Genomic DNA, 60,948 nt, shown 5'->3' with positions numbered 1-60,948 from the left:
AAGTGAGTGAATCATCGTGCCATTTCTGGAATTGGCATGAGCTAAGCTCTAGCTTCGGTGCCGTCTTTGCGTTGGAACATGTCTTGAATTTGCATCGGCCTCGCACCTTTTCCCGGGTCGCAACGACGCAAACCCACCTGCATATGCGATGGGCATTTTGATTCAGCGGTAAAGGGCAACTCCTTGGTGGGTCACACAGCCAGGGACGACGAAATTTGAATTTTACAATCAAACGGGACTATCCGCGCGAGTGGTGTATCCTGTTCGTTTGACGGGTGGCGAGCCGCTTGGTGTCTTGGTTACACCGACATCCGAACACGATCTCTGGCTTGTGCCGCCGCTACGCGCATACCAGATTGATTGAAGCAGGCTGCTGAACCCTGCCCGTGCAGCAGTAGCGTCAAAAAAAGGACTGGAAGTTTGGAACCAAGTCCCAGCCCGATGGAAATTGGTCGGTCTGCCGCCCGCTCGCGGATACTCTTGTTCGTCCCACAAAAGCAGTGCAAACACGAAAGCGGCCGACAAGCAGTGCTGACCCACTGCCAGGAATGTCTTCTCCTTTTCGTGTTTCCTTCTTCGTCGTGTTTATACTTCCTGAATTTGGCACTGCTGATGTGTGGTGATTTCCAAGACTGCAATTCGTCACCGGAAGTCCTCACTCCTGTCAAATTTTTTTCAGACTTTTTCAAGAACCACCGAAATGCGCAGTACTTTCCGCCGTGGTCGCAACAAGCCAGGCACGCCTCTTCAAACCGGCTTGACTCGCTCAGGCAAGAAGCGTCGGCTCCGTGAGTACACACATCGCAGTGGAGAAGGTCGAGAACTAAGCAACGCGCTCTCAAGGCTCGCCGACTCCCGTCCCCGAAGAACCTGACAGCGGCATCGACGAACCATGCAACACACCTATCCCCATTCGACAGAGAATTGGCCACGAAACCGCTGGCATTCCGATTCGCGGAGGAAAAGACATTGATCACGACGCCGACAAGGAAGACAATGAAGACATCATCAACTTCAGCGACGAATCTAACATGGACATCCAGTCGGACGAGGCGAATCAGCCGACTGCAGACGAGTCGTCGATGCTTAACGGAGATCACAAGGACGACCATGAAAGCGGAAAGAAGAAGCCACTGTCGTCCTCAAAGCTTGCAGCGTTGTCAGCTGACATGCACAACCATGCCACCTCGCTCATGGAGGCTTGGACGGAGATGGTCGCGCTGGGTTTTGAGCAAGAGGAACAGGATCAATGCTGGCTTGCTCATCGCTCAGTTGATGATCTGGCGAAGAAGGTCGAAAAGAGGGCAAAGTCCCGTTCTGACAAAGAGAGGGGCGTAGAGGGAGATGCTACTAGCGGTGCGAAGATAGACGGAGGCGAGAAGTAGATAGAGACCCAGTAGCGGTGCAGAAGAGATGGAGATTGAGGTAGAGACGGAGAGTGTTCCCCAATTTGACTGAGGGTAGACAGACTGACCGTTTCGCTCCATTTGCTCCGAGATTGGTCAATCACACCATTCCACCAGTCTTGATGCCTGCTGGTTCTTTCTAAAGTGTGGTGTCGTTTCTGTCCCTTGCTAGAGGAAAACACCCCGTCATTGGAGCAACTAGGTTCACTTCGAGCACGCAAACGCGCCGTTGTTGACTTGAAGCCGTTGAGACTTCCTGCCGCTGGCTGCACAAAATCGTCAACGAGGGTCGTGAAAGCCTTCAAACCGGGCCAGGTCACGCGAATCTTCGGTCGCAGGTAGAAAGTGGGCGCTGTAGTCAGCGGATAGTGTAACTCACATTCGGGCTCTCGGCGTCGACAAATCCATCCACCCACGATCTTGGACCGCAAAAGTCGCCGCGGAGAAGCCACATACCGAAACAAAATCGCACCAATGGCGAATGTTTCCGTGGGATGGCGCTCCAAAAGCACTGATGACCATCTTCTTCAAGAGTTCTGACGGACGCTGAAAGCACGTCAACACATCAGCTGACTTAACCACCGTAGTCAAGAAGAAAGATAGCATCGCAGGCCATAAAACTTCATCAATTCACGCCCGCAAGAAAGGGCCTTCCCTCCCGCTGTCGCAGGAGGAGTAGTAACCTTGAAATTCGCAGCCGGTTGCTTCACAAGGTCAAAGAAACCGCGCTTTGATGTGGAATGCCGCCCACTTAAGAGTCGGACAGGAGTGCCGGGACATTAAGAACAATTAGTACGCCGCTTTCACTTCTCATACTTGGTATCGCAACCGCATCGGACCGCATAGACACGCGCGACGCACTTGTTCCACTGTCTTCCTGCTTCATTCCAGTTATGTTTGGATTGAGAAGAAGGAAGAGGCCGGAAGATTAATGGATGCGGTGATTAACGAAGCGCATGCATGGACTGAGCTGGGAACTCGTGCAGGAAACGATCAATTTTGACAAGCAGGCGAGAGTGCTTTCTCATTCGCGCGGGAATATGACCTTGTCCATATGCTCGTGCATAGGAGGGATCCAGACTGTGGCCGATTTACGCGCTGGGCTCTGGCAATTCTGTTGAAAAGGCGGCGGGAGTGCGCCGCCAATTTGTACGTCGTTTAGGAAGGCCGGTCCCAGACTTTGGCCGATTGATGCGCCATGCTCGAAAGACGCTGCTGAAATGGTGGCAAGAGTGATTGCTGCTCGCTCCGATCTCGCGTGGGAAGGCTGTCTCCATACTTTGCCCGATTGACGCGCTGTGCTCAATATATGCTGCTGAAATATGAGCAGGGTGGTTATTTAATCGTGCGGGAAGATTGTGGCGCCGAATTCCGCTTGAGAGAGCCGTCCGTCTCCAGGCATTGGCCGATTGACATGCTGGGCTCCAACAGTAATGCCAAAAAAGCGGCGGGAGTGAACTGGTCTCTTGATTTTGCAGGAAGCCGACGGCGGTGTCTTCTTACTCGAGTCCGGGAGGGATTATGATGATGCCAGATTCCACCCATCCTGCAATGAGTCCGGTTGAAGAGGGAGGAAGTTTGCTTGACCGAGTACCTCGTGTAGTAGGCATGCAAAGATTGCGCCCTGTCGCGTACATTGCTCTCGTGCCCGACAGAACGCGAAAACGAGGCGAGTGTGGGTCCATGGCATTACCGAGAGCGGCAGCGGTGGTCGTGGTGCGTTTCTACACACTCCATGTTCATGATCTTCGTCGCGTGCATCAGCATTTCGCGCACGCGGTCAAAGCACAAACCAGCCCCCACAAATGCGTCGCTCCCTACTGTGTTGCTGCAGCACAACATACTGTTTATCGACGCGTATGTGCTGTTCAAGCGAGAAGTGTTGGTAAAAGCGGCAACCATGTTCAAGGAGGTAGACGGGTTCCACTTCGCGCCGGAGCAGACGGCATCAAACTCTGAGTCAAACGACCCGTTGGCCGTTGCTTCAGCACGTAGACAACGAGGGTGAAAAAAGGACGGGTTTGCGATGGGTCTTAAGGGACCATTGCTGATTGATTGGCAGCATGTAGATTGGCCGTGAACACTTTGCTCCGGCGCGTGTGTAAAGCCTCTCTTCAGCGCATCGAGCATCACGTAACGGTGTTAGCGCCGCATAAACACATGTTAGCCTAGAAGTAATGCAGAGCGCCCCCGTAATTTTCTCCGTCTATCTTCTCACTAGGAAGCTTTGAATAAGGGGACCCCTAGAGACTGTTACCGTACGCCCGACAATGTTACCGGATGCCGGGAAAGGAATTGCGAGAAGTAAGGCCATTCTAGCGACTGTAGCTCTTTATGTACTAGCAGGAGAGGTTAGTGCTAAGATGACGGTTCTGGTAGGTCGTGGAAACGGCCAAAGGGGCAACGAAAAGAGGGTGATAGAGGTACCGAACAGGCGGAGAATGAGACTAATTTGCTCCGTAGTCGCTATGGGCTCCTCGCTACATGCTCCGCTTGTGCCTTAAGGACACTTTCGTGCTGCCGGGCGGTGCAAGCCAAACGCCAACCCGGACATTCTTTTCCGTGATGTTGGAGCGCGTACCGCAAGGCAGTAGAGCTGCGGGTCTCTAAGTAGACCGCCTGTTGTTTATCTTTTCATCTAGCACCATTATGTCCTCTCTCTTTCTATCTTGCTCTTTAATTATGTATACATTGCTCCAGAAATGCCTAGTAGTCTTCGAGGCTTCCGACGAAACCCATTTTGTCCGCCGCGAACGACACTTGACCATGTCGACGCGACTGTTGTTTCACCAACGGCGTTCGCGGATAGCGGCATATGATTGGGAGACAGACGGGCCTAGACTGGCCGAAACAGGCAGACTTGAAGACAAGCGAGACGGTCGGGAGAGCAAGCGGTGGCGGAGAAAGACGAGCGGAATCCCCGGTAGTCGCGGGCGGAAACAGAGGGCGGAAGACCGGGAGTGAAGAATGACGGAATCTCTCGCAGAATCGAAGCAATGTTGAGAAGAGAAGAGTTCGGTAACGAGGGAATCCAATCAAGACTCCAGTCACTTTATCCACCGGCGACGAGTCCCTAACACCGCCGGTCCTTGCCCCGTGTGGACACTACCGCAGAATGGAAATCCGGCAGGAAGAAAGTGCCAGCTTAATGTCCCTGACGGCGCGCTACCGCTTCTGTCGTCGAAGACTGTTCTGCGAGGGAATGAGGACCAGGGTTATATCGAAAAAAATGGAAAACACGAAATCTCGGAAACTGAAAGCGCATGGAAGAAGCCTTCGACTCATTGCTGGTTGCATAGAGACTTCTCAGAAAATCCATCACTCACCGCAAGTCGAGGGCGAAGTGATTGTTTGACGCTCTCCTTCTGCTTCTTTCTTCCGGTTAGCAATCACTTCTACGAGCAGGATACTACTTACCAGATATAAGCGCTTCTCTCACTTTCCTCTTCTTTCACTCCTCCCCCTTCTCGCCAGCGCGAATCAAACACAACCAAAACACACCACCCACATGGCAAACCCAAACCCAACCCCTCCTAACACTCCCACCCCTTCTCTTTCCCACTTGAAACCCACCCTCCCGAGGCTACCCTCAACAGACGCCACCGTCCTCCGCCACGCCCACACCCTGGTCACCATCGCCTTACAACGCCGCCACAACCCCAACCAACGCCACTACCGCACGCTCGACCCACGCCACAACGTCGCGCGCATCATCCCCATCCTCGCGCTTCTCGACCCGGACAATGTGTACAAAAATGACGCAGACGATGCGGTGGTGGCGGCGAGCCCAGAAGGACGCGTTTTGAGAAAACATGCGAAGAGCGCGGCGGTGGTGAGGGGTAAGTTGGAGGGCATTGTGGGGAGGCTTTATGCGGAGGGGTGGCTTGATGGGGTGCTGGTGTCGCAGCGGCGTCTGTTGCCTCCTCAGTTCAATGATGCAGATGTTGCGACGGAGATTGTCGGCGGCGACGATAAGGAAGAGGAAGACGACAACGACAACGACGAGGACTATGATGATGATGGCGGCGAGCAGCCCAATCAAGACGACGGCGCCGCTGCTTGGTGGTGGCGCGACGAAACAGCCGAAAATGAGAGCGCCGCGACTACTCCTGGGAACCACACCCACTCTGACACCTCCCACCCTAATCATCGGAAAAGCAAAAATTCGCCCCCGTTTACTCCCCTGTTGCCTGGTCATTGCCTTGGCTTGCCTGCTAGCCTTTTGCTGCGCACCATCGCGACCATCTGCCCAGTCGGCGTCAGCGCCATGCTATGGTCGGCGCGGGACCATGGCGAGTGCGAGGTTCGCATAGAGGCGCTACATGGTGGTGGTAGCGGCCTGCCAGGACGGAAGGGAAGGGCAAGGATCCAGAAGACGAGCGGTTTGAGAGCAGATGAGAAGTCGAGGCGGGCTGTTGTGACGGGAGAGGGAGGAACCGTAGCCCGTCTGCGTTCGCCGTTGCTCGTTCGCAGTCGCAGTACAAAAATGGCTGTGGGATCACTTTACAGGTGGCTCGGAGGCTGGGGCGCGAGTAATGTAGGGCGAAAAGGCTCGGCTGCGTACGTAGGGAGCGATGAAGCGGGTATTGAATAGCAACGTGTTACTGATCTTCACCAATGGACCGTACCACCGCCACCCATGCTGCCTTTCGTTGCTGCTGGAAAATAATGACATGGACAAATAGAGACGTTGGCTTTGCTGGTGTGGTGCGATGGGCAGAGTTCGGTGTGGTAGACGCAGGACAATCCCATAATGCAATGACAAGGATTAGAATGTGGCTTCAGATCACCCAGAAGGAGAAAAGGGCAACATTCAGAGTACATAGATGGTAAGAACACCAATGAACAAATTGAGCCACGTTCGTCACCACGCTTTTCCAATGGCCAGAACACACAAGGGCGAATCTGACGAAGACCCGATCTTCACGGCAGCGTCCTCTTGAAAGATCAGGATGGTCTCGGACATCGCCAGGAGTTGATGCGGATGCTGATGTGATGGTCTGGCCCGGGAGTTATTGATGCATTCTTGCCGACATATGTCCCGTGTAGTACGGAATAGTAGTCGTCCCGGTGTGACAGGGAGCATTCGGCTTTGCGATTTCGGCTCGGCGCGCCTCAGGTAACTCGAAACAGAGCCAAGTGCTCGATTGAACTGACAGAATGAACAATAAGATTCCAACGCAGCCAAAATGCATCGCCGGCTCGGACATGGCTAACTGGCTCGGCGGCGTGACAAACAAGCTGCGCCACGGTAAGATGTTGGTTTTCGCTAGATTAAGCCAGAGCGCCATTGAGTGGACAAGATATCCGGGGGGTCGAACGAAGGCGTAAGTGCTTAAATTAGTGGAATGAAAAGGGCGATTGACGGCGGGGTAACAGTGTCGGGACAGGCACGCGGGAGACGGCGAATTTCCAGGAGTTAAGGCGATTGATGACCGTCTACTTGGTGCGATATTGAAGTATCCAAAGCTTCCAATGCGCAGGGCGGTCCCGCATTGAGGCGATGCGAGGAGCGAGGTAAAGCGCTGCTTTGGTCATTGCAAAAGCTGGGCCCCTGCAACGCGGGAGATGGTGCTGTACAAGCGCGGGTGTGTTGGCGGTCCTGTGGTGCTGTTCGGGTGGTATTTAAGAGGGTAGGGAGATCTTCAATTCTGCGTATCCCGATGTTTGCAGTAATGCAATGCCTTTGTCTTGAACATCTTGCACACCGGTACGCAATCGTTTCCCCGGGGCTCTCTTGACGTTTGCCGTCGTCTCCGTTGCGCCTTTCTTGCGTCTTATCATGCATTACATAATCCGTCATTGGCCGATTACCGCCGTCTTCAGGCATGGCCGGCGTCTCCTTGTTGATAGAGCTAAGTGGTAGATCGCGCGCAGAACGGGTGCGGCGGAACCGCGGGTGTCTGGAAGGAGGTTCGATAGGAGATGTGATGCGATGCGGGCCGCCAGCAGCACCGCCGTGGTGGAACTTGATCTCTGCCTCGAGCGGCTTGTCCTGGTCGAATGTGTTTGACCGCTTGCGGCAGATTCGGCGCAACGCCTCGTCAGGTCCAAAGAAAGGGATGTTGGGCGGCTGGGTCGAGAAAGATGGCGGCAGCTTGCCCTGTCTTTCTTTGCTGTAGCGGTGGACTGCACTGCGCTCGGTGCCAATGACAAGATCCTCAAGCAACTCCCTCTCATCCGCCAGACTCCTCGTGATGATTTTTCACGCCGCCGACTGGCTGCAGCTTCCGGAGCAGTGAATTGGATTCCGGGCGGGATGTTGATGCAACGAGCTTCAGCAGCTGTTGGTCCCACTTCCATTATTGCGACATAGCGGAACCGAAAGAACCACTGCATTCGTCGCACATTGACCAAAGCGGGCGTGTTTTGTTGATTGTGGTGTCTTCTTGCGTATCGCGTCGACGAGTGCCCGCCCTGGCCCTGGCTTGCCACACAATTCAATCGCGACGCCCGGTGCAGCGACGCTTTGAGAGACGGGAGAAGAGCATACTGCGCTATCCATGGAATGCTCAGCGGACACGGGTCCCGGTTTCTGTCTTGCATAGGGCGAGTACGCATCTTGTGTGCTAGCTCTCTATCTCCTATCGCCAACACCACTTGCGTTAGGTGTCAAGCTCGGCCTGGTTGCTGGTCAAGACCGTTTGCAGAGGTTGATGGCGACGCGAGAGAAATGATCCGATGTGTTCTGAGCGTCTCCTGCTGTTTGAAATCGAAGCAGTGATTCATTTCGGCCTGACTGCCTCCCGTAAAACGGCGCGATGCCCCTGGACCGAATGTGGAGCAACACGCCGTGGTGAGCGGGTCTGCCGCGGCTCCCGCCTCTTCCGCTAGCGCATCGCCGTCCTCTACTCCTGCCACGAGCTCGTTGCGATCAAATCATCGACAAATGAGGCGGTCGTAGCCAGAGTCGAAAGGCCTGCCGGACGGGAGATGTAAGCGCACTTCCGCCTGCGGCGTCAGGTTTCGACGGAGAAATGACAAAGCCAGACTAGAAGGTGAGAGACAAGAACAATGACTGTGAATCAAGAAGATTCGAAGACAAGCACGACATCCATCGTTTTGCCTGCAAAGGCTGGAAAGGGCGACAATGAGGTAAACCAAACACTCATCCTCCAGCCTGTAGTCCGGATCTTTCTCGCCAAAGTCTTGGTACCGGACGAGGTACTGGCCCTTCCCTCTGTAGGTCTTGCCGCCGTCGACGTTGACTAAGGAGCGCTCCACGAGCTTCTTGCCGTTCTTGGGGAAAAGATGCAGCCGGCCTCCAGAGCATGGTGTTGATTCTGGGATGGTGGATTTCAATGTGGTTGGAGCGACGAGTGTGATCCTTTTTGGCATTGAGGATATGTGTCACCATGTTCGCCGCCTTTTGGGATTAGAACGAAGTCTGGCGTTGTGTTGAGGCTGAATATGAGGATTGATGGATGGAGGAAGAAGTGATGCGACTGAGGACAACAGATATCACGTAAACGCGTAAGTCGACATGTGTACATGAACCACTGAACCTACTCAGGACACATCAACAGCGGTTCAGCAGGTAAATCTTTTGTACTTAGAGTTGTCGCTCAACATTGAAACGGGTTCAATCACCCCCATTCTAGCTGCGATTGCGCTGGGTGTGAGATTCGCTGCCGTTGCTGGGGAACCAGTTCGAAGCGCGTTTCGTCGCCAAAGAAACTTCCAAGCCCGTGGCGGCTGCGAAGAACAGGCACTTGGACACTGTGTCGGTCCAAATACCGGCGCCTGATGTGATTGCTCCGGAGCAAATGAGCTTCCTCGCACCAAATGAGCTGACTCGATTCCCCAGTCGTTCTCGGGACGCGTAAAATTCAAGGCGGAGTGGCTTCGGGCGTGGCGCTAGTCGAAATGTTGCTCCAAACCGAGCGCCGACTGTGCTTTTTGCGCTCGCGCTCCGTAGGTAAGAAGCGGAATTGACAAGCAAGGATTTTTATGGGCCTGCGAAACTCCAAGAGCTCGCTCATCCTCGCATTCCACTGGCTCTTCACCAAGATATTCCCAAGAATCTTCTTTCTGCTGCTCGAATTGTACGGCCCGCTCCAAGCATCATGTCGCCTCTGTTGCCCGGACTTCTGCTCGTATTGGACGTCCGTCTCTTCTCAAGCAGACTTTACGCGACTCTTAGCAGGCCACTCCTTGTCCCCACTGTAGTCTCAAGCAACCAATATGACCGGCGAGCCTGTCAGGCCCTCCAAGGCCCTGTAGGCCAAGGTCAAGACGGAGCTGGAGGACACGTGGCGAGGGGAAGAGTATGGAGGTTTGATGTCCAACCAGTCTAAATCATCTCGATTGAAAGATCAGTCGCTGCTGAACTTCGCGGTGTCGAGTCCGACAGAGGCCCCAGTAAAGGCGGCCCCGGGAAAGTCCACGGAGGCAAACGCGCCGGGCCATTTTTCCAGCAACACGATAGCCCATGCCTAGCCACCCGTAGGCAAAGTCTGGGTGGTCAATCAGACTGTCCGTAGCCGTAGTCGTCGAGATGTCGAGGTATTCTGGGGCAGAAGTGCCAACTGTGAGCGGTTTTCCGCCTCTCCTCCATGTCTGCTAGCCGGTCCCGCGCGACGTCCAATCTCAGACTTGGATATCCCGCACCACCCCATTTCCAAGTCACATCGACACAGCATCGAGTCCCGGGTCGCATTGATCCCTGTCTGCACCTCGGCCTGGGAATTGTGGTCCAAAATGTGGTTCTGGGAGGGGCGCAAACGCGGCGGCTTGTTTCAGGGAGGCAATGTTTTCGCCGGTCGTTGGAGCTGTGGACGGGTGAGCCGGGTCAGACACTGTCGCCGGAAGAGCTTGAAGTTGCAGGTGGACTGCCATTGGACGAGTTGAAAGTTGTTTGGAGAGACGGTGGGAGGTGGTCGTGTGGATGGAAAAGACGCTGCAGCGACCGCGCCGGAGCAATCGGGGGGAGTCATATCGGCTGACGTCACTACGTGGGTGGTGAGACGCATCGGACGGTTACGAGATCGCGCGCTCTAGCGCGTCACCGTCCTCTCTGATCCGTGTGCGACGCTGGACACGAACACAACAACGACTTGCCAAAACAACTCAACGCCACGCCACGCCTCGACCTTCCATCCGCTCCCCATCGCTTGCCTGAAATCTCGAATCCCCGGCATTCCACCCGCCCCTGCATGCGCCCGCAGAACGGCACGACTCCGATCGCGACTCAGCCGCCGATACTTCCGAAGCCAGCAGCGAGAGGCCCGTCGTGCGCATCCTGGCCGAGACGAGCGACTGTCATCGCATCCAATGGGAGGATTGGCTTTTGACATGGGAGCCGAAGAACGTTGTCTCAGCGGAAGAACTGATTGACGAATGGAATGCACGCAACGTGAGCCCAGACGCCACCGCCAGGGTGCCCCCAACGCCTGCTGCTGTGCCACCAACTGCATCTTGGGCGAAAGGTCACGGACCTATATTGTTGCTTGGTCGGTAGATGGATACATGGGCGCGAATTGTGCACAAGGCCGATGTGAGCGCCCCGCTCGTCGACAAGTTGAAGGAAGGTCGGTGAACCGGCCATTTCTGAAAGCGACCAGCCATTTATGAGGGCAGGAAGCCATGCTTTCGTACAACAATGTCCTGGCAAGCTCAAGCACGAACGAGGAAAGGCGGCCAAATGGAGGAGCCTTGCAGCCGAGCAGCCCACAACGAGCATACAGGCGACATGCAAGGTACCAAGGAAAACCAGGACATTGAGGAAGAGGACTCGCCGACCCGATGTGACGGCTCAGATCTCCGGCAAAGCCAAACCAGAGGCATCCTGCGGGTCATGGCCAGCCCGTCCGGAACCGCGCGGCAGCAGCTGGGACCGGTTTCGCCAACCTAACAACCATACCAGATTGCAGACCATTAGGCCGAATAAGGTATGTGGGCTTACCATGGAGGTCATCCTTAGGGTCCATGGTGATGGGGGGATAAGTGGGGAAAATCTAACTCTATTCTCAGACCTTCCTGTAAGTAATAACGTTAACCGCGCCGGAGTAAAGCAGTTTACGCCGGGGCAAAGTTATTTACGGCGGAGTAAAGTTGTTAACACTTCGTAGTATCCCTTATATTAAGCTATATAGGCCTCCCTAACTTAAATTATAATACTCCTACGTGTACTCTATACGTCCATCTTACCTCTACGTCCCTAGGTGCTCGACTTAGTAAGACGCGTCCGCTCTATTAATTAATATAGCCGTAATGCCGATAGCGCCCTTTCCTAGAAAAATATTACGTAGGGCTCGCGTATAAGAATCGCCGCGCTTAGTTTACTAGAAAGAAAGATAAAAACTTTATAATTAAAGCTATTCCCTCTATAATAAAGACTAATTAACTAGCTTACGTTATACGACCTCCCTTCCTCTAAACTTTCGCACCTAAATTTTAAAGAAGAAGGCTATCTTTAACGCGGTTAAGAAGTACTATATTAAAACCCTTTATTTCTATATTAGCCTACTAATTAACTTATTTATAATTCGTTAACTTAAAATCTATTAATTATATAGTAGCGCTCCGGTCGATGCTATTAGGAAGTACTACCTTAAAATCTTTACATTCTAGGTTAGCCTACTAGTTAATGCTCCTAAGAAATACTACCTTAATACTCTCTAATTCTATGTTAGCCCCCTCTACTTACTACTTTTAAGGATCGTTACATTTAAAACTTCTAATTATACGTTAGTCCTTTAAAATCCTTAAAATAAACGACTTTAAAGTAAGATCGCCCTATCTATTTCCTATAAAATAGCTACGTTAAAGCCTTTCTATTCTAGGTCGGCTCTCTAAAGTCCTTAAAATAAACGACTTTAAGGCATCTACGTTATTAAGCCTAATTCTCGTAAAGGTGCCCTCTTAAGACCTCTTAATTCTAGTTCGGCCTTCTAAAGAATTAACTAACTTTAAAATACGGGATAGACTAGTAGGTAAGGCTTTAAAGTCCTTATAACATGCGACTTTAAGATTAGGTTCATACTAGCTAGTGTGAAGCCTACTAAAGACACCGCCTAAAAACCTTCTAATTCTAAGTCGGCCCTGCGATGTCCTCGAAACGAATGAATCTAAGCGTTACTTCCAACCTTCTAACTCCAGGTCGGCCCTCTAAAGTTCTCGAAACGTATGACTTCAAGATATAATACATACTGGCCCCGATAAACCCTAGTTTGATGCCCTTAGGGACCGCGAACTTGAATTCTTCATCCAGGTCAGCCCTCTAAAGTCCTCGTAACATACGACTTCAAGATCAGATACACACTGCCCGGTGTGGAGCCTACCGCGCCAGCATCTAGAATTCACGTGCCAGTTTCACATACCATACATTTACAGCCTGCTGAGCCACTTGCTGGGTAGGCGCATCCTGTAAGAGGTCCACTTCAGATTGAGGGCCAGCCTCGCTTTCCCACTACCAGTTGCTAGCAGCGAAGAGGCTTGGGATCACCGAGGCGATGATCGCGGCAGGAGACTGTTCCTTTATCCAAACTCTGTAGACTTTCCATGTACCTTCACCCATCATTCAAAGCCTCTCGAACATAATCTTTCAAATCAAAGATTGCGCAAGATCCAAGCGCAATGCATGAACCGGGAAGGACTTAAGAACAGGCAAATACATGGCCATTGCAACAGCACGATTGACAGCTTTGGCTTGGTTGTGAAGATGCCTTTGAATCTTTCGCTAACAAGTCAGTTCGTCCGCATCATACCCATCCATTCGCAGACCCTCGCTGCCAACTTTCCCGAGCTCTCCGCGTCGCCGCACCCCGAAAATCGTAAAGCCAGGCCCAAAAGAACTTTGCGAGCGCCGAACGGTGCCATGAAGCCTTTTTTCGCTCAACCTGCATGCTGACCTTGCTCTGTCTCCAGAAGTTCTCGCAGCAATGCACGCCACTCTTCATTCAGCATCACCTCTACGGCCAGCACCTTACCTTTTGCGTCGCAGGCCCTTCTGCCTCTTGCCCGGTCTCGACGCGCTGCAGCAGGTCATTTTGATGAAAGCTGAGCCCCGTTGTCCGCGCGAGACTGCTGCAACGCCCTATGCCACTTGTGGAATCCTCCGCTTCCATGCCGTCTGTTTGGATAAACAGCTACCAGTTTAATGGCGGATCAAGCTCGCGTCGCCGACGCCGCATTGAAGGAAGACGGTCGGCAAGGTCATTGCTGCTCCTTTGGTCCAGCCAGCCCGCACGCACGAGGTACGACCTGCCCAACACGCTTTGCAAGACATGGGATCGAAGAGATTTTGAAGGCCTTCGCGAATGGTTTTGCCTGACTCAGTCTCCGTCCAACCCGTGTCCCGTGCATGACGCCTCCTTCGTCCCCGCTTAGCGACTTTCCACAACGCCAAACTCGTCCAGCTTGCATTCCTTGTCCTCGTTGGGTCGTGATGGTGTCTAGACAGTCAGAGCGGTGGCCTCGTCGCGTGCGTGCAGTGGTCGTAAATGATCCGTGCTTTGAGTTCTTCGCATCCTGAAATGGACATGCGTGGGGAGCACGCGGAGATCAGTCGACTCTTCTCTCGAACTGACTGGAATCCCGGCGTCACATCGCAAGCAGCCTCACTTGGATATGCCTTGACCCAGCGCCCGTCGTCCACGGTGACTTTCGGTCTACCAGCCGCCATCAGGCTCCATGTTTGGATGCAATTAGAGTACAGACTCCCAAGCTTCTTGAGACAACAAACGACTGCTTGCAGGGGAACCTTCGACGAAATTGGGGCGTGGAATGGAAGCGAATCTCTTGTGGCGAATGCAGCAAACCAGGATTCCTCTCCATGCGTCGGCCAGACATATATGTGCTAGACGCTGCCGCGGACCATGCTCCGTCACTAGATTTCAAAGAACGACCACTTCATTTGCAGTCTACCATTCAAGACCGCAATGACTTCAGACACCAGTGCGTATACTGCATCATTACTCATAGCTGGATAGACCAAACCTAACAAACGCACAGGTAGAGCAAGACCGTGTCCTCATCTCCCCGCAGAAGCAAGGCCAAAGCGCAAACGCAGCCGCCAAACCCCCCCCAAACGCCAACTTCCTCGACCCACCCTGCCACGCACCAACCACTACCAACCACACTCACCTCTTACATTTCGCTCATCATCAGTCTCATCCACATAGCCGGCACCATCGCCGCAGCCTATGCCCTCTATCACGCCTTCCAAGACGACGTCACGCGGGCAGACCTCCGCGTCCGACGCGACGACCTTGCCAAGATGGTCCAGTGCGGCGAGGACTACTTTGACATGGACTGCGGCAATACCCGCGCCTGCCAGCGCTGGAAAACGCATGTTTGAATTGGGCGCGGTGCATGCAGATGGAGCCGAGAAGGGTGGGCATCGATAGTGCGGAAGCGCTTGGGGTTTCGATTCGTCAGTTTGTTGATGCGCTTGGGTGGAGGACATTGATGTTTTTGGGGGTTGTTGCTGCGTTCAATCTTGCCGTCTTGTTTGGTACGTCTGCGACGTCTGTGGAGCAGCAGGCTCCTCGTCGTCGTCGTCGCCGCTGCGGCTGTCGCTGCTGCGTGACTTAGACGGAGATGACGTGGAGCTCAACCTGAGTTGGAGCGGAGTCTGAGGTGTACGGCGCTGGTATAAGTGGAGGAAGAAGACTAGTGAAAGACAAAAAGTCCGCAAAGACAGCGGAATGGAAGAACAGGAAGGAAAACTGTCTCCAGGCAATGTTATGGTCAACTCAGGTTCCGCAACTCCCTCGCCGCCGGCTGGAACATGGACACTTTTCGCATTTTCTTACAACCGCTTTCTAGAACAACACGTCGTGCGTTTTCTCCACCGCACTCTGTGCCATCATCATCCATTCCCCACATCCACTGACCAACCAATGATCCATCAACACGCCGACTCCGTCGAACCGGCATCTCACGTCTAGCACTGCCGCATCGATGTTTTGACCACGGCTGGTGTGTCTCTCTTCGCCGCTCTCGCGGGCCTACGATGAGAAATGTCGTGTACCAGACTGGCTGCAACCGGCCTGCCGGTGTCGTGTCGCGGCTGTCATTTTGCGATGTTCCGTCCTGATTTGTGGTACCCGACTGGGGCCTCGTTGGGCCTCTTGACTCGCGGCGTGCGTGAAGGGAAGCAGGTGGGCGAGGAACTGATCGGGCGCTCCATTTTCTCTCCACTCGCTGCAACCGTATTCTTCGGCACTGACTTGTTGCATGTCATTCCGTCGGTCGAACGAGTAGGCGCCTTTGATATCAGTGCCACATTTCTTCAAGTGCCGTGCCCGTGAGTACCGGGAGAAGTGATTAAGCACGTAGCTCGGCAGGGCCAATGGACAAGTGGGAGTTCCTTAGCAGACTCACTATCCAGCTAGTCTACAGCTGCTTTTGCACCACTCTGCGTGATTAAAGAACTCTTTCAATGCTACACACCTCATGGATTGAACATTATCCAGGCATTGATGGGGCAATAGATGAGGAGTCGTCCAGCAGAATGTTACAACTCTCAAACGCGCCGGAGCGTCCATTAGTCCTGAGTTTAAGTGCTTATGGAGAGTTCTTCCCGCCGCTCTACAATCATGCAGTGTGGTTAGCCGTCCAGCCGAGGAGTGCGGAAAGCGGGTGGTCTCGGTATTAGGTGGCTTAGTGCTAGCGGAGTAGCGGGAAAGCGGCTAGAACGGCGGGTGATGGTGGTATCTTTATGCTTTTTGTGGCTAGTCGCGCAGAGCCCATCTTTAGAATTCTAATGAATGATGGCAAGCGCAGTTACAGGCCTTATATTCTTGCGAAAATCTTTCGCGGTGTGCGGTAGTTCTTCATCTCGGTGGCCGGTTTGCTCTTATTACCGTTCGGGAACACTTCTTCGAGGGCACGAGAGCGCTGCGGCGGAGAATCGGAGCCAGCACATTAGATGGAATTGATAAACCTCTTTTCTTGCCAGCCGTCATTATTTCTCTTTGATTCTAGTCTCGTCGCACCTTGGCTGATCAACTTCGGCAATTTTCTAAAGTCACCCCACGTCTCGTTCTCCCCGACGGTTGCGAGCTTTCGTAACACTTCATCCACGAGCCCATCTTTGTCAAACGGAGCGACACTCGCGACTCGACCTAGTTAGTGCTCAACTCGTTTCGTTCGATCATGCTGCCGCATTGTAAGTCCAGAAGCTCCGTCCAGAGCTGGCCATCTCGCGCGAGATCCATAAAGCCAGCTTGTCCGAGTCAGCCGCTGGTCGGTCGAGGATCATGACACATTACATTTACATAGCTTCTGGACTGCTGAAGGACTTTAAGTCTCTCCTTTGAACCGGACCCAAAAATTAAGCATCCTATATGCCCCCCGTGAACGTCTGCCGTTGCCCTCAATCCCGCCTAGGCAAGGCGCGCAACATCAAGACAAGGCGAATCTCATAGATGGATACTCAAAGTAAAGGCAGACCTGAGAGCCACAGCGACCATCTCTACAAGTTCAAGTCAAGCTTCTAATTCGTCTGCAACCCACGTGCCTGTGCGGGACCTCGTTCGGCTAGTTGCATAACGACTCCGATAACTCCTGCCTCTCTGGAAGCTGCACTATTCACGCCGAAGCACCTATATGAGGATGCATTTTATCAACGGCAAATTCGGTGGCCTGGCTGTTAAATGGCATTTCTTTAGAACTCTAAATGTTGACCGACGGCAACGCAAGTACCCGCTACGGAATGTCGACGCCGCGAGGGTTGGGTGCGCACGTTTCACGGAGGCGCCGCCATGCCTATGGACCACCGACAAAGAAAAGAAGAAAAGACGTAGAAAGATAAGCAGCAGTTGTAGCCTAGACCGGCGCCGCACGACCAAAACGGGCAATCATGGCGAGGCCACCGAGGACATAAAGACGGTAAAGTAGTTAAGGTCGTTTCCACGCCTCGCTCCATCTCTCATCTACACAGCCCCAGCTATCATCCGAGTTGGTCAATGTGGTCTCATCATCGAAGCATGATCCAGCCATCATCTTCCGACATCTGCGGGACCTTCTTGTGGAGAAATTCCGCAGCGCGTCGGTTCTCGCAACCTGCAGCGCATTTGCGGGGCAAGACGGAGAGTGGGTGAGTTCTGGTCTAGTCCGGGTCCCGGAAGGGTCCGGTCTTTTTCAACTCCTGTCATGTCTTGGCCGCTCAAGATCCCTCTTGTTGACATAGCGGATAAATTTGATGTTCCGGTAGAAACTGCAGCAACTCTTCTCCGCGAGAGGAGGATTTATCCGAAAAGGAAAGGCTGCTCTGGAAGGAAAAGATCCGCCCGCAGGTAGGGGAGGCCGAAGAACTCACTGCTTTGCTCTATAACGAGTCGCGGCGGTGTCCGAAGTCACTTTGGAGGTGCAGCATGAGGGGCACCGGCTTCGCCAGCGATCCGAGTGGCCGGCATGATGAAAGGTGATGGATGCCCACGAAGTGTCTTGCCGCTGCCTTGGAACGAGTCGCGGCGGTGCTTAAAGAAATTTGAAGGGCCGGCGTGAGCAGCATCGGTTTCGCTAGCGACCGTCTTCTGTGCTTCGTCTAACTGGCTACTGACATGATGAGCGCTGCTGGGTAATGTATCTGCAGGAGGGCCTTTCTACAGCCTACTGCTTGCATCTGGAACAAATCGCGGTGCGTGAAGTGTTTGGTCCCTCACTGCTCGGTTAGGTGAAGGTTCTTACTCCCCTGCTGCTTCGCTCCCGAATAGGTCACAGTGCTAGAAGTAGCTGGATGCCTGATTCTTCGCTCTAGAATGAGTTGCGGTGTTAGAAGCGTATTTAGTGCTTAAGCCGCCGCATCCGACATTCTTAGTTAGTTGACCTAAGCTGACCAACATCCTAGAGCTTAATGACGGGAAGTAGCGTTACGGGACCGTAAACTTTCCGTAAAGTGGGGAAATCGCCATATAGAGCTGCTTCGGTGGCGGCTATAATACATGATAACGCTCTAGCTATAGGGTCACTATCGTACGCTGTTAATAAAAGATGTTTCGCCTACTACTCTTACGGTGTTCTTCTATAGACCTAATGCCTAAAAGTGTTCACTAAACTAAGAAATGTAGTTAGTACCTCTTAATATCTACATTATCCTATTATGCTATAACTTAACCTACTAACATGGCTACCATTATGTAGAGTTTAGGTAGTTAGTAATTTAGCGCCTCTAGCTAGCTTTTCTACTTAGTAGACGTAGTATTAATAGTAGAGGGGTCTAGCTATCATCCTTAGCGTCTATTTAGTAGAGTATAGTAACTAAATTCGTTATATTAGTATAGGTTTAGGATAGAAGGGTAGTAGTAGGTTCTTTAGGATAGGTTAAGGTCTAGTAGAGTATCTAGTATTTATAGATGCTAGTAGGTTAGCTATAGGGACGGTAGAGTACTACTATAATTATTAGAGATAATAGATTAATTTCTCCTAAAGAGACTTATAGGGTAAATCTAACTAAATTATAAAGCCCTATTTTAAAGACTCGCTATAAAGCGCGATAGACGTAAATCTTAACCCTAAAATATAGTATCCTAAGACGCCTATTAGCATACTATATTAAAGCTCGAGTATATTATAGTAGGAAGTAATAGCGAACGGTTAGGTAAGTATAGTGATTTAATATTAATTCGTACTTATTTTAGTTTAATTAGGTTATACTTATAGTTATCCACCGGCGGCGTAGTAAATCTAGAGAGGATTAAGCTAGCGTTACGGGATAGGAAGGGCGAGATCGAAAGGTAAAGCTAAGATGATTTAGGTTAGTAGTAGTCTTTATAGTAGGATTAAAGGAAAAAAGGGTACCTAAAAAGTAATCCTCTAGTCTCTTAAGAAGTGCTAGAAGGGTACCTTCCGGTTCTAAAAATTAGGTTGTACTAATGGCTTTCGCTATTACTACTAAGACCATAACAGACTGAGGACAGCAGAGTTTCCTGTGGAGAGCGGCAGTGGAAACGGTCCACCAAGCAGCGAAAGCATGCGAGGTATCAGGCTCAAGCCTGCGTCCCATCCGGCGGTCCGTCTTTTGCCTCGCCGGCAGACTCGGCATCGACTAGCAGACGACAGAGGTTCCGGCGGGAGAGCGGCAGTGGGAACGGTCAACCAAGCAGCAAAGCATGCGAGGTATCGGGTGCAAGCCTGCGTCTCGTCCAGTTCGTCCTGTCTCGCCAGCAGCAGACGTGCCTAGGATGAGCGGCAGTGGGAACGGTCGACCAAGCAGTAAAAGCATGCAAGGTGTCAGGTGCAAGCCTGCGTCTCATCCTGTGACTCATATACTGGAGCGCTGCTAGTGTCGCGTCGTCAATGCTGGTGTCTGGTATCATGGTGGTCGTACATGGTGTTGGTGGTGCGGAGAGGTGGACAAGGGAAGCAGGTGGCCAGCCGGCGATTGGTCGGCCCGAATACCTGCCGCCGGCCAGGCCATCCATCCGGATCTCTTCCTCATCATCATCTACAATTAAAGGAGCAACGGCATGGCCATTCCAACAGATTCGAGCCTCAATCCTGACTTGGTGATGTCCTCAAAGGTCAATCACAGTCTATCGTCATCCTCGCACACCCTCTCGACTGTTTAGGCCCATTCGCTGACAGCCGGCGGCGCCTAACAAAACTCAGCACCATACCGAGGCGCAATGCAGCACTGTGCTCTATAGTCTTCCCATGACACAAGCCATGCCTCCTGCAAAATTCCACTCCACGCGCTGTACCATCGAGCATCTTTCCTCGGTCGAGTTCGACCTGCACCGATTCGCAATCGGGCCACAATTGCAAGCAGTTCTAACCCGGAAAACTCCAATTTGGGGACGAGAGTACTGCGATGCGCGGAAGCAAGGTGTGGAAGATGGGTTCGTGGATAATTAAGCCGAGGGATCCAATTCACAAGTCCTGGTGCGCGTGGTTTGCGAGCCGGGACGCCGAGAGGGAAACCGAACAGAGGAATCAGATTTTGTCTTCGTCTCCTTTTTCTTGTAGTAGTGTCAAGTCTCCAGGTACAACTCTTCCCACGAAGTCGCTCTACGGCTGCGAGCGACGCCAGCCAACTCCAGCTTGGCCCCTCGGTTCGCTAGACGATCGATTCCAAAGCCCCCAGACGTACGACATGCTGTTGATGCAGCTTCGGCGAGACAATAAGATCAGCAAGCCCTGCTTTCATTCTTAGGCACCTCGCATGTAGCAAGTCACTCAGGTCATCCAATACAAGCCATCATCAACGTACACGGTCGGTCCAACTTGCTGAGACTTGACGAGAGCACCTGCAAATCCAGTTGCCATCATCTCACATGCTGTCTTGACTTCTTCAAGCGCGCCGAGGTGCGTACATACCTGCTCCTCTTCTCTTCCTTTCTCTTCAAGCTCCCCAGCTCATCCATCCGTGTGTACATCACGGGGGTGTCGTAACCGCTGCCAACGCCGGCGGCCGCGGGGACGGGCGCAATGGGCAGATTCGCCTTCTTTGGCAATTCGGCGGCTGCATTGGGGCTGCTGTGCGAATTTTGGGCGGGAGATGAGGCAGAGCTTAGAGGCGGCTAGCTGGTTAAGCGCAGTCTAGCCATCCTTGTGCAAAAAGATCGGGCCGCATGGCTGACGGTGTTCCTTTCGAGGCCCTGCGGGAGCCGGATCCGCGGGCCGGGTGCGCAATGAAGATTCTTGGTCAGGTTGTCTTAGGAGAGGTGGTTCAGCGGCTACAAGTGTCGATTCCGACGCCTTTGGGCCTCTGGTTTGGAAAGGTGACGGGCTCGATGTATCCTTTGGGTTGGCAGGGGGATTTTGGACCTATAGAGTGTTATTTTCTAGAAGTTGGCGGGGAAGACTGCGACCATGGTCAGAATGGTTCTTGGGTAGGTCATCAGGCTCTTCGCTGCATCTTCATCCTACAATATAGGCAACGTCTGTGAAGCAAAACGGCGTCTTCTCTCGCGGAATTTTGAAGCAACGCCGCTGCAACTTCTCTCGCCCTTCCTCAAACAGGTCATCCACCCTTTGTCAGCAGTGCCGCGGACCATAATCTGTCCACACCGAAGCTCCTGAAGAGTTGCGTGATTGTAGCCACCATCCACCCGGTTACTCGCAGATGCCACTCGGCCAAATCAAGGCCCAGCAAGAATGCAACCCACTCCAAAACCACCTGCGCCGGATCTGCAAAGATGCGGGAAGGTAAGGACTTCCGTGGTCACTTGGATGTCTTCCGCCTCTTTTCATTCGACAAAGACGCTTGTGCCACTTCTTCTCCCAGGACGACGGCCAAGGTGCCAAACAATCCTCGCATTCTGTCAGACTCTTCCTCGGTCCACATCTCTTGCCCGAGTTTGCGCTTTCGCTCCTGGATCACCTTGTGTGCACTGTCCACTTCTGCCTTTTTCAGTCTTTCGAGATTGAAAGCGGCGCGGACGGCTTCTTCGATATCATTGAGTGCTTCTTGGCCGTTGGCAGCGATGTTGCGCATCCTCGGTGACACCTCCGGATTGTTTGCGCAATCGGCAAGCGTCGTACGTGCTGGTTTCAATCTTGTTGCTTCTTCATCCGTGGCCCGGGCTTCGTGCCTGGCTTTGGCATGAGCCTTGACGGCAGCAGCATGATCTGCCTCTGCTGTGTCGAGCAGCTCGCGAGCATCGATGAACGGACTGACGAATGCTTCAATCTTGTCGATGGCTTCGACGAGGTGAGATTTGTCCTCGCTACTCCTCTGCCGCTGGCTCGTGACGCCTGGCATGACTGGATATATTCTGCCCATGTCAGCCACTTGAATCATTCTCCTCGAACCAGGGCAATGGACTCGCTCGGGGAGTGGCATACTGATTTGCACACACTCTCCCGGTCGGTTGAGCCCCGGTCTGGTTCAAGTCAAGGGGTCAAGAAGGCGTAGAGAGCGGAGGTGATGCAAGTGAGAGCTGGACAAGCATGTGGGGCGAGAATTGGGTTGGGGTGCGATGGATTGGTGGTGTTGTTGAGGAATGGATTCGGGTCCGGGTGTCAGGCAACGAACGGGTTAGTTTTCCACTAACCGCATCGGGACATTCCACGACAAACGCGCGACGCGTGCCTCAACTCGCATCTCCAACATCCATCTATCCATCCTCCCACCATCCAACCTCCAACCACCGCCAAAATGGGCTCCGGCCCCGCCAATTCCTCTCGTCTTCATCCCAAGCGCAAGCGCAAACGCATCGAATACGACCCGGATCCCGGCCGCGAGTGGCCAGCCCTCCGCATCGTCGCCGAACACAAAGATCAATACAAGATTGAGTGGAAAGGCGACTGGCTGCCTACGTGGGAGCCCAAAGCCAATGCCAGTGAAGCGCTCGTCGCGGACTGGGTGCGCCAAAAGACGCAAGGACGGCGTCCTGGCCACTTCGGCTACTACGCTGCCAAACGCATCATTGGCGAGCGGGGCAGGAAATACTTGATTGATTGGTGTCCTGATGACTTCACGGGTGAGGAGTATGCGCCATCTTGGGTTGGCAAGTCGGCGGCGACCGCGGACCTCGTGACCGAATGGAAGGATTTGCAGTAAGTCGAGTCTATTCTTGGAGTGTCCATCTAACAAGCGCAAAGACGTACACGTCCAGCAGACTCCGCGAACGATGCTCACGCGACAGCTCCCAACGAAAAGTCTTCCCCACCCAGCAGTCGACAGCCTTCCCCGCCCCCCAGCGCCCGCCTCGCGCTCGAGCAGCAGCTCCAACAAGACGCCGCCGAGTCGGAAAAGAATACCCCTGTACGGAGCGAGGACCGCGAGACTTTACGACAAACGGTCGAACCCACTGCATTGCAAAAGCTGCTGCAGCTTCGTAAACAAAAACGACCAGGCTCTACATCTGCTGCAGCAACAAGGGAGGGAAAGGCAGACTGCCGGAGACCCTGGGAAGACAATGATGGCATGCCGAGTCTTACGGCCAAGAGCGTGTATGGGGTTAAGAAGCGGCTCTTCCAGTAGTCTTTTGGATACAAATGGTTGCAGATAGAAAGGCCGAGTGTCTTGCTTTTCGATTTATCCACCCTCGTTGATCACTGCAGCCGGCGCTGGCCGACTACACCCGACGTACAGCAACATCGGCACTGGTCATTTTGCGCGGCAATGGCCGTGCGATGCGGCACCTACATGTCTACCTAGAAATGGCGCACTCGGTACAGGCACACTCTCTCAACTCCTTTCAACCATAAACTGTCCAGTCTGACTCCTTGTATTCATTATCAGTACAGCCTGGATGTGACCAGCCAAAACTCCGCCGAGCCCCAGCTCCGCCGTTCCCAAAGCAGTCAGTCCAATGAGCGCAACTCTTCGGCATGGCGGCGCAAAAAGGCCCTTGTCGCCTCTCCTCGTCCTCCTCCGTCACCCTGCCTGCATCGCGGTTGCAAAGTTGCACGCCGTACCATGCGACAAATCCTCGTGGACCCCCCTTTCGTAGCATCGTAGGGCGAGCGGTCTGCTTTACATCGTCTCGCGTTTGGATACCCGCTCCACTGCACACCGGCGCTGAAGGAGAAATCAATTTGCATTGAGGCAATGAGCAGACGCGCGGGCTTGCGCGTGAGAAGTTTTGATCTGTTTGTTGTTTGGACGAGCTGTGGGACCGCCCCTCCGGATTCAAGGAAGAAGAGCTTGGATGGTAGAATCCAGCCATTATCGAATTTTTTCCAATTCCCGCTTGCAGAGTGAGTATTTTCCGGGTGTGTTACTGTTGCTTCTGTCTCAGCTCCGGATGAAAATGCCGTCGGCAAGCAAGCGCGTCTCGGCGTTGCAAAGTCCCGCCAAACATCGACGCTCTTCCTCGCCCCAAATCTCAACCTAGGGGCTAGAGCGGATGGCTTCGCGACCAAGTCACGTGTTTACGGCATTACGGGCAGCCGGTGGGTGGTGTGGACTCGGCTTGGTGGTGCTTGACAATCATGCCTCCAACTTCTCGACATCGCCGTCCCATTCCAAAACAAAGTGGACGGACTCTCGATCCGCTCGCTGCTCGCAGTCTTGGGGCATGGCGATGGATTCACGAAGAGCGTGCGGCGACGCTTTGTCCCGGGTTTGATGTCCTGTGGAAAGACATCTGATGGATCCAATCACCATGCGACTGTAAACAATCCAACGTACTTCCGTGCAGCAGGAGTAATCTCAATCCATCCCTTTGTCGATTCCCTGCCAACATCATCCTCGTGATCGCTTACTCTTTGTGACCGGCGAGGCAAAGCCTCATCCTGAATATCGCCGCCGCCCGTCACCCCCCACTATTCTGCATACTCTTCAGCCTCCTTGTCGCCCTGCTGCTACTACTACTCCTTTTTTCTACCCTCTATTCTCTATCCCGCTCACATAGTGACGCCGTCGCCACCGCTGGGCCTAGCACAAGCCGGCCCCCTCCAACTCCAACTCCGACTCCAACTCCAACTCACGCAGCCATCTATCTCCCTCTTCATTTCTCGCATCGTGCACACCTATCAACAAACAGACCGTACCGTCCCCACCGCCGTCGCATCCGTAGCCACAGCCGCGTCAAAACTGCCACCCTTTACTCTCCTCTCCGCTCTGCCCGCCCGCCGAGACCCGGACACGGCTGCTCGACACTTAGGAACGACAGCCGACCGACTCGCACGCGCGGCTAATGAGTCGGGTTGACAGGGAGCGCGGGCGCGGGAGGGCGGTGGGTGGTGGGTGCTGTGCATCGGGGACGACAGAGGGGGCGGGGACTATCCGGTCCCGCAAAATGAAGCTAGAGCCAGACAGAGCCAGAGCCATGGCGTTTGGACGGATGAATGGATGGACGGATGGACGGACAGAAAGATGGATGAATGGATGGATGAATCGAATCTTCCCAACATACGGCCGGCGCCAGGGTTGTATCACATCGGGTCGTGTCGTGTCGTGTCGTCATTTCAATTCGCGTGGTATCTTTTTACCTCCAACCCCCACCACCACCTCCTCCTCACCCTCATCAACCCCATCATCACACCAACTCCTCTCAACAAAATCACTCCACAAATCCCACACCTCCTTCCTCCTCTTCGCCAACAAGCGCTCCACCTCCTCTCTCTTCTCCTCCACCATCCTCCCCACCTGCAACAGCTTCGCCACCTTCTGCGACCCGCGATGCATGATCCGCGCCAACGCGTCCGAGGCCGCCTTGATGGCGCGCGTTTTGGAGCCTGCAACGCTGCGCTGCGCGTGCAGACTATTCGTTGCAACGACGCCGAGGTGCCGGAAATGCGACGCCAGCTGTGCCATTTTTTGCACCACGGCCGTCTCGTTGTTTTTTGCGGCCGCCGCCTGGTCCAGTGCCGTCTGGCGCAGCGCGTCGTACGCGGCGGCCAGCGGCGTCTGCGTCGCGAGTTGCGCATCGAGGGCCTGGCAGTGCGCCTCGGCTGCGTGAAGGGCGCGCTTCAGCATGCGCGACGTAGTGGCATAGTCGCGTTTGCCGTATTTGAGTGGCAGTCGGCTGATGTCGGCTTCGAGCGTGCCGAGCAGCGCGTCGAGCGACTTTTCGAGCTTCGAGAGGCCTGGCTTGTCGAGGGCGTGCGCGTCGGTTTGCAGCAGCGAAGAAAGCTGGCGGTAGCGCTCGTCTTGCGTCTCGGCGTGGTCGTTGGTAGGCGAGGAAGCCGTGGACGACCCAAAGCTCTGCGTTGCCGTCGACAGCACGGCTCGCCAGAGCGACACGTCGAAGGAGTCGAGCGGCTTGTTATCGTTGTACCAGTAGTTCATGGCGGCAATCATGGCGTGGACGCCGCAGTCGTGGCCATTTTGCTGCAGGGCGCTCGTCGAATGCTTCAGCTTCCACGCACCGATCTGAAATAGCTTGTCGGCAAGGCCGACGAGCTGGCTGCGGACGTGGGGAATCGCTTCGGCGTGGGGCAGCGAGTCGGTGTAGTGAATGACGCGGCTGTCTGCATCCATGACGGCCATGGACCAGTGGTTCTGCCACAGAATGGGGACTGCTGCCTGTTGGTGGTGGTCCTCAATCGTCAGCCGCACATTGTCTTCCATGTCGTCCAGCACCGTGTGGTCAAGCAATCGACAGGACGTCGGCGCGAAGATTTGCATTGCCTGCGCCATGTCTGATGCCGAGACTTGGTTATCGCCAGAAAAGCTATCCCCAAAGCCTTGGGCACCATCACCGCCATCAACTTGGGGGTTCGCCGTATCGTCCGGTTCCATGTCAAGATCAGGACTACCAAGTCAGCTCAATTCCAATATGATTGCAGTCAGCACGTACGGACGAGTTGGGAGAGTTCGGCGCCTCTCGACGGATGAGGCGCGACTTCGCGTGGGCGTGTTTCCGGTCGACGGCGGCTCATCTCTGATTTCAAGTCCGTCATCACTGTCTAAAGTTTCCTCATCCTGTGCAATCGTGTCGCGGCGAGTGCGTTTGGAACTTTGGCCCGCGCGGTCGTCCGTCTGCTTCCGCTTGCCGTTCGGCGGCTGTTCGTCCTGCCCGGCCTTGGCCTTGCGCTCTCTTTTCCTCGGCCTGTCGCAGCGGATGCGCACGCCGGTCTCGCGTCCCTTTGCATGCAGCTCGCGCAGCGTGTCGTGCAGGACCAAAATGCTGTACGTCCCGTCGCGCGGCCAGCGGCCCTTGCCCAGCTTGCGCGTCTCCTCGATGGCGTGGTGCACCTCGGCCATTGTCATTTTGCCGTTGTCTGCCCACTCCAGCACCTGGCGCAAGAAACCGCGCGACCTGTAGTTGGTGGGCCCCAGCAGGCGCACAAAGGTGGCGCGGTCCAGCTTCCAGCGGCAGTTTTGAATGTCTTGGGCCAGTTTCGGGTAGGGGTGCGGGGCCGAGTTGTGGTGGTGGGCGTCGCTGTCGCTGGAGGAATCATCGTCGTGATCGGGCGGGTTGCGCGATGTGGTGGGAGGACTGCTTTTGCGGGTGCGGACCATAATGTGATCATGGATGATGTCGACAGTGATGAGAGGTGGTGGTGGTGGGAACGAGGAGGAGGAGGAGACGAGACGGCGGCGAAAGGTTGAGTTGGGGTGGCCGGAGCCAGGCGCGTGGGCCGGGGGCGGAGGCCGGATGCGACCGAGACTGCGACTCGAGACTCGACACGGAATTGTTCACAACACCGACTCGATCATGCGCGTGCCCCCCGCCGGTGCTGAAGGCTCTTGATATCGGTCGGGTTTTGACGTCCAACCTTTTATGCTGTCAACCAACCAACTCACTCATTGCGACGTGAAGGTTTGCCCAGGTCCAACAGGACTCCGGCGCAGTCTCTCAACCCAACATAACACAAGGTAAAAGTCTTCGCTGAACCGCATCACCGCGTCACCGCCTCCTGCCTGCCTGCGCCATCATTCTTTTTCTCGCTGCATGCATGCGTGGCAGGTAGGTCGAGAAACGAAGAGGAGCGTCGCGGAAAGTTACCTACTCGTGCGATTGACTTAGTTTAGTGTTGGTCTTCAGTTTCGGAGTTCCTTGTTATATTTTGATTGATGATGCATTGGTTTAGGAATAGCGGGGGTTCAGTTCGAGGTCAGCCAGAGCTAGCCAGATAGGAGAGGGGGGAGAAGTAGTAAGATTCAAAGCAGCGCAGCGTAGCATAGCGTAGTAAGTTAATTGAAAAATATAGTATTCAATTCATCCATAAGTCGTATTTCATAGTGCGAAAGGAATGAGTTTTAGGCGATTCCTAGCTCATGTTAGCAAGAAAAATATCCCGACGAGGTAAGTAGGCAGCCACGCAGGCTGCAGGCAAATAAAAACACCGGTGCCTAGGATGAAGACGGGAAGACACCGGCGCCGATAAAGATAAAAATCAAGACGGCGATGACCACGGAGGAGAAGACCGCGATTTAGAAGAAGCACCCTGGCCCATGCCTAAGCTCCTTACCCCGCACGCGAGACGCGAAACCGCCAGGCTTGTCTTTATCGGCGTTGACGGTGGCACGTTGATACGCTCTGAAAACGACTGACCAAAAAGTAGTCAGTGCTCGGTATGAATAGTTCTGAGCCTTGCTCAACGTGTGCGAATCACTCGGCCAGCTTGGCAGACACGAAATGTTGGAGACATCGGCTAGTGACGGCGCCTTGATGGAGTCGAACATCCGTCGTCCGGTCAGCAAGAATCTCCATGGTCACTATTGGGCAGTGTCTCAACCTGGAATCATCGCGGCCAAGGCAATGGCACCGGTCGGCGTGACCGTCGTTGGCACAGGTTTGAGAGTTCAATAGTTGTCAGTGGACTGGTCAGCCGATCTACGAGGCGGTCAGTTGCACTCGGCGAATGAAAATCAAGTGCTAGAGTTGTTGCGTTGTCATAGAGCTCGTTAGACATTCGAAGAAGAAGACCAAGGTGTCCTCGAATCGTGGCCGCGGTCATCGTGGTTTTTACGCGGACAGGGACAGCTGACATGGCAGACCGGACGGGGCGGTCCTGTCCACGCGCTCAAACGCCTGCGGGACGGCTTCGTTGGACAGGCTGCCGACGTGCTTGGATGCGCGCTCGATCTGGGCCTCGAACTCGAGGACTCAGCGCAGCACCTCAGCCTTGAATTCAATCGAGTTGCAGCCAGCTACCACGCCATTGAGCATGGATCCGTCATCCTCGGTGCCCATCAAGCCTGCTTTTCTCAAGGAAGGACCGGGAGCAAGCAGACAGAATCAGGGAGAGCCGATGTCGTCGGGCACAAGCAAGCGCCGTTGAGCTCTAAAATGCCGCATCTCAGCAAACGAATCCAGCAGATCCATGCAGCGCTTTGCGGAAAAAGAACTGGAAGACTGATGAGATCGCTCCAGGGGAAGGAGCTGATTCCACGAGGGACGGTGATTTTTTCTAAGGCATCAGATAATGTGAGACGAGTTCTCTGAGAGGCAGATCGACCAAGGCGCGGGAGGAGTCGGTGATCGGGTTCGACGTGTTGGGAGAATCCATACGCTGACATTGCTGGGTCTCAATGAGCTGGCGCCGAATCCTTGTTGACAGTCAATAGGAGGCCCTTAGCCCCGAGCAGTCACGGTCATCAGACCGCATCCAAACCACTTACCAATTGCTCCGGTCTCATAATTCAAAATGGGGCAGAGGTGACGGCCGGCGGCGATGGTCTTTGCCTTAGACACTCGGTCTTTGCGCTCGAGGGCGGCGACACAATGGGTGCGGTCAGTTCCGCCAACGGGAGGGCTGCGGCGATAGTTGAAGTCGCGGCGCGGTTTGCCTGGCTTGAGATACAAAGTAGTTGGGTCGTTGTACTTGGGAATGGCAATTCGCAAAGCATGTTCATTGACCTTAAAGTCAAGTCCAGCCCTTGGCCTCCGTAACGGCAAGGTCTTGCTCGGAACTGTTGCTGACCGGGATGTCATCGTCGTCTTCGCGATGATTCGAAGCCGACGCCGCGATGAGCGGCTTAAATGACGAGGTCCAGTTGAGCGCAACAGCGTGTGACGGTGGCAGCTAATTCGATCTTGGCCCTTAGCTAAGGGGGTGGTGGTAAGTACTCGTGGCTTGCCTTGCGAGGTGCGGTCTTGCGAGTCAGACTTTTAACCCTATGACGTGTGAGCGATTTCCTAGCTTTGCGGGTCTCGACCAGCGAAGACCTTAATTAAGTTCCTTGCCACGGCTCGAGGACCGGGAAGGGCAAAAATTGGTGGTGGACCGTTGACGGAATGGACTTGGTCGGCTCCATGCGAAAAATCTCAACACGAAACTTTGAGTGAAAGTCGCCGACGTGGCAACAGTCGCTCGAAAAGGTATTTCAGTGGTATTAATAAGCGTGAGCGAAGAGAGTATGTAGCATCTTGCGTCTAGACCATGTCGTCGTCGAAGTTGAGCATGAGACGGATAAATCCCATGGACGCGCGAGGTTGAAGCAAGCCGGCGGTCCGACGAGCGGTACGGCTAATTCTTGCCGAGTCTCCGAGTCTAACCTGTAGCGCGACTGTTCTTTTAAAAATCTTGTCTAAGACCTGATGGAAGTCTTGAACAACCTAGCGGTGGTGCAGTATAAAAGGATTCCCAGCATGCTTCTCCTTGTGCGTCGCAAATGAAACCCTTCGCGGTCGTCGCAAGTGGAAGCCTCTGTAACCTAAAGAAAAGCAACATAAGGGGTGCGATGGGAAACAGAAGTGTGATAAACATTGGACTCTTGCTTCTATAGTGGGAGACAGGCGGAGTTCCATCATTCCAAGCAACTCTGGCTCCTCGTCGGCCGGTGGCATGTCCTTTGGAGGCGGTGCCGGCGAAGCTGATTCGTTCGGTGCCGTGTCGGCTCGGCTGGATTCTAGCTCGGAGTCGTAGCGTTGTTGTTAGGCATGGATTCATAGGCAATCGAGGTGCAGTGCTAGTCACGCAACTATTCCAAGTGCGCTCTAGACCATGGATGTGCGGTAGGGAGACTGGAGACTTAATGATGTGGATTAGCGCGACTCAACTTGACTGACCAAGCCAGAAAGTTCATGCGTTGCCGTAATTGAGAACTTACAACAGTAAGGCGTGTTAGTAGGTTGACTAAGGCAGTCCGCTCGATTTTAACAACGGAAAGCCGTTTATGCGCAGCTAACTTAAGCGCTCTTAGTTAGTGGTATAGATAGCGAAGTGGCCTGCAAGATTTTATCATCCACAGAGTAATTAAGACTAACCTCGCATCTTAACCGTTGCTGTCGCGGTCTACCTAGAGAGATCGTTAGCAAGTCGGTAACATTCAAACATGTAGGGTGTAGTGTCGGCTAGGATACCTATCTTAACAAAAAGCTCCTAGTAGAGCGGAGGAGTAGCATGGTAAACTAGAGTAATCGGAGGAATGGCGGGCATTAGAGTGGATGGTGCTATGAGAGAGGGTAGTAGCTGCTAGGCTAAAACTACTATGCGTAAACGCCGGCGTCCATCTTAGCGAGTCGGCCGCGGTAACTTTCGAGTCTTAGTAGTTTTAATGTTCTCTATCCATGAAGTGGCAGGTTTTAAGGGCCTAAAGATAAATTAGCTTAGAAAGATAACTTAACTTAATGTTACGCACTTAGGAAAATAGTATTAGGACTTATAAGTCATAACTACCATGCTTACTAGTACTATAAGCTTAGGGTTTCTAGTATCTAGTAGTCTTAGGAGTAGCCTACGCACATAAAGCCCGCGATCTAAATGTAGCTATAGTATCTACTGCCTTCGCTAGTGCGGGAGGCGCTATATAAGGTTCTAGTAGTATAGACTTCGAAGCTAGCCGTAATAAGTCTAGCGTATAAGGCTACTCACTCCTTAGGCTACGCCTTTATCGGCCTCTCTACCTCCTCTAAGGCTAAGCAGGCTAACATTAAGCTTAATAGCGAGGCTATTCTTAACTACTTAACTATATAGGCTTTCCTAGCCGGCCTATACGCCTAAGACTAACGGTAAAGGCTCTAGTAGTAGTTATTAGGGTACTAAAGGCACTACTACTAAACTATCCCATACTATAAGTAGTACGTTAAATAGCTAGGCATACATAGCTCTCTAATATTCTAGGAAGTATTAGGCGGCTTTTAGTATATAGCGGGGGTAGTACTAGTAAGCGTAGTACGAGTAGGTCGTCTCTATATACATGATAGTAGTAGTTTATAAACGTGGCTAGGGCTAGATTAGAGCGATAGTAGTAATAGACGTAGGGCGGAGGGAGTAGGTTATTTTAATTATAAGCTTTACGCTTTAAGTAGATCTAGATATATACTATAGAGACCGGTGTTAGAGTAGTATAACTAGGAAGGAAGGAGATAGATAAGAATACCCTATAATAATCGCCTATTAGCCTAGTTTTAGTAATATATTAGTTAGAATAGAAGATTATCTTACTATAAGTACCTTAGTAGGGCATAGACCCTTATAGCATTAACTATTAGATGTTATACCTTAAAATAAGTCTAGGGATCTATTAGCCCTTATAATTAATATAATTTTTAGAGTTATTAGCTAAGTGCTTAAATCTTAACTAACTTAGCTAGAGATAAAGAAGTTTTATATTTATATACTATTAGTAGGATCTACTAAGTATAGAGTAATTAGTATTAACTTTAAGAAGATTAAAAAACGGATTAAAGTAACTATAGCTACGTACTATTTAGGCTTCTATAGATCCTACTTAGCCTAACCTAAAAGATAGACTTCTAAATTAACGCCTATAACTATAATAACTAGTCATTTAAAGACTACTAGAAGGTTATACTAATTTACTAGGTAGATAGCGATCTAGACTTTTATTTTATATAATTTAAATTAGTAAGGTCTTCTAGTAAAAAGTTTCCGTAAAAGTAGAGGGCTAATAAACTATAAGTTTCTAGGTAGTAATAATTAAAAGTATAGGAGCGTAGTATTAGGTACTCTAGGCGCCTATTAGCGTAGCTTCTCTAGTAATAGAGCGCGATAAACCTTCTCTACTAGTCCTAGACTAGTTATATCTAAATTAGTAGTCTATTAGCTAACTATATCGGGTTATAAGCATACTATAGTAATATAAAAATAGATACTACTAGTAGTAGTAATCTATTAGGTACCTAAAATACCTATATAGTAGTAGGGGGATCTTCCTAGGTTAAGTTATATATGAAGAGCATCTAAGAGTAGTAAGATTAGGACGGCTAGTAATAAGGAGAGATAGAATATTTTAATTATTTCCTATTCTTTTAAACTTATACCTCCTCTATAATAGAAAAGGATATTTATATACCTTAGAGAAGCTAGTTAAGACGAGTCTACTATACTTAAGCCGTAGTAGAGAAGTAAACTAGGTTATATAGGGAGAAGAGGTAGTAATAGGAACTTAAATATAACTCTTCTTTAGTAGTATTTATAAGAGCGAAGCTAACCTATATATTAGTATAGAGTATCTAGAAACTAGATTTATAGTATACTCCTATTATAACCCGTAGAAGAAGTAGTAATATCTATAAATATAGGTAAAGTAGGTAGTATTATATTTAACCTAAATAGGCAGGATAAATTACTATAAAGAGCCTTTTATAAGGAGGTAAAAGTAGGGGGCAGGTTAGGGCCTAAATCTATTAATTTTAAGGTATTAAGGCGGAGTAAAAAACATACTATATAAGGAGACTACTCTTCTAAATAAGGAGCTAGGAAAGGGAGTAATAAGCTAGATAAGGGCGCTAATTATAGAGTATTAGTTAAGGGTAAAGAGAAGTAAGTTTAGGAGGATAGCTCTACTATTAGGGGTATATTATTAGAGGAAAAATAGTAACCTTATAAATATAAATAGAAGATATAGGATGTACTACTTACTAAAAAGTAAGAAAGAATAAGTAGTCTTAGGTTAAAAAGGTTATAGGTAGTAAGGAGTAATAATTTAAAATAATAGCATAAAGGGACTAGGTAGAAGTAAGGAGGTTACTAACCTAGAGTAAAAATAAGCGACGTAACGACGTTAGGTAAAGGTTACTAACTAATCTTAAAATATATAAGTATAAAGATAAGAGATAGGAGAGCGTTAGGTAGTAGAAATCTTAAAGTAGTTATATTAGGAAGTAAAGATTATATAAAGTTAGGCGATAGCCTTAGACTAACTATAAGGATAGAATATAGGAGAGGGAGATAAGGAGTAAGAGGGAAGAGAATAACTAATATATAAGGTTTTAGTTCTAGATTAATCGATTTAGTACTAAGATATAAGTAATAGAATAGGTTACGAACTAAGTATAAAGAGTAAAAATATTAGAGGCGGTAATAGGGAGGTTAGTAAAGGTATAAGATCCTAATCCTAGAGAAATCACGTTAGTAATAAAAGACGACGGATAGAAGAGGCTATAAACTAAATCTAAGAGGAGAGAGCATATATAAAATAAAAGATAAGAGAATAGTAGGCGTATAAAATCCTTATCCTAACCTTAAAAATATTAAAGGATAACATGCTTCTCTTACGTAGATATAGGACGTCTTTATTTTATTTAGAACTATTACTTAAAAATTAAGGAAAAGGGGTTCCTATAACTAGTAGCTATATAAAGGCATTATTAGGTCGATAAACGCGATTATAGCCGTTAAATAACGAGGGATATAGATTTTATATTATCTAGGTCTATTAGTAGTTAATAAGAGTTATAAGAGGAAGGGCGATCTTAAAAAAATAACTCTAGCTAGTTAAATAGTAAGAGACGCGTAGATAGTTAGACGAACCTTAAAGACTTTTAATAGTAATATAGAGTAGTAGTAGCTAGAATGTAAGGGATTAAACTTTTAGATAACCCTACTATAGAGTAGCGTTACTAAGATCCTTAATAAAGGTGGATTCTAGATAGTAAGAAATAATAAATAAAAAATAGTTAGATATCTAGGAATAATAGAGAGAAGGTAATCTAATTAGATACGTTAAAAGTATAGAAAATAGTAGGTAAATATTAACGATAAACTTCTTAGCCTATAGTAGCTTAGGTAGTAAACTAGACTATATAGGTCTTAAATAATCTATTAAAGTTCATATTAGTAGAGAATCTAGAAGATTATAAGGCTAGAGACTAAGGAGGCTATATATATAGTTAGTTAGGTAGAGTTAGAAACATTAAAGTTTATATAGTGTAATAGGAGGAAGAGAGTAGTAATAGAAATATTAGACTCTTTTATGTAGTTAGTTTAATAATAGGAAGATAGTAGTAATAGTAAGAGGTTAAGTCTATATATGTAATTAGTTAGGTAAGGGGAGATAGAAGACTAACTATAGCGGAAATAAAGGCACTCTACTAAGAATACTAATTAGAAAGGTTTATACTAAGATTCTTATAGACTCTCTAGGGTAGTATATTAGCCTCCTAATTTCTATTATCTAGAATACCTACTCTTATATTTATATAGGGCGAGTATAAGCTACTAGGATAAGATAAGACGCAGTAATATTAAGGAATCTATAGGAGGTTAGCTAGTTAAATAGATAAGGATAATAGTAGTAAGAGGTAGAGCCTTACATGATGCTATCTAGATAAGAAAATACGAAATGGTAACGTAAGGGGCTAAGTCTATTACGATGTTAATTTACTTAAAGGATAACGGTGAATAGTTTTAGAGGATACGTACTAGGTTAGGGAAAAAATAGGAGAAGCGCTAGGCGGAGCTATACGTACTATTAGTAAGAAGAAATTTAGATAGGGGGGATTTAAACAAAATAAATACCTACTAATAGGGATGTTTAGGTTTTAAGAGACGGAAGGGCAGCGGCGGTATTAGGTAGAGCTATGAAAGTGTAAATAAAGAGTAAGTTAGTTAAGGCGAGGAGTGAGTACTAACATGGGTGATGTATTCTAGCTAACGAGGACCGTAGCGGCAATGTATAGAGCTGCTAGTGGTGTTAAACGAGAGGGGATACGCTAAAGGTAGCGATGATGAGAATCACGGCAATAGTAAAGCGGACGTGGGTTGGGTTCTTCGTGCGGTCGGTTGAGCAAGAGATATGAAAATAGAGGAATTGTACCTGGTTATGGAATATTCGATGGTGATGGCGAAAAGTTAAAGGACGAAGGCACTGCCTGTAGAGGTCCAAAGTAGGTTGGACACGCAGACTACTTCTCCTGTCTAGCTGCGCGGGCGTTGAATTAACCCTTGCTTTGATCAGCACAAATTTTTGAGAAATAGACGGGAAACAGATCGCACTTCTCTGACGACAATGAGAGCGAAGCTGGCTTGTGAGGGCATAGCTGGTAGGCAGGTCGAGGCAAGTATGAGGGAATGATGCCTTACCGGAAACCCAACGTGCTTTTCTGACTGACCGAATTCAGTGACTCTGAATAGAGGGAGAACTTGAGAAGTGCCGACTTCTCCAATGATTTCCACGCTCGATCTGGTCGCGCAGAGCCGTGACAGAACAGTCTTGAGCGGCCCGGACTACGAACGCAAACCTCGCAACCTGTGAGATTGTTTTCATAAGCAAAGTGGCTTGAAAGGACGGGGGCAGCAAGAGAGGCATACTGCACTGACAACAGACTCCACCGACGACAGAACGAGATAGCGATGGCGAGGCTGGTCGACGGGGCCAGTTGGCCGATGAGGACAAGTAGAGGTCGGGCAAGTGAGGAGAGAAAAGGCGTCGTGAAGTTGCCGCACTCGAGCTGGTCGCGTAGAGCTGTGACAGAACAGTCTTGGGCCGGCCCGGACTTCGAACACAGAACACCCGCAACCTGTGGTTGTTTTGGTCAGCACAATGACTCAAATTGAGGAGGGTTATTAGGGAGGCGTACTGCACTGATCACACACTCCGCTGACGACAGAACAAGACGGCGGTGGCGAAGACGAAGCTGGCCGACAGGGCGAATTGGCGGATGAGGTCGACTTCATGTCGGGAGATTGAAGGGGAGAAGAGGAGACGTTTTTGTTGTTTCTCCTCGGACGGCAGGTTGTCTTCGGTGGTTGGCGTTCCCGACGTCTTCGAATGCCGCGTCGACTTCGACTTTGATAGAGGTGGCTGCGGACATTGAGTTGGAAGAGATGAGACTCGATTGATGACGGTTTGGCATCCAGTAGCGAAAACGATGGCATGGAGTGGAAGGCGATAATCAGGGGTGGAAGGCGGAAATCCACGAGGATAACAGCGAGATATGGGCAGAGGACAACGATGTCGAGGGAGGCGGAAGACGAAGACTAACATTGCGTTTTATTCTTGCAGTCAGTCGCACAGAACATGAAGATTATAGCGAGTTTTCGCCAGAGGAAGAGACCATACGTGATTCAGGAACTGTAAACAGCATGGAGGAAGGCGACGGAAACATTCAAGGCTGGAGAGAAGATATTCCAAAAGGAGTACACCAGTATCTGGTAATGCGATGGTAGCGCGACGGTCAGCGATGGTCGGTGGTCAAGCCGTAAGTATTGAGTCGGTCAATTGCAGCGAGAAGGTAGGCCAGGGCAGCTGTTAGGCGGTTGGAGAGTAGAAAAAGGAGACTTGGAAGGAGATAGTTGGCGTACTAGATTGAGCAGGTTGTATTCCCATCAAAGCTCATCCAGGTACTGCGGAATGAAGATGTATGTGTCGGCGGGCTCAACAGTGTCAGCGGCTAAGAGTAGAAAGAGGAGGAGGCTCGAGAGCGTACCGAAATGAGTGAAATCCGAGGGATCAAAGTTCATCTGGGGCCTGTGGCGGGTAATGGTGACATACTGGGCGATGCCAAATTATTTGCGGTGTCATTGAGGGAGAAGTCGAGAAAAATGGATGAGTTGAGGAGTTTGAGCGGCTTGGAACAGCACTGGAGCTCATTCGCGGGTGAAGTACACGCAAACGGGCGACAGCGCCAGTCTGAGAGCTCGTCTCCGTCTCGTCACGAGGTTACCGAAGGAGTCATGACTTGAAGACAGCGAATCCTGCCATATTACGTATCGCTATTGCTCGATGTCAGCATGTACGAGGCAGGGAAGAATTGACCGACATGCCAGCAACGGTGGGTCGGTGGCTTGCTTGCACAACTGCGGCCGAATGGCTGTGGGAGAGATTGGGCGAGATGATTCAGCACTTGACTTCGCGGCAGTGGCGTCTGTGGAGGCAAGTGGGCGGGCCAGCGAGGTGACGGCAAGTCGACGTGGTAGGCAGTGGGGCATTCAGACTGGCGCCGGCGGGATGACGGAGTTCTGCAAGTCCTGCTGCAAAGTGTCAGCAAGCGGGAGATCAAGAGAAGGCAGATCGACGTCCCGGCCAGAATGAGGGGTGAAAGAAGAAGACGCAAGCCCTTTGGGGGTGGCTCTGACGCTACCGCTGGCTGTCAAGGCGCGACGACCGTACCAAGTTTTCGTGGCCATGGTGCGTTAACTGTAGACACCGAGCCAGGGGACGAGGTAGTCGGTTCTGGGGGGGCAATATTTGCGTGTCGTCAAGTCAGTCAGAAAGGGCCTCGGAAGAGACTGGGGTTGACTGAACATACCAGTGGTCAAAACACAAGAGTATGCCAGCAACGGGGGAAGACGCGAGTCTAATGGGAGCCTGCATGCAGTCAAGTCAGCTGGAGTTACAAGAAGAGAGGCGAAGGCTTTTCAACGTACTTCCAGCAAAGCGAGCGATCAGGAATTCGTCAGACTGTGACGGAAAAAGGCATCGAGAAGACTGCCAGACACCTGGTTCAAATCAGTAAGAAAGAGCTTCACGCAAGCATGTGGATCTGACTGCCAAAACCTTGGAGAGTTGTCGACCGTGACGACAACCGAGGCCAAAACGCGGATCGACCATGACCGCTGACTGTAGGACACGGCAGTCTTCCAGCGAGATTCTCCGAAACAGCATCCAAGGCTAGGGTTGATCGGACAGGATGTGACCGAGTGGTCGGCAGTTGGCAAGAGGCCAAAACGAGTAGAGCAAATCTGTTGGCTGCCTGCAGTTAGCTTTGGGGGGCATTTTGGGGCTGAGTTGGACAAACCAAGAAAGGGGCAAGTGTTTCCGAGGTGACGGCAAGCGGAATGGCGACGGGGAAAGGCTTGCATGCCTTCAGTATCGAAGACAAGTCGAAGGTGAGTTGAACGAATGTATCCGAAGCATCGTCAAGTAGAATGGCGAGGGGAAAGACCTGCATGCTGTCAGCTTTACAGGAAGGTTGAGGGTGAGATGGACCGACGGGAAAAGAGACGTTGTGTTCGGAGCAACGGCGGGGAGAATGGTGTTGGGGAGACCTGTAAGCCATCAGTTTCGAGGACGAGGCAGGTGGAAATGAGTTGGACAGCCAAAGAAGAAGAGGAGGAGTGCTGGTTCGAGGTGACGGCAAAAGGGGGAGAACTGCAGGCGAAATCTGCGTGCCGTCAGATTCCAAGACAAAATGAGGATGAGTTGGACAGACCAAGTATGCATAACCAAAGTGATGTTGTGTTTGAGTAGATGGCAACGAGCGGTGGAAAGAGTGCGTGCAGTTGGGGTCGACAGTCCGTCGATGGCAACGAGACAATGGTGGCCCGCGACGGCGGCCATCGAAACAGGAAACTCGGACGGAGTCTGCAAGTCAGCTGGACGAACCGAAAGGATTCAAGATGCCTAAGTGAGTAATTTTCTACTGATGGCAACAAGGTGGTGTTTGGCAAGGGCTATCAACGAAAGGAGAGTCGAAGTCCACCAGTCGCGCCGAGCGGTGCCAAAGCAGTCTTGGGCCGGCCCGGACTTCGAGCGCAGCACCCGCAACCTGCAGTCGTTTTGGTCAGTACTGTGGCTTGGAAGAGGGAGGTAAACGTACTTTTCTAGCCACACCCAGCGACGACGGTGGAAACGAGCTGTGCAGGACAGCGAAGGCGAAATTAGACGGCGAGAAGGGCGAGGTTTGAGTCTATCGTCGTGCAAAGCGGTGCCAAAACGGTCTAGGGCCGGTTTCGACTTCGAACAGAGGACACCCGCAACCTGTGTGGAATGAGAAGGGAAAGGAGAGGCTGGCGTACCTTTCTAGCAGCGCATCCCACCAACGTTGATGGAACAAGCTGTAGGGAACGGTGAGGGCGAGATTCGAGTGATACGGTCGCGCAGAGCGGTGCCAGAACAGTCTTGGGTCAGCTTTTGTTCAATATATGGCTTGGAAGGGGGAGAAGAAAGTGTAGTTTTCTGGCAACACACACCGCGGGCGATTATGGCAACGAGCTGTGCAGAAGGCGAGGGCGAGGTGTTCGAGGGCGTGGTCCGAGGGCGGAGGGCGAACTTTATCGGCGAGCTTCAATGGGTCGATTCGATGGCGAGCTTGACGGCGAAGTAAGAAGGCGAGATTTGAGTCCACCAGTCGTGCAGGGCGGTGCCAGAGCAGTCTTGGGCCGGCCCGGACTTCGAACACAGCGCCCGCAACCTGTATATTTGTTTTGGTCAGTAAAGCAGCTTGAAACAAATGGGGGTGGAGAGGCAGGCGTACTTTTCTGGCAACACACCCTGGTTTCGACCAAGGACTGAGCTGCTGGTACAAAACGGCGAGGTTCGAGAGCGAGATTCAAAAGATAGGTTCGAAAGCGAGGTGCAAAGGCTAGATTCGACGGCAAGGTTCGACGGCAAGGTTCGACGGCAAGGTTCGACGGCAAGGTTCGACGGCAAGGTTCGACGGCAAGGTTCGACGGCAAGGTTCGACGGCAAGATTCAATGGCGAGCTCGACGGCGAGCTTCGTTTTCGAGTTCGAGACCACTAGTCGCGCAGAACAGCGCCAGAGCAGTTTTGGGCTGATCTGGATTTGGAACGCAGAACAACCGTAACCTCGTAACGTAGCTGTTTTTGTCAGTGCAGTGGCTTGAAATGAGAGGAAATGGAGAGGTAGGCGTACCTTTCTGACAACACACCCCGTCGATGACAGTGAAAACGAGGGCAAGTTTCGAGAGCGAGGTTCAACGATAAACCAGTCGTGCAGAGCAGAGTGGTGCCAAGACAGTCTTAGGCCGGCATGCATCCGCGACCGTTGCAGCAGTCATTTTGGTCAGTACTCTGGCTTGGAAGATGGAGACGGAGGCATACCTTTCTGGAAACACACCCCGCTGGCCACGATGGGACGAGCTGAACAGAGCGGCGAGGGCCAGCTTCGAGTCCAACTTCGAGTCCACCAGTCACGTAGAACAGTGGTGCCAGAGCAGTCTCAGGCCGGCCCGTACTTCGAACGCAGCACCCGCAACCTATGCAGCAGATGTTTCAGTCAGTGCAGAGAGGAAGCGGAGAGCGAGATGCAGACTCACTTTTCTGGCAACACGCTCTGCCGACGACGACGACGACGATGGAAACGAGCTGAACGGCACCGCCGAGGTTCGAGGGTGACGGCAACGGCGAAGGCGAAGGCTCAAGGACGAGGGAGATTGGTGGAGAGGTGGTGGAGAGGTGAAGAGGAAGAGAAAGGATTCGAATTCGAGTTCTGGTGTTTTTGTTGGCATCTACCCCGCTCGGCGCGGGCTGCGCCTGCCACAACTTCGAGGGGCTTCCGACATCTGATGGAACGAAGTGACTGACAATGACGTCATCGGTCCCGATCGGGACGGACAGCCACCCGTGACCTGCACCACACACCACATGCAGACCGTCCACCCTGATGTGGACTGCTGGCAGTCAGTATTCCCAGGCCTCTCGATCCAATTGTTTCTGCCACCTTCAATGCTGCAGCGTCAATTAAGAGCCGCGCCATTTCGGTGCAGTGCAATGCAGCTTCAGTTTGCCAGGTTTGATGCCAACGCGCGGTGCATCGAAGCAAAGCATTATCGGATTTTCCATGGACAATGCAAACGTACCTGGGGAGCCGAAATGCTGGCTGACTTATTTGGTGGGCAATGAGAGGATTTTTGCTATTGCTGGGGTTCAGCAGTGATGGTTTGCGCGTAGGCAGCGTGTCCATGTTGGGTGTTGTCATTGCATACCCAAGTAGTTCGCTCCGCCGCGTTTGCATTTGCTCCGCCGCATTTCTGGACCTGACCGCGTACGGCCCGCGCAGCGGCACATCCCGCTCAACCTCCAAGCCCACTGGTTGTCTTTTCGCACAACATTCGAGACCTGAGCCTCCAAATCGCCTCCACTGCCTGTTTCCACGTCTACCTTGCCACACGCTGGAGTGCAGCTTCAAAAAGTCGCTCGTTGCACGCTGCCAGTCCTCGCACCCATCATTTGACGTCTGGATCCCCTTGAACACTCGCTGCAGCGTACCTCGCCGCTCGCTGCAACTCCGGGTCGGCCGGGTATTTTCTCAGAGTCGCATTGCGTATGTCTCTGCTTTTAAGGTGTGCTGCGATTATCGCATCTGGGTTGAGGTCGCGGAGGCGCGGGCCCGAGCTGACCACTACCAACGCCCACGCCAACGCCGCCCGACGTCTGGACGGCGCAAACGCCAAACATGACATGACGATGGCAATGAAGACGAGGATGGCGTCTTGGTGCCGTGGAATCGAAGGCGCGCACGCGCGTGCAGTGCATGCAGAAGCAGTTTGTGGACGTCGAGTGGAAAGGCAAAGCAGGCGTTTCAAAGCGAGGATGGTGTGGGGACACGGTCATCATGGACGAACTGGATGCACGTGATTATTTTAGGGTATTGGATAAGGAGAACACCAGAAGACACGTAAGGTATGCATCGGTAGTTTGATTGGAAATGGAAATCGGCCAGTCCCGTAGCTGCGCACAGCTGTTTGCTCCGGCGCGTTCGAGAACCCAATTTCTGCACTGTTTTGATTCTTTTTTCCCGATATTGCTTTTTCATCCATATTTTCCCTAGATCATCGAATGGAACAGGCCCAAGCCGCCGCCGTCACCACCTCTCGTCGTTTTGCAAAATGATATGAAATTGCTAAAAGTGCGACCGCGAGGTAAAATTGTCCGAGAGAGCGTGGCAATCTTTCTGGCTTATTGGCAATCTCAAGAAGAGTACCGAGATCCAATTGACGAAGGAGACGACGAAGGGGCAGAAAAAGGTTCACGCGTGGTAATATTCCGTCGATGGAGCAGAGTAAACCCTGCGTGCCTCTGTCCTCGTCCTGCCCTTGGAAACCACGATAGCAGCCTTGGCCGGGAGAGGTGCTCATTGTGGACGACAGGAAGGGCCCAAATGCACTACCACCACGCAGGAAGCGAAAGAGCCGGATAACGAGGCTGCCAGCGATGAAACGACTCCCAAGAGACGGGAGAAGCAGGCCCCCACCCTCAAAGATGGAACCAAAAACATGTTGCATGTTTGTTCCTCCAGCCCGCAACCGCATTATCATCCAGTGACATCTGCACTGCCCCTTGTAGGATTGACTTCGTGGTCCTAGAACATCAAATCCGATCATTCTTGACGCTACCGTGCTTTACAAGCACACGTAGCCAAGCGATCATCTCCAGATGGCGAGTGATAGCCTGATTGTAATCGGCAGCCAACCGTTGCTCCTCAAGACCAGTCGGATTGTCCTCGCGGACCACGTCGACCGGCGGTGCTTTCTCCACGCGACCCTGCGTTTGGTCGGCCTTGTCCACGAAAAGGCGTCGCCGCAAGTTGCAAATCGCGTTCTGGCGAGGGCATGGATCCTGAAGCTCTGAGAGGGCTCGCTTACGTTTCGGACGCGGAGGAGACGGCGGTGTTTTTGGGGTAGCGTGTCGTGTCTGGCTCGGCGGTGTCATGGGAGGAGCCGTCAAGTCGAGATGGCGCGCGGCGTTTTGGGGGGAGTCGGGAGTTCGTGGTCGCTGGGCCCGAGGCTCCTGGTTCGACGAAGCCGAAGGCATTTTGTTCTTTGGCGCTGGCTGGGAGGTTGGCATGATTGTCGCTGTTGAATTTTGCATGAGGAAGAGGAGGAGAAGATGATGGAGGTGGTGGGTGTGGGGGAGAAAAGGGCATGTAGGCAGTGAATCAGGGGCCATTTCACCTACCAGCCGCCCTAAAATCCTGCTGAATCTCTTCCCGAAGTCATTAAGACATTGTCCGGTGATTGCACCCAGTGTGAAAGGCGTTTGCACCTCCATTGGCGCGTCTGGTTCGTGAAGTCGCGTCAGGGAGTAAATGCTGGTTGGGAAGGCCAGGCCATGTCTCGAAGCGGAGCGGCGGATGGAAGCCGCCACATAATGCAGGTGCGGTCGATGCTGAAAGCGATGCCTGACATAGGTGTTGATGGTCGGCCCATGCACTACGAGTGGTGTTGAACGCCGGCCAGAGGAGGGCGCCAGGCGGTGAGTGGATGACTCAGCCATGTCGCGCCTCCCAGGCTTCCCTGACGCGGCACGACGCCAACCGCGACAACAATAACAACATCACAACCAACCTACGACATCTCCTCATCTTCTTCCTCCTCTCCGCCGTATTCCTTGACTATCTCCCGTCCGCACGAGCTCCGCGGCTCCCCCAACCATGTTTCGAGACGGACGACTTGACGCCACAAGTCTATGGACCTGACCGTCGACCCCGAATTGCTCCAACCAGGCGACGCGACGATGACGACGAGGTGTAGATACAGGTATCACACGGGGAGGATAAATACACGATGACACCTGAGGCCTCGGGAGCTGGAGACACAACGCCAGCCAAGCGGCAGCAGCACAAGAAGTCGCCCAGCAACAGCGCAAGCTCGAGGCACGCCACGCTCCCTTGCGTTCAGAGTCTGGCCAACGCCTCGAGGCATTTTGATCGTGCAACTGGCTGTGGTTCCGTTTCATCGCTCCTCTACCTCCTCACCGCCCCTCTGGCGTGCCCGTCAGCACCACGTGGCCAGGCGTGACCTGCATGACTTTGCTGATGTCGGAGAGGATGCGCGGAATGCGGAACAGCATCAGGTTGGTGCTGCCAGATTGCTTGGTTCGACCGTGGATGATAAGCCGCCTCCGCCGCCTTTGTTCTATCACCTGTTTGTTGACTCGATGGCTTCTGCCGAATCGAACAACTTCTTGCGGGTGCTACCCGCCTCCATCGTCAATGACGACGGCGGGGAGCGGCGCTCGACGCTTGGTGGAAGAAACAACCGGCTTGGATGATTGGCTATATTTGTGGTGCAGGCGCTCCTAGCAGAGGGATGGACCACGACTGCGGCACGGCCCCCGTGCCCGTCTCTACGCTTCAGCACCACAGCAAAGAAGATTGATTGTGAGTTCCTCCTCCTTTTTCCTGCCTCTTGTCTCTTGGTCTTCTCTCCTTGGCCACCCAGCACTTGGTGCCAACCAACTGAAGTGAGTTTCTGGAATTAACGGCGCAGGAGAAGTCCATCTCAATCACGCCCGTTTGGTCTAAATCTCGACTGACTTTGCCCTGTTCACAGCGTACACCGGCCATCATGTTCCCCGACGCTTCCTTAGACGCTACGACGGTCCTCAATCGACATCTCGGATCCCTATCCAGTTTAGACGACGCCGAACCGAAAGGATAGAACCCTATAATGGAGATAATGGGAGGATGGATTCTTCTTTAACCCATTAGTGTCTATCTAGTTGCTTTAACTGGCCAATTCCGCCGCTAACGCGCCTACTTTACGACGCGCCTATGATTTCGAAGTAGTCATCTACGTAGTGTCCTAGAGATAGCATTAACAGGCTATCGCGCCATCTTTACTAAATTCCCTAATAAAGTTTTATATAAGTGCACCGTTATATATAGTCCGATAAACTAGGAGTAGGTATAGAAGTACGTAATTAAATTTTACTTAGCTATCTTCTATATTTCTATCTACCTACGCTTATCTATATTATTTCTTACCCTTTATCTACCTATTTATTATGTATTATTATACTACCTCTATAGCCTTATCTCCTATAGACTTATAAAAATAGAAATACTAAGATTAGGGGGTTATTAATACTTCCTATCTAATCTACTATTAGTAAATAGGTACTTTACTATTATTCTATAGACTAAAGCTTAAAAGTACTATCTTTCTCTAATTTACTACCTTATAAAGACTAGCTAAGGCCTCCTACTATTAGTTCTATACTACTCCTCTACTACTACTACTACTTCTTACTATTTCTACTAAACCCTATATAGCTATCTCTCCCCTTTTATAAATAGAGAGATTTCCCTATAGACTATATTAGTAACTATACTATACTAGAGGAGTATAGATTATAGAAAAATATACCTAGGCTACTAGGTAGTAGCTTACTAGATAATATAAGGGCGCCTTATATAATAGGATATATATATTTAAGTACTACTATTATATATAGTATATATATAATAATAATAATAATAAGTAATAGTAGATAATAGATACTTAGGAATAGAAGGAGAGCTTATTCTAAGCTTAACTTATATAAGTATAGGTAAGTCTAGACTAGCTTAGTTCTAGTAGAGGTATTAGTTAGGATAATAGTAGTAGCCCTATCTAGTCTATTCTATAGCTAGAGGAGAAAGAAAAGCTTAGATAATATAGTACTCTTATTAATAACTCTCTTATTATTAGTTTATTAAAAGAACTTACTAGGATACCTATTAGCTATAATAGGTACTTATTATACTACTACCCTAATATATAGACTAACTAAGTAAGATAGCTACTATCTTACTTACTATGCCTTTTTAGGTTACTTAGTATAGTAGTATTAGCCCTACTACCTTATAGTACTCCTAATAGTATATAATAGGCTTAACCTATATATCTAAGTCTCTAATAGATACCTAAAGATATTAGACTTACTTTAGGAGTTAGTATATATATAAAGATACTATAGGACTACTAGATTATTATTAAGCTAGCTATAATAATAATATATCCTAGGTATATAGATCTAAAGTATATTAATAATCTAGATAGAATATCTATAACTTACCTTCTTAAGGCTCTTTAAGCATCTAGCTATATAAGTATAAATATAGCTTTTATAGTTTTTATATCTAAGACTCCTCTTAGCTTTAGTCTTACGTTTATAAAGCCTATATATATTATTAAGAGAAATTAGTACGTAGATAATACTAGGTACTAGCTAGTATCTTTAATACTTTTAACTCTACTATTACTTATATCTAATAATATAGTAGCTCCTTAATTAATTTTAGGTATCTCTATTAACTAAAGTCTATTAAGGTAAGGGATACTACCTATCTAAGTTAGTCCTAAATACGCTTAATTTAATAATACTATAATATATCGCCCTAGGCTCTATAGATCTACTATACTATTTAGATATCCCTCTTTATATTAGTAATACGCTTAGTAAGTATAGCGTAGAGGTTTACTTTCTCTATAAGGTAGGTAAAGAAGTCTTTAGTAATTTTCTAGAGGGCCTTAACCTCTCCCGTCCTACTATTATAGAGATAGTTCTAGGCGTACCTTACTATATAAGCCGTACTAGTATTATAGGGTAAAAGATCTATTCGTACTAATTTACTCTCTTACTTACTATAGGCTTATTCTAGGAAGAAAGATCCTATAACGCTCTAGCCTAATATATCCTATAAAACGCCTAGACCTATTATTATTACTTCTATAGCTAAAAGATGCGCGCGCGTCTTTAAGTAGCTTAAAGCTCGTAACTACTTATAAGGGATGTATTATTAGACTAGTAGTAATATAGGGCTAATCTATTAGTTATTTCCCTTAAATATTTACGTATAGATTACTCTATAGGAGCTAAGTAGCCTATAGTAGCGTTAGTAGAAGTAGTAGTATACCTAAGGTATTAAGTCTAATAAAGCTTTTAAATAAGGGTTAAGGTAAGTAATAGCTTATACGTAAAATAGGGTAAAGTATTACTTCTTACCTACCTATTAAGTAAGTAGTGTGTAGAGGCGCTAGATTAGTCTTACCTAGCTCTTTACTATATTAACCTTATCCTTATCTACTAGATCCCCCCTAAAATCTTATATAGTATCTCTAAAATAAAATAGGTACTACGTTACTTAGAGCCTTAATTACTTAAACTTAACTTATTTATTAGCTTATTTAGTAGTACTATCTACTACTACTAAAGCTAAAGCTATAGAGCTACTACTCTATAAGCTCTCTAGCTAGCTAGTTAGCTAGTTAGCTAGTTAAACCTAACCTTACCCTACTATATAGAAAGCTATTTACGCCTTCCGTTTATATCTATTTATAGTATTAGTAGGGCCTCCTACCTTAAGACTATCGTATCTATAGATCTACTATAGTTATCTCTAGAGCTATTAGGTATTCTAGATCTACTATATTATTAATACTAATACTACCTAAGCTTTTCTAATAGTAATATATTATTACTCTACTATAGAATGTAGATACTAGTACTAGTACTAAACTTAGCTATAATAGTAAATTTAATAACGTCCTATAGGAGCTACTTACTAAACCTAATATTATAGTAGTATTAAAGAGAGCTTTAAGCTAAGGGGTAACTAGTATAGTAGCTACCTTAAGCTCTACTTTATAATTATAGCTTAGAAATACTCTTCTCTATAAGATTAGAACTAGGTAAAGGCATATATTATTACTTAGTAAAAATAAATAATCTATTAAATCTACTAGCTAATTAATACTAATATATAGTTCTTATCCCTATTATACTAGCTATATTAGGAATAGTATATAAGTACTCTAACTAATTATATATTATAACTTTAGGTTACCTAAGGCTAATCTTATAAGTATTAGCTTAGATTATATAAGTCTTATCCTAGGTATAATACTTCCCCTAATAGTAGTAACTATCTTACCTAATTACCTAAGGACTATTTTCTAGCTCTAGGAGATACTTAAAGAGTTTAGGAGATATAAAAAGCTTATTTTATTTATTAAGCTATTCCTCTCTTATAATACTATCTATATTAACCTAAGATCTTAATACTATAATATTAGTTAATTTAGTATAGGTCTAGCTACTATAATTATAGTATAGATATAGATAATTAATATAAGGAATATTTTTAGTATTATAGAGTCCTTTATATAGGTAAAATAGATTATAACTACTAAGATAGCTAATATAGGGTTATAGTAGTTAGAATACTTATCTTAATATATAGTATATTATATAGGCCGCGTCTATAAAGCTTATAATTATAAAGTAGTAATAGACTTATTCTAGTTAATTAGCTATAATAAGATAGAATAGGCTATAAAGATTATAAGTAGTTATTAGAGATATTAGGCCGTATTTATAGAGGTAATAAAATAATCTAAGAGTAAACTAGTATAGGTTAATAACGCGCGTCTTTATCTAGTTATTTCCTTAGAACTAAACCTTAGCTAGTCTAGATAGATATTAGATAAGTTATTATCTAAAGGTAAATCCTTATTATTTATTAGTAAGGTCTTAGTCCTTTATTAGGTATAGTTCTAGTATAAAAAAGATAGTAGTAGCTATATTATTAATAGTATAGCTTATTATAGTAAGGATAATAAGAATAGTAATAGATAGAGCTAGTTAGTAGATTAGTAAGTATAGGTATTATAATTACTTCTAGGTAAGCTAGTTCTTAGTAATAACTTAAAAATAAAGAGTAGAGGTAGAGTAAATAAATATAGTTAGATATATAAATAAATAGGAGTTATAAGAGTAAATAAGTAGATAACTATAAGGTAGACTATTATTACCTAATTTAAATAGGTAATCTTAGTTTAGTAAGGGTATTAGCTAACTAATCCTTAGAGTAGATATAGACTAGTTTAATTTATTTAGTTAATACTTACTTATAATAATAATAGTTATATAGGGCAACGTACTTTAATTATTAGTAGTTATTATAATTAGTAGCTAAGATTATAGCTACTTAATTATTAATATATATAGTAGTTTATACTAACCCCTTAACTTAGTCCTAGAGGTAGAGCTCTTTAAGTAAGGATTTAGTCTACTAAAGTTACGTATAAGTTTTAGTAAGAGCTAGGTATTTAGCCTCTATAGATAAATAGACGACCTCTTTCTATAAGTAAGATTTCTAGTAGATAGGACCGTTTCTAAGCTAAATTAGCATGCCTAACGTAGACCTACTTATATATAGATCCTTAGTAAAGTTAGTATCTAAGTAAGCCTCTAGTATAACTAGTCTCTTACCTAATTAGGTATATTATATACCTTTTCTAGGGTTAAGTACTATATATCTTAGAACGTACTTAGCTATAGCTAAGTACTCCTTACCTAGTTAGGCTAAGAATTACGCTAGATAGTTTATAGTATAGGTAATATCTACTCTTATTTAATTAGCTAGATACTATAGTCCGCTTATAATAGAGTTATACTTATAAAGTATAGTAGCTAAAATCTACTTATCTTAATTAACTAGTTTAAGGTATTATTTAAGCGGTTATTTAACGGGTTTATAGTTATCTAGACTATAGTATTTAAGGAGTTAGTATATATATAGTCCTTAGTCTAGATAGAGGTGTTTCCTATTATTAGTAATCCTAATACCTAGGAATTAGTCTAATTAGATAGTCTTAATCTTATATACTAAATAGAGGGAGTATATAAGGTTATTAATCTTTACCTTATTAGGTCCTATAACTTAGAAGTTATTAATATAGATAAGGATAAATACGTCTCTCTACTTATTTATATATTAGTAGATATCTAAGATTATTAGGTAGAAACTAAGGTTAGTAAGTATTAGCTTTATATATTTATACTAGAGTATAGCCGCCTACTTTAGACTATATAATCCCTTATATAATTATAGTATTTTACCTTCTTATTAAAACCCTTCTAGTATCTTAATATATAAATAAACGTTAAGATTAAAGTTAAGAAAGACTATTAGTATATCTCCTTAGTAGTAGAACTAGCTATTATTTAATGCTAATATAAGTAGGATATAGCCTATCTTATAGTAAGATATAGGTATAAATATCTCTTTATAGTCTATACTAAATCGTTAGGTAAAGCCTTTAGTAGTATATTAAATATATTATTTATCTAGGGTCCTATTAGTATAATACTTAGTTTTAAATATATATTTACTATATAATAGTTTATACTCTAGTAGGATCTTATTAGTATTAATAACCTTTACCGCCCTAGTTTTAAGAAGATTATTAAACTCCTTATAGGTAGTAGTATACTATTTCTTAGCTTTAGGTAAGGTTATTACCTTAGCCTAGGTAGTTAGATTAGATAACTTAAGAGAGTTATTATTATTATTATTTAGTTTAGCGGCCTTACTAGTATATAGGCGTTTATAGTTATATCTTATAACGCGTTAGCTAGTAGTTCTTATAGTTATACTATCTATACTCTCTAGATCTAGAAAGTAGGGTTATTTAGTACCTAAGAGTTAGGGTAGTTTATCCTATCCTATTATAGTAAAGTTAGTATACTAGTAGGCCTATATCCCCTATAAGGAGGGTTCTTATAGCTACTACTCCCCCTAATTAGAGGGAGTTAGAGGTAATAGTTCTAGACTAGCTTATAGTTATAAGGTAGTTAGCTTATTTACCTACTCTCTCTACTTACTATTAGGTAAGGATTATACTACTAGTAGTATTATCTCTTATAGTTATTATTATTAAGTAGCTATAAGTTAGCTTATTTAAGGTAATTATTACTTATTTATTTACTATAGTACCTACTTAGGTATTTATAGAGGAGGTTCTAGTATACCTAAACTACTATTTTAATTAGCTAGCTAAGTACTCTAGCTAGTTTAGTTAGCTAGTTAAGCTACTCTAGTAGTCTACTCCCTCTTACTTCTATACTAGGAGTAGTCTTAGCTAGAGTAGCTAAAGAACTAGGAGTTACTATTTACCTAGTATAAGGTTATAGATTACTAATCTAATAAGGATAGGGCTAATCTAAATATAGTATCTTTATTAAATAAGATATAAGGTAAGAATAATACCTTCTAGGTAAGTCCTATTATTATCTAGTATAGGTAGAGTATAGTATAGTTCCTAGTTATATTACTTTAATAGTCTAAGAACTAGCTAACCTCTATATAAGATTAGAACTTACCTAGCTTTAGTTCTATTATCTTATACGCCCTATAGCTAAATTATAGGAGGTTTTTAAATAAGACCTATAAGTTATAAGGCTATTTAAGTCTATTTATAAGGTTTATAAGAGGAGTCTTCTTTATCTAGAGATTATATAGCCTATTAGTAAGGAAATAGGCGTATAAGATAGCCTATTCCTAGTAATAGACTAGTATCCTAGTATTAATAAGAAGTACTCTAGCCTTACTAATAATTATCTTATTAGCTAATTTAGCTATACTATTTTATTTAGGTATCTTTAGTACTAAGATATTAGTTCTAATACCGTTTTAGTTATAGTAGTCCTTTAGATTTAGGAACTCTATACTACTATCTTAGAAGATAATCCTTACGCGTTTACTATATTAGTTATTTATAAGGTTAATCTATAAGTAGATCTTTAGCGTAAAGAGGTCCTTACTAGCTACTATAAGGGCCTAGTAGTACTAAGTATAGACGTTAGTAAGAATAATTAGATATATGTTTATTATATATAATACTAGATCTATTAGCCTAACTATATTAATATATACTTTATCTAGTAGCTTATTTAGTATTAGATATAGCTCGCGTAATATATATTACTAAGCCTTACTAAGTCTATAGGTTTTATAGACTAATAACTTACTAAAGTCTACTCCCTCTAGGCTAATAGAGTTACCTATAGTTTTCCTAAGGATTCTATCTCCTATATAACCTAGATACTAGTACTATTAATTAGTACTTATTATTTACTTAACTTATATATATACTAGTATAGTAAGAGTTAGTAGAGTAGGTAACTTAGTATTATTATTATCGTAAAGTAGTCTAATAAAGTAGATACTACTTTATTTACTAAGACGCGTAAGTACTTAGCTAGTTTTAGTATAGATAAGTATATTATCTTTATAAGTAAGGTAGGTAATTCATACTATCTAGCTAGTAGAGAGTATATTATAAGAGGATCTAGGAGAGTATAGGGCGTTTATAAGCTTAAGAGATAGCTAGCTAATTTTTACTATTACGGTCCTATAATACTTAATAGAGGCTATACCTATAGCTTAATTAAACTCTAGTAGTTTATCTATCCTCTCTAGCGTTATAAATAGCTCTTTATTCTTAATAAAGTAGTATAAGGAGCCTAAGTCCTAAAGAAGTAACTATTTATCCGTTTATCTAGCTAGAGTAGATTTATAGATAGCTACTAAGCTAATATATAGCTCCTAATCTTTACTCTTACTATCTTTACCGCTCTTATTACGTTTAGTAATAGCCTTACTCTTAGTACGTGCCTTCTTACTCTTTTTAGCGTTCTTCTTATCTTCTCTCTTATTATTATATCTTTTAGTACCCTAGCTATTAGGGGCCTTTTTAGGGTGTTATTTATAATACTCCTTATTAGTATAAGTCTTCCTTTTATACTAGTTATATAGGTCTTAGGGCCTACTACTAATAGATTTACTAATAAGCTTACCTATAGCTAATACTATAATAGTAGTATCTTAATCTATATTATATCTACTTATTACATCTTAGAGAGTCTTTATTATAGTATTAATATCTATATATCCTTTATCCTTTATAGCCTTAGTATTACGCTATAATATAAGCTACTTAGTACTACTAGTACCTCTTATAAATAGGACTACTACTAATCCTAGGAGCATTTAGTACTACTTAAGACGGGTCTTATCTACGTATATAAGGCGGGCTACGTTCTTAATTAATTTAAGATTCCGGCTAAAGGTAGTAATATACGTATTAATATTAGATAAGAGCTTAGTTTAGAGTAGTTTATTAATAGCTTTAATATATAGGACTATAGAGGATAGTTTAAAGGATCTTATAATATAGTTATATATCTTCTTAGCCGTAGTATTCTTAGTTATTTCTAGTTTAATAGTATTATCTAGGTAGATAATAATTAACTTAGCTATAATCTTATCTTATATAACCTACTCCTTAATCTCTTAGATCCTAGCTTTAATCTCTTTCTTACTAGATCTAATATTAAGTAGTTTAGAACGGGGCCTAGGTTAAATACTATCTAGATTATAGTATATATATCCTATTATTTTATCTTTAGATAGCCTAGCCTATAGGCTAGCTTTCTATAATAAGAATAATACGTCCTTACTTAGGATGATTATCTTAGAGTTCTTATTATCTAAAGGTATAGTTTTATAGTAAAATAATTATTTTAATAGGGTAATAACTAAGTTAGGGGAAATAAGAATAAGTAAGTCTTAAGAGAGAACTTAAGTTAGGTAAGTAGTAGTAATAAATTACCTAGGCTTATAACCTATTATTACTTAGTAATAATAAATAATCTATTAAATCTACTAGCTAATTAATACTAATATATAGTCCTTATCCCTATTATACTAGCTATATTAGGAATAGTACGTAAGTACCCTAACTAATTATATATTATAACTTTAGGTCGCCTAAGGCCGATCTTATAAGTATTAGCTTAGATTATATAAGTCTTATCCTAGGTATAATAGTATAAATTACCTAAAGACTAAAGTTAATAGAACTACTAGGGTATTAATTAGTATAGTATAGGAAAGGATAAGTATATAATAGGACTAGTAAATATAAGTAGTTTTTACTATTATAATACTTTAGCTTACTAGTTAGAGTAGCTAGTATATAGAGAAATAAGATAGAGCTATTAATATTTTTAATAATTATTAGTTAGTAGGAGCCCCTCTTATTATACCTCTTCCTATTAGTAATATACTAGACATTATTATAGGTATTCTAAGGCTAGCGTTATTAATAACTCCTATAGTAAGTAATAGTAATAGATAGGTCTTTAGCTCTATATTATAATATAAATCGTAGCTACCTAGAAGAGTTTACTTTAGTAACGCCTCTATTTATTAAGCCCTTATATATATTAGTCTAAGTTACCTTAAAACTATTCCTCTATCTTATAGTCTCTTTTAACTAGCTTCTTTAGCATCCCCTTTAGGTCCTAGTACGGATTATAAAAGCCTTATAAGTTCGTTTCCCTACTAGTAAACGCGCTTATCTATTTCCGTATATAGGCTCTAGCTTTATTAACTAATAAATTACTAAATTATCTATATATAGCTTTAAAATAAATACTAATACTAGTTATTCATTAAAATTATTACTTATAAATTAGAAGTAACTACTAGAGAAAGCTGCTATATAGATAGACCTAGCTCCCTATTACCTCCCTTATTAATCTTATCTAGAGTATATCTAGCCTAGAGTAAGTAAAGTTTTAATAGAACATTTAGAAGAGATAGGAAAGACTTAGATATAATAAGATAGCTCTTACCTCCCTACTCCTTATAAATACTAACTCCTAAAAGACTAAAATATATACTCTTACCTTAGTTTAATTCTTTATAGCCTTCTTATCTAAGTCTACTATACCCTACCTACGCTTATACTTTAGTACTATATACTATCTTCTATATCTAATATATTCCTTACGGCTAATATATTCCTATCCCTACTAGCTAGCCTAGCTATTAGAGTTTATAATTATCGTAAATCTATTACTTTACTACTAAAATACCGCCTAAGTTAATAACTAATTCCTTATCTAGGCTAGGAATAAATTAGTTTATAGACGTATTATAGCATTCTAGGTAAGACTAGAGAGTAGTAAAGGCGGTAGTAGTATTACTTACTTAGGAAGTTTTAGGTATAAGGTATATTATTATAGCTTCTATTATGTTAGAGTACTAGATATATTATCCTTAATCCTCTTATTTTTAGTTATTATATAATATTAAACTATAGATTATAGATTTACTACGTAGTAGGTAGCGCGTAAGGTAATAGTACTATAAGATAGGGCATTATAATAAGGAAGTAAGTAGATATTTTCCCTAAAAGAGGATTAGATAGTTAAAGGCTAAGTATATCTACTATTCTATAGCCGTTTATACTCTAACTACTATTTAGTCTACTATTAAATTCTAACTATAGTCCTATCTATATTATAGCCCTTATCCTAATAGCTAGCTACTTACCTTCTCTATAGAGTTCGTAGTAGTATTCTTAAGGAGATTAATAATAGACTAGTATAAAATCTACTATATTACCCTAACTCTTATAGATTAGAGGTATAGTTAAATTATTTTAGTTATAATAATACGTATTATATTAAGGGTTACCTAAGATAGTTTTATATAATTATCTACCTAAGTAGCTCTAGATTTAGTCTTTTTATAGTCCTTAGTCTTAACTTTATTATTAGCTTATTATGCCGCGCTCTAGCTATAAGGGGATATACTACTACTACTACTACTACTAGCTAGTCTCTTTACCTATAGCTATAGTACTAAGACTATATTAAGCATAATTATATATCTTATATCTATTATAAAGATATAGATATAAGTAGAAGATAGTAATAGAGGAGATAGAGAAGAAGTAAAGTAAGAGGAGTAATATAAGAGAGACTACTAGTATTATAGGTATTAGTATAGCGTATAGTATAGCCTTTTAACTCTTTATATTTTATTACTAAATCTTTCTATACTTCTCCTTCTATATTAATAGGACTATTCTTAGTTTTAGCTACCTTATTATATAGAAAAGGGTATAGAGTATCTATATAATTTAAGTTATTAGAGAAATATTAGCCTAGTACCTCTTTCTAAGCTAATATATATAGTAGCTACTTCTTTCTAAGTAAGACTAAACTAAGATAAGCTATTATAAGAAGGAAAAATCTTTATAGTAGGTTAAGATAGGCTTTAATAATATATTTAGAGTAGGAGTAATAGGAATAGTTAGAGGAAAGAGGGAGGAGGAAGATTTTAATAGGAGAGTTCTAACTTTAATAGAATCTTTATAATTATAGGGCTATATAAGAAGAACTAAGTAAGAAAAATAATAAAACTTAAGTAATTAATTTAAATCTATCTATCTAGAGAAAGTAAAAGCTTTATATATATAGTTTAAGCTTTAAGTATAAATAATTACTCCTAAGCCTTTATAATATCTTACTATAATAACTATAAAAATAAAGTATATTACTTATTATCTTAGATACCCTTTATTATTAATTACTATAGCCTTAAGAGAAAGGGCTTTACCTAACTTTTTATAGTAGAAAAAAGGTAAGTAAATCTTAACTTACTATTTCTACTTTCTTAACTAATACTTAGGCTCTAATATTAGTAACCTAACTAGTTATCTCTCTAGTAGAATTAATTATAGTCTTTATATTCTTTTAAGATATAGAGAGTAAACTATCTACTAGTATTAGAGTATTATAATTATAAATTAAGTAACTACTTTAAGTAGAGTAAGGGGCGATTAGGTCTAGGCGCTAAAGCTATAGGTATAGAGCGTACTAGTAGAGATAATAGAGGAAATATAGCTATAATTAGTTTTATATAAAGATAGTAAATAGATTTACTAGTTAGTTATATATAGAATTAATAGAGGAGATAACTTTAGGTAGAGAAGCTAGGGATTATAGAGGTTATATACTAGCTATAAGAAAGAGCGCTAGTAGTATAAAGATAAGCTAGCTATATAAAGGTAAAAGCTTAAAGAAAAGAACGATTTCTAGTATATATTAAGAATAAATTTAAGCCTATAGTATATTTTACTTAAAAATTAACTTATTTAATCTCTTATTTAAAGTAAGAGGCGAATTTAGTTATATTTATAGATAAAATAATTTATACCTCTCTATCTATACTAAATACTATATCTATTAATAAGACTTAAATAATTCTAGTAGTTTAGGGAGTAGGAAGCTACTACTCTATTTCTATAATAGAATAGTTTTTTAGTAAGGCTATAGATCTCTAGGCCCTATATACTATATATAGTATCGTAATAGCTACTAGGCTACGTAACCTAAGGCTATATAATAAGGTTAGTATAATACTAACGCCTATAGACCCTACTAGAGATTAGGGATTAAGGTAGGGCCTAGTAACTACTAACTAGGACCTAAATAGGGCCGTATATATAAGTAAGGATATATAAAAAGCCCTTTATAGATAAAACCTTATAAACTAAGGTTTTATCTAATATCTACTCTAAATATATTATTATTACTACTTAATTTAACTCCCTATAGTACTAAATCTTATACTTATCTTTAGATAATAGTTTCTAGTATATTATAAATCCTAAAACTATAATATATAATAAAAACTACTTATTATAGTAGTTAAAATAAAGATAAAATAACTACTATAGTAAATAGCTAAAGTCTTATTTAATAGGTAGATAAAAATATAAAAATAGTAGATAAAACGCCCCTTTTCTATTTATATTAAGTAAGAGTAGACGATTTATAATACTATACTAAGGCTTAATATTATATAGGACTCTAAGATATTATACTAGTTAGTAAGTTAGTTAGGACTTCTATAAAATCTAAGCTAGACCTCTAGACTAGACCTACTCTATTAGCTTATTAGGTAAAGAGCTACTATACCTACTAGAGTAGACTTTTATTATATCTTACCTTAAATAATTTAACCTACCTATATCTAATAACCTATCCTATAATCTCTTTTAAATTACTATAATTTTTACTTTAAATTTTTAGTAATAGTAGTCTAATAAATATTTACCTTAATATTAAGGGTATAATTATATTAAAGGGAGGTAAGAATAAAGTAATAGTATTAAGAAAAGGCGTAAGAAGGCTATAGATATAATAACTACTTAAAATATTTACTAAGGAGTAGGATATAGAAAATATATATAGTAATTCTATATAGTAGAAGATTACTATTTATAATATTAGAATTTCTATAGTTATTATTATCTAGTAAAATAGATAATACTACTATACCTAGAGGTTCTTTATAAAATACTATAACATGACCTAAGTTTTTAATACTACTAGTAAAGCTTATCTAGATAGACTAGACCTATTTTTAAGGTTTTACCTTAGTTATATATTAAGATATATAGTAAATAGATATAGTAGCTTATTTCTAGTAGAGTTTTTCTCTATTTACTAAGGATTTATATAGAGAAGCTATTAAGTATATAATATATTCTATTAGTAACTCTATAAGCGTTAGGCGTTTCTAGCTAGTTATACTATATATATATATAATATAAAGCTATACTTAAATAGTAATAGAACTAAGTAATAAAGAATATTCCTAGTCTATTTATACCTATACTATTAGGTAATCCTCTTTTATAGCTAAAAGTAGTATAGATAGAGGTAGATAGCTAGTATTATAAGTAAGCTTAGATCTAGGGAGGTCTTTATATAGGTATTAAGAGTATACCCTCTTATCCTTAATAGGTACTTTAGCTATAGTATAGTAATAGTTTAGAGATATATAGGTATATAAAGATTATATTAGTTTTAAATTAATAAAGTTAAGCTTTTAGTTAAGTTTAAAGTTAGAGTTTAATTTAAAGCCTATCTAAATACTTATACTTAAGTTTATATAGAATTTAGTATTATTCTAATAGACTTAAATTAGTAGTAAGAAGAGGAGCTTTTAGGTAGAATAAAACTTATTACCTTATAAGTAGTAGTAGAAATAGTATTAATAGATAATATCTAAAAAGGCCTACTAAGCTATAAATTTAGCTATAGATATATACTTATTATATTATATATAAATAAATATATTTAGTATACCTATATAATACTATAACTAAGGTAGGGCCTAGAGAACTCTAACTAGGACCTAAAGGGGGCTATACTAGAACCTAAAGAGGGCTATATATATTAGTAAAGATATATAAACGCCCTAAGAGATAAAACCTAATAAACTAAGGTTTTATCTAATATCTATACTAAATATATTATTATTATTTACCCTTAATTTAACTCCCTATAGTACTAAATCTTATATTTAAAATCTTTAACTACCGCGGCTAGTTAAATCGAAAATAGCTTCTATAACTTATTTAGGAAACGTTAACCTAGAGGCTAGCTCTCTAGCTATAAACTAGCTAGTTAGAGGCTAAGAGGCTACTAACTAGAGGATAGTCCTCCCCCTAGTTAATAAAGACGCTTATATTAAAATCTAGTCCCTAAATAATAGTAAGAGCTAGCTCTTAGCTACTCTAATACTAAATCCGTATATTATAACCGTTAACGATAAAATTACGGCGCTCTTAGTAACGCTTATTTCTATAAACGTAGAGGAGCTTACTAACTTATACTAATAGGTTTAGGGGCTTTAGGAGATTAAATAAAGTCTCTTAGAGCTATCTATTACGACTCTAGTTAGGCCTAACTCGTAACCTAATTCGTAAGCTCTCTATTATAACCCCCTTAGCTCCCTTATTAAGGCCCCTATACCTAAGCTTATAAGCTTAGAGGTAAAGGATATAGACTCCTAGTTTTAGGCCCTAAATAATATATTTAAGATATATAGTACCTCTAAATATTTAGGGTATCGGTTATAATAGGCTACCTAGAGGTTAGCTATTAGTAAGGTAAACCTATATAATAAGGTATTAAACGCCCTTAACTTAAAAATAAACCCCCTAGTCTACTTTAAAGACTTCTATATGTTTATTATAGACTAGATCTAGGACCCTAACGTATAGAGGTTTAAGATATATATAAAGTTCTTTAATACGACCTAAATAAAGGGGTAAGAGTTTAAAAGCCTATAGTCTATACTAGAAGCTAAGAAGTAACATCTTAAGTTTAAGATTATTAATAAGGAGCACTATATTATATACTAGTTCTTATAGGTATACCCGATCTTATATACTAAGCTAACTAAGATAAGTGCTAAGAGTTATATAAAGATAGAGCGTAATATATTTACTAAAGTTAAGAAGGTAGAGGAGCTCCTAGGGTAGGTATTCCTAAAGAGCGACCCTAAAGAGGTACCTAAAAGGGGCTAGTTTAAACCTAGCTTAGTACTCCCCTAGGGGCTAAGGCCTAAGAAGAAATACTAGAACTCCCTATCTAGGGGCGCGGCTAATAAAGTAACCTAATAGAGAAGTAGACTAAAGAACTATTAGACTAGTAATTAGTACTAAAAGGGTAGTACTCCCTAGCTAAGAAGAGACTAACCGCTACTAACTAATAAAAAGTCGGAAAAAGGTACGCCCTAGTTATATACCTAAGAGTATCTTAGTAACTAGAGTAGAAGAATTAATAAGGAGACCGTTAAGTAATATATAACTTATTAGTAGTTCGTATTATATATAATATAGCTACTAGGACGTACTTCCTAACGGCTCTTATTAATAATAGTACTACTCTAAACCTAGTTTAGAGGTTAGTAGCTTAGAATAAGGGCCTAGTCCCTATCTAAGAGCTACCTAGTTACTACCTAAACGCTACCTTAGCTAATAGGTCTCCTCTTACCTTAGGACTAGCCTATTAGCTTACTATAACTACGTAAGATAATTAAGGTTAAAGCTAAGCTATAGGCCCCTAACTATTCTAGAAGAGCTAAGATATAGTATTTAAACTTATTCTTAGCC

At 45.6% G+C, this 60,948-nt stretch overlaps 11 protein-coding genes across 11 annotated transcripts; 2 read left to right on the top strand and 9 right to left on the bottom strand.

Moving 5' to 3' along the window:
- Window positions 1-230: 230 nt before the first annotated feature.
- Window positions 231-1,438, bottom strand: IWZ02DRAFT_156686 (uncharacterized protein). Its single transcript, XM_066762007.1, has one exon. It carries the CDS (start codon window positions 1,110-1,112, stop codon window positions 300-302), a length of 813 nt encoding a protein of 270 aa, XP_066617691.1. The 5' UTR covers window positions 1,113-1,438; the 3' UTR covers window positions 231-299.
- Window positions 1,439-4,619: 3,181 nt separating this feature from the next.
- IWZ02DRAFT_156636 (uncharacterized protein) lies at window positions 4,620-6,008 on the bottom strand. The gene is made up of 2 exons (XM_066762006.1): window positions 4,824-6,008; window positions 4,620-4,777 (listed from the first exon to the last, which is right to left on the bottom strand). Exon 1 carries the CDS (start codon window positions 5,602-5,604, stop codon window positions 5,047-5,049), a length of 558 nt encoding a protein of 185 aa, XP_066617690.1. The 5' UTR covers window positions 5,605-6,008; the 3' UTR covers window positions 4,620-4,777; window positions 4,824-5,046.
- A 943-nt stretch (window positions 6,009-6,951) lies between these two features.
- IWZ02DRAFT_156633 (uncharacterized protein) lies at window positions 6,952-8,126 on the bottom strand. The gene has a single exon (XM_066762005.1). The coding sequence runs from the start codon at window positions 7,965-7,967 to the stop codon at window positions 7,206-7,208; it is 762 nt and encodes a 253-aa protein (XP_066617689.1). The 5' UTR covers window positions 7,968-8,126; the 3' UTR covers window positions 6,952-7,205.
- Window positions 8,127-13,732: 5,606 nt separating this feature from the next.
- On the bottom strand, window positions 13,733-14,700 carry IWZ02DRAFT_495152 (uncharacterized protein; the record flags this gene model as incomplete). Its single annotated transcript, XM_066770109.1, has 2 exons — window positions 13,733-13,801; window positions 14,500-14,700. 2 exons carry the CDS (start codon window positions 14,698-14,700, stop codon window positions 13,733-13,735), a joined length of 270 nt encoding a protein of 89 aa, XP_066617688.1.
- Window positions 14,701-21,381: 6,681 nt separating this feature from the next.
- On the bottom strand, window positions 21,382-22,296 carry IWZ02DRAFT_156559 (uncharacterized protein). Its single transcript, XM_066762003.1, has one exon. It carries the CDS (start codon window positions 22,138-22,140, stop codon window positions 21,520-21,522), a length of 621 nt encoding a protein of 206 aa, XP_066617687.1. The 5' UTR covers window positions 22,141-22,296; the 3' UTR covers window positions 21,382-21,519.
- Window positions 22,297-22,394: 98 nt separating this feature from the next.
- Window positions 22,395-23,368, top strand: IWZ02DRAFT_156513 (uncharacterized protein). Its single transcript, XM_066762002.1, has 2 exons — window positions 22,395-22,856; window positions 22,902-23,368. Exons 1-2 carry the CDS (start codon window positions 22,456-22,458, stop codon window positions 23,281-23,283), a joined length of 783 nt encoding a protein of 260 aa, XP_066617686.1. The 5' UTR covers window positions 22,395-22,455; the 3' UTR covers window positions 23,284-23,368.
- A 1,841-nt stretch (window positions 23,369-25,209) lies between these two features.
- On the bottom strand, window positions 25,210-27,213 carry IWZ02DRAFT_437726 (uncharacterized protein; the record flags this gene model as incomplete). Its single annotated transcript, XM_066766654.1, has 2 exons — window positions 25,210-26,503; window positions 26,549-27,213. 2 exons carry the CDS (start codon window positions 27,211-27,213, stop codon window positions 25,210-25,212), a joined length of 1,959 nt encoding a protein of 652 aa, XP_066617685.1.
- Window positions 27,214-29,949: 2,736 nt separating this feature from the next.
- On the bottom strand, window positions 29,950-30,967 carry IWZ02DRAFT_156492 (uncharacterized protein). Its single transcript, XM_066762001.1, has 3 exons — window positions 30,908-30,967; window positions 30,751-30,824; window positions 29,950-30,671 (listed from the first exon to the last, which is right to left on the bottom strand). The coding sequence occupies exons 1-3, from the start codon at window positions 30,912-30,914 to the stop codon at window positions 30,216-30,218; spliced, it is 537 nt and encodes a 178-aa protein (XP_066617684.1). The 5' UTR covers window positions 30,915-30,967; the 3' UTR covers window positions 29,950-30,215.
- Window positions 30,968-38,112: 7,145 nt separating this feature from the next.
- On the bottom strand, window positions 38,113-38,827 carry IWZ02DRAFT_156277 (uncharacterized protein). Its single transcript, XM_066761998.1, has 5 exons — window positions 38,822-38,827; window positions 38,627-38,773; window positions 38,386-38,577; window positions 38,256-38,327; window positions 38,113-38,196 (listed from the first exon to the last, which is right to left on the bottom strand). Exons 2-5 carry the CDS (start codon window positions 38,688-38,690, stop codon window positions 38,186-38,188), a joined length of 339 nt encoding a protein of 112 aa, XP_066617683.1. The 5' UTR covers window positions 38,691-38,773; window positions 38,822-38,827; the 3' UTR covers window positions 38,113-38,185.
- A 2,447-nt stretch (window positions 38,828-41,274) lies between these two features.
- IWZ02DRAFT_156445 (uncharacterized protein) lies at window positions 41,275-42,216 on the top strand. Its single transcript, XM_066762000.1, has one exon. The coding sequence runs from the start codon at window positions 41,470-41,472 to the stop codon at window positions 42,028-42,030; it is 561 nt and encodes a 186-aa protein (XP_066617682.1). The 5' UTR covers window positions 41,275-41,469; the 3' UTR covers window positions 42,031-42,216.
- A 639-nt stretch (window positions 42,217-42,855) lies between these two features.
- IWZ02DRAFT_156400 (uncharacterized protein) lies at window positions 42,856-43,772 on the bottom strand. The gene is made up of 2 exons (XM_066761999.1): window positions 43,529-43,772; window positions 42,856-43,402 (listed from the first exon to the last, which is right to left on the bottom strand). Exons 1-2 carry the CDS (start codon window positions 43,619-43,621, stop codon window positions 42,941-42,943), a joined length of 555 nt encoding a protein of 184 aa, XP_066617681.1. The 5' UTR covers window positions 43,622-43,772; the 3' UTR covers window positions 42,856-42,940.
- Window positions 43,773-60,948: the final 17,176 nt, after the last annotated feature.

Source organism: Phyllosticta citriasiana (genome assembly GCF_038021145.1).
Source record: "Phyllosticta citriasiana strain CBS 120426 chromosome Unknown IWZ02scaffold_22, whole genome shotgun sequence".
NCBI classification, from domain to species: domain Eukaryota; kingdom Fungi; phylum Ascomycota; class Dothideomycetes; order Botryosphaeriales; family Phyllostictaceae; genus Phyllosticta; species Phyllosticta citriasiana.
The sequence above is the reverse complement of the archived record's forward strand: the minus strand, read 5'-3'. Positions and strand labels throughout refer to the sequence as shown.

Excerpts from the sequence above, each read along its gene's own strand:
- IWZ02DRAFT_156686 (XM_066762007.1), bottom strand. The coding sequence starts at position 1,112 with ATGGTCGTCCTTGTGATCTCCGTTAAGCATCGACGACTCGTCTGCAGT.
- IWZ02DRAFT_156636 (XM_066762006.1), bottom strand. The coding sequence starts at position 5,604 with ATGACCAGGCAACAGGGGAGTAAACGGGGGCGAATTTTTGCTTTTCCG.
- IWZ02DRAFT_156633 (XM_066762005.1), bottom strand. The coding sequence starts at position 7,967 with ATGCGTACTCGCCCTATGCAAGACAGAAACCGGGACCCGTGTCCGCTG.
- IWZ02DRAFT_156559 (XM_066762003.1), bottom strand. The coding sequence starts at position 22,140 with ATGCCACTCCCCGAGCGAGTCCATTGCCCTGGTTCGAGGAGAATGATT.
- IWZ02DRAFT_156513 (XM_066762002.1), top strand. The coding sequence starts at position 22,456 with ATGGGCTCCGGCCCCGCCAATTCCTCTCGTCTTCATCCCAAGCGCAAG. Across the intron at positions 22,857-22,901 it reads ACCGAATGGAAGGATTTGCA|ACGTACACGTCCAGCAGACT; the intron begins GTAAGTCGAGTC and ends ACAAGCGCAAAG.
- IWZ02DRAFT_156492 (XM_066762001.1), bottom strand. Across the intron at positions 30,672-30,750 it reads TACTAACACGCCTTACTGTT|TCTCCAGTCTCCCTACCGCA; the intron begins GTAAGTTCTCAA and ends CACATCATTAAG.
- IWZ02DRAFT_156277 (XM_066761998.1), bottom strand. The coding sequence starts at position 38,690 with ATGCAAGCCTTTCCCCGTCGCCATTCCGCTTGCCGTCACCTCGGAAAC. Across the intron at positions 38,578-38,626 it reads AAACACTTGCCCCTTTCTTG|CCAACAGATTTGCTCTACTC; the intron begins GTTTGTCCAACT and ends AACTGCAGGCAG. Across the intron at positions 38,328-38,385 it reads ACGGTCGACAACTCTCCAAG|GTGTCTGGCAGTCTTCTCGA; the intron begins GTTTTGGCAGTC and ends GATTTGAACCAG.
- IWZ02DRAFT_156445 (XM_066762000.1), top strand. The coding sequence starts at position 41,470 with ATGAGAGGATTTTTGCTATTGCTGGGGTTCAGCAGTGATGGTTTGCGC.
- IWZ02DRAFT_156400 (XM_066761999.1), bottom strand. The coding sequence starts at position 43,621 with ATGGAGGTGCAAACGCCTTTCACACTGGGTGCAATCACCGGACAATGT. Across the intron at positions 43,403-43,528 it reads GCAGGATTTTAGGGCGGCTG|CCAGCGCCAAAGAACAAAAT; the intron begins GTAGGTGAAATG and ends CCAACCTCCCAG.